A 72,089-nucleotide genomic window follows, 5' to 3' on the forward strand; every position below is an offset into this window, starting at 1 on the left:
TACCTCAGAACATTCCTGCATTGTCTACAATATGAGCTTCTTGGGGGAATCCTCATATCCAAAACATTACTATAAGAAGTTAGGGGATTTCCAGAAAAAGTGGTAAAGAAGTGGACTGTTTCTTGCTTTTTACAGTAAAATGAATACAGAAATTGCAGGAAGAATTTCTAAGCAAAAGAGAAACCAACTCTTGATTTGGGAAATTCAACCTATTGAGATTTCAAAAAGTAAGAAATTCATTGTCGTTGTGCTTCAGAAAGCAAGTTGAGAGTATGTCTGAACAACCTTTTTTTAGTCAGGAAGACTGGAAGGTCAGACTACTCAGTCACAGAAAGGATTCTTTCAACAGATTATTCACGTGATGCATGGATTTCCCTCAGTCATCTTAGTGAAATCAGGAAATATCTGCAGAGTAGCCTTTTGTCTAATAGAGTAAATCCCCATCATATACATTGGAGACCCACGAGGTTCTTAAGAACCTCTGCCAGCGTGGACTAACGGGGGTCACTATAGTTTGCAGATAAAATGTCCCCAAAAGACCATGTGTTCAGGGTTTGGTCCCCAGCCTGTAGCACTAGTTGGAGGTGGTGGACCTTTTGAGAGGTGGAACAAGAAGTGGAGCCTAATGAGAGATTTTAGGTCATTAAGGGCCTTTCTCCTGAATGGGATTAGAAGACACTGGTCTCTGGCTCTCTTTCTTTTTTCTTCCTGGCCACCATGAGATAAGCAGTTTGCTCTACCACACACTCCCTGTCAGGTTGTACTGCCTCAGTTTAGGTTCAAAAGCAACAGGGAAAACTGACCATGGACCAAACTCTCCAAAACTGTGAGCAAAAATATACCTTTTCTCTTTATAAGCTGATTATCTCAGGTATTTGTTATAGTAAAAGAAAACTGACCGATACAATTTAGAAATGTGATGCCTATTCCATTTTCTCTTTTAAAGAGAAGAAGAAACTCAAAACTAACTTCATGAAGAAGGAAAGATGATTCCAAGGACATGAGCCTTAAGTGCAGAAGGTAGAGCTGCAAAACACAGGATTATTCCTAGGCTTTATAACCTAGTGTTGTTTGCCCAACTGGATTTTGAAGTTTCTTGGGGCTGGTCAGCCCCTCTCTTTTGGGGGGTGGGTGTAATGAGACAAGGAAATAATAGGAATTGCTATAGTTGTGTGTTAAGCAGTAATAATAAGCCATAGTTGGTATTTGCCTGAACTTGTAAAACTAAAATAAAGGTGCCTGGTGACAAACTTGCTGTGTGGCAGGATGACACTCCTGAATACCAATATGCACCTTTATCTATGATTTGAGTGGTGGCTCCTAGTATAGTCATGTTCTGGTATTTATCAATGAAGACCAGAGCACGACTGGGCTGAAAATCACTATTTAAACCCTTGGACTTTTGGAGCAAACTGTCAGCAGCACCATGACCAGAGGACTCCACATCGCTGTCTCTTGACTGCCCCGGCTGCTGTCCACTCCATTACTGATTGCTGATCGACAACTGACCATCTCTTCCACAGCGATGATTGCCACCCAGCCTCCAGCTTATGGGACACCCGAGAACATCCAAAGACATCCAAGGAGCTGAGAGAGGCTACAGCTGAGAAGAATTCCCTCGGTCTTGCTGACTGACTTCTTGGCTAAGAGACATTGCATTGAGTAAGTTCACGGGGATTGGACTCTAGGTGAACAAGGGAGTGAATTTTCAATGTATTTGTGACTTACTATTATTAGAAATGTTGTGTGTGCATTGTATGAATAAAATCCTCTTGTTGGAACCAAACTTGATTCCTCTCTTACTCACTGCTCATGACAGTGGGGGAGGGTTACCAGGATTGAACTCAGAGACACTTAGCCGCTGAACCACACCCCCAGCCCTTTTTATTTTTTATTTTGAGACAGCGTCTCACTAAGTTGCTCAAGGCTCACCAAATTGCTGAGGCTAGCTTTGAACTTGTGATCCTCCTGCCTCAGCCTCCTGAGACTCTGGGATCACAGATGTGTACCACAACACCCAGTCCTAGGTTCCCTTCTTTTGAACACGAGTATCTGTATCTGATTTCCTATGCCTGTTCCACCCCTGTTTGTGGGGGGCATATAACTCACTTCTCAAGTTTCCCAGAATCCCTCATGAAGAAGAATGCTGCCTCAAGACGGGCTATACCCAGAGTCTTACCCATAGCTGATGAGATTTGGGACTTTTGAGCAGATGAGATTTTGGCAAGATTTTGGATTTCAAGTTGACACTGTAACTGGTTCAGATTTTTTAAGATAAGATGGGGTGGATGTATTACAGATGGGATGGCAGTAAATCTTTGGAGGACACTGATAGAATAATGGTCCACAAAGATGTCCACATCCTCATGTACAAAACACAAAAACATGTCACTTCTATGGCAAAACTGAGTTTACAGATATGAATATGATAAGAATCTTGTGATTAAGGAGTTACCTGGATTATCTGGGAAGACCCAATATAATCATAGGGTTAGTACCAACACTGGGAGACTAATTACTGTTACCTACCACATTTTTTAAAATACTCTAAGAGATTTGTGTTAAATATTAGTATGAGATCAATGATTTCTAAATATGAGTCATAGTTTTCACAGAATATACTTGCAGCTCTAAAGCATTAAAATGTAATGTTATACTCTGAGTGCATAAGATTAATTAACAGATTGCCTCTGGATGGAGAGCAGATACATATGTGAGCCTGGGGTTTCTTACTCCAAGTCAATTCTTGGTACCTTACCAATACCATACTCCCTCTGGAAGGAGGCTAATTACAAAGTTGGATATCTCCACCCAGGAGGTTGGAATTTAATGTCCATAAGCAAAAAAGGAATCAGAAGCCAGTTCAGCATGGAATCAGTGTCAAGGTATCCCAGGGAAACTGGGCAGTAATTTATCTTCATCTCCTAGCCAGAATACCAAAGCCATCAAGGTTGGGAGTTGAGGGGAACACAGACTAAAGTAATTTTGCTTGTTCTTACTATGCAGAATGTGGCATTTGTTTGGATTTTCTTTTCACTCTGAGCAGAAGGCAATAAACATCTGGAAGCCTATCCACTATAAATTGTTTGGGTTTCTTTTCCTCTACTTCACAAGGCCATGGTGATATTATACTCTTGGAATTCCTCCTTTCATCTGCTTCCTTTTCACTGACAGTCCATAAAGGATGGGCCACACTGGGAATGAAAGTCAAGCAGTTATTTCTCTAAATACCAAGGGAATTTAGGCCCTGTACCTGGGGGTGGAACCAGACAGAATTTTTTCCAAGTTGTAGTAGTTTCAGTGCCTGGGGCTGCACCCAAATTCCCATGTGGTCCTTTAAGACCCGAGCTAATAACTTAGGAAGTCTTGCGGGAGAGATTCAATCACCAGATGTGAAAACTGAATAAGGGACTTTTCCTCCTGGTTTTGTTATTCTTAATAATACAAATGATTACCAGTATAGGCATTATACTTGGGTCAAATTTTCTTGTTCACTTTATATACATAGTCTTGTTTAACCTTCCCCCAAACACTGCATGATAAATATTACAATGTCTACTTTATAAATAAGAAAATTGGAGTTTAAAAATCTTTAAAAATTTGTGATTCCCCCTGAGTAGACTTAGAGACAGCATTACAATACCGGTCTGCTAAGACCAGAATCCACATTCTTTTTTTTTTTTGTTTTGTTTTTTGGTACTGGGGATTGAACCCAGGGCCTTGTGCTTGCAAGGCAAGCACTCTACCAACTGAGCTATATCCCCAGCCCCAGAACCCATATTCTTAACCACTATTTACTACTGTTTCCCTCATTTATTTCTGTATGAGAAGGAAATGCTGTTTAAAATTAAAATTATTCAGTAGATAATATTTTATTATATTAATTGAAGAAAATTTTCCTCATAATTCCTGTAAACCCATAACCCTTCTCTACATCCAGGGCTCTAAAGGACTTTGGCCTATTTATTCCATAATTAATCATTAAAGATTATATGCTAGGTCTGCTTACCAGAAAAGACAGAGATACCACAGGATTCAAAGAGAGATATCAGACACTGCAATATTCCCTTACCAAGGTAATCTGTAGAAATCACTCTCTTCTAAGGACTGAACTCCAAATTCCCCAAATTTGTTAAGGGATTTGAAAGCAGAACCTGCAGAAGTGGCAAATGTCCTAGAGAAGTCTTTTAGGGCCTTCTATGGCAAATGTGGTATAGAAGTAGAGCAGACATAGCTAAGCAGGCAGGGCTGAGAAAGCCAGAGTGGAATTCTCTGACTGTTCCTCCATGTCAAAAGAGGTACCCCAATACTAGGAAGAGACCTCGTGAATGGTCATTGGACAACGTGGCTGTTATCTGCAAGAACGAACTGACCCAAGAGGAGGTCAGTGTTGTCTTACTAGAGATCTGCCTCCAGAGGTGTCAAGCAAGATCCAGCCCCCAACTCATCACCACCCCATTCCACTACTAGCTTTTACTCAGTACTTCTGCTGGCAAGTGGAGGTGGGAAAATCCAGATTATCTTCAATTTAGGTTTTGACAGTGCAATGTGAGATTACTCTGAATTAAATGATCCTTAGTTTCAGATATCTAGTATAATAGAGGCTCAAACCTTGAATTAAATTCAACTGTGGGGGAAAAGGTAATCTTTTCTTACACAACTGAGTTTGTAACCTAAGAAATAAATGCACATGAGCCATAAATGATAATAAACTAAACTATAAAATATAGTGGGAATATAATATCTGTACTTCTTATTTTACTTTTAACAGAAAATTTTAGATGCTCACAAAAATAAGAGTAAATAGAATAATAAACTCCTATTCCAACAATTATCTAAATGCTGTTAATTTTCTCTCTTCTGTTATTCCCCACTCCATACCCACCTCCACATACACACACTTTCTTTGTTGTGGAATATATTATAATGAATTTTGGCATCACATAATTTCATGCAAAAATTCTTCTGTGTCTTTAATAGAAAAGGAATTTTGTAGCATTACCAAAGATACCATTATCACACCTAATAAAATAAGTGATAATTCCATAATATAATTTAGTATTTAGTTCCTAATCAAATTTCCCTAGTTGTCTCACAAACATCTTTTTAAGGCCGGTTTGCTTGAATCATGATCCAGACAATGTCCATAGACTGTATTTAGATAAAAGGTCTCAAGTCCCTTCTAATGTGGAACAGTTTACCTCTAAAGCCTGTGATTGTTGAATTTTTAATGCACGTGTAATTGTGTCTGTGGACTCAGGCTGAGCATTAAATTCACAAATCTACAAACTGAGCTAAAACATGAGCAGAAGCTGTGTCCTAGCTCCAGGACAAAGAAGAATTTATCACAAAGGGATCTGGCTCCCTCTAGTGCTTTTTCAGATTCTAACTGTTTCTGATTCTCAAACCAATTTAGAAATAGAAAAATGATCCTGATATAAATAGTTCCCACTGAATACACTCTTAGTTGAGTATTACTTATATCACTCTACTCAACAATGAGTAGTTTTAATAAGGAGAGATAATACTGAATGCCAGGTGCAGAGTCGGAATGGCTATTTTTTAGAGGAGTGAGCTGGGGGATTTCTTTGGTACTGGGAATTGAACCCAGGGCTCACACAAGTCAGGCAAACTCTTTGCCATGACCCGGTAACCCCACAGCCTCAGAAGCTAAATGTTTATTTCCTCACCTGATTTCTCCTTCTGTCGTGGAGATTTCATATTCTATCACTCAAAGTAACATAATCATCATTTATACCAGTGCCTTTTTCTCGAACTGCTACTATTTCATTTTTTCCATTACTATATTTGGATTACAATTAGAGGGGTAAACACGGTTTCTCTAAAAGCAGTTAAGTATCCTATAATTGTTTTTGTCACAGCATAGAATGATGAAAAAAAAGAACAGAAGAAACAAGATGAAAGAAAAAACACACAGAGCTTTCAATAATCCTTAAGACCAGGTCATACCACCAGTTGGCAAGAAGAGGGGAGTATAGAAAATATCAGAAACAACTGACATAAACTTAATCAATATATTTTAAAATAGTAATTAATTATACAAAGTGTTGTAACTGGTATTTTCAGGTGAGCACGCTTGTAATCCCAGCGGCTTGGCTCAAGAGGCTGAGACAAGAGGATGGCAAGTTCAAAGCCAGCCTCAGCAACGGCAAGGTGCAAGGTGCTAAGCAACTCAGTGAGACCCTGTTTCTAAATAAAATACAAAACAGAGCTGGGGATGCGGCTCAGTGGTTGAGTGCCCCTGAGTTAAATCCCTGGTACCAAATTAAAAAAAAAAAAAAAAAAAAAAAAAAGAGAGAGAGAGAGAGAACAGTCAGGGCAAGACACATCTAATCAAGGAAGACTTGTTTACCTTGAATAAGTCTGAGTGTAGGAAAAGGAAGGTATTGTCAACTACAATGTTAAATTTTAAACACAATTTTGTATTTGTATGTTTTAAAATTTTCATTACTCTGACACAAGCCATTAAAAAAAAAAAAAAAAAAGATACATTCCTGAAAGAAGTAAAGCTGAATTGATGCCAAAAGAGACACAAGGTATAAACTGAGCCCATCTCTTGAACCCAGACAAATACTCCCCAAACCCTTTTATAGAAATTCTCGGGGTAGCAATAGCATTAGTCTTCAAGACTGGTCTCCTGCACATGTAATAAATCTTTCCAACTCTCTGTCAAATTTAGGAGAACACTGCTACCTTTGAATTTTTCACCAAAAGCTAAGATTGAACAACAAAATCCAATACAGTTTTGATTAAACACGAATTCAGTCTCCTGCCAGAGCAGACCTGTCTCAACTTTGGGCAGTATTGATTTAATACTCTTTGCGCCCTGACATTTTATTCTAGAAGTGATGTAAGCAGGACTCACAGACAACTGTTTCAGTGTCTACATCACTTTCTATCAGGGTGACCTTGGCTACATACAACTGAACAGCTCGGATCTTGGGAAAGGTACCAGTGTCAGATTGTTCTTAATTTTTGTAATTATACATTGAGGGAATGAGAATAAGAAATTAAATTCTCCTACCGCAAATATAATTATTCTGAGGCCAGAATGAGGACTTTTATCCATATCTGGCCCAAAAGAGAGACCACAGGAGCAGGGCTGGAGGAGTCGGCTTGAGATGGGCAAGGACAAGTTGTATCATGGCATCTCTGGATTATCCCCCTACCTTGTGCCACACCACCAACCCTCCCTAGCTAATGGCAGAGATGAAAAGGACAGAGATCCCTTCTTAAGAGAGTACATATATGTACTAGCCTGCTGGAGGACATTAATGGGGATAAGGATGGCCCTTTAGGAATGAGGAGTCAGATTCTTCCACAAGTTCTTACAGGACAACTGCTGACATCCTCCCTGACATGACAGGTCCATCTTAGGGAAATGACTATATGTAGGTTGATTGTTAGCACTTATGCCTATAAACGCTGAAGGAGAACATGGAATTAATAAATACTGAGTCATCCTACTTTCTAGCAAATAATATAGGGCTAGATTCCAACACACCGCTGGCCCCATTTTTTGGAAAAGGACTAATACATAACTTTGTTTTGTGTGTCTCTGTTTAAAAACACCTTATTTAATATGTATCGTTGCCCGTCCAGGGCCCCTCCCTCCAGTTCCTACAACTTGACCTTGTCCAGCACTGTTCCCTGGATGTTGAAACTGAAATACAGAGAGGAGCATTCTTTGCAGAAGTGTCTCTCTGAGAGTGAGAAGATTGGGGGAAAAAAAAAAAAAGCACCCAGAGCATCAGTGACAGCAGAAATGCCTCTAAACGCTTGAACAGGACACCTGGGTAAAAAGAAATACTCCGTGCCTTCTGATTTCCCAGTTGATCAGTCCTACTTCTTGAACATGGAATGAATTCAGATTCAAGCTAAGGATGCCTTTTTATCAACCTAGTCATTCCACCCACCTGTCATTTATCCAGGAACACCATACAGAAGTCTTCTTTCACTACACTGCCAACAGTGACCAAAATGTCCATGTCTGTGACTCTGCTGCCCCTCAGGGAGCAGGGGGTGAGGTGTGTAGGGGATGGGGGGCCGTTCTGCCAGGAGAGCAGCAGTCCCCTTCCTGAACCTCCTCCTTCCTCAGGTTCCAATGCGACCTCCCTTCTTCAGGACCTGCGCTTCCTAACGTGGGAGGCCTTCTCTCTAGTTGCTCTTGGCAGGAGGGGTAATAATGGAAATGGTCTCTTGTAGTTCTCCCTCTTTCTTCCCCTTTCTCTTTTCTCCTTTCCCACTCCCCTTTAGGCTTCTTGATTATCGGTCTTTGTCACATCTAATGATTGTTTGGTTTCTGTTCCCTTTGGTTTCTGTTCCCTTTACAATTGCCCAAAGAGCTCAGGACCCTCCTTTCTCTACCCTCTGAGTGGGGTGGGGAGATGGAAGTGACTGACATCAAGGGGAGAAGGTAGGAAGCACATCAATAAAAGGAAAACCACATATGTCTTTAGTCGATTCATTAACAATGAATTCACAGTCCGCAGCACTAAGTCATGCCTAGTTGAAGCTTATCTAAAACAAGTATTTTCTCTGGAAGGCACATCATCATCTTCTCAAGCTTAGGAACCCCATGCAGCACTTCAGCACTACATTTGAGGCCCATTTCATACAGTGAAATCACCAGCAAGGAGTGCAGAAATGTAGCCAAAAATAGACCTTGAAAAGTACCCTTGTTTACAGTAAGAGAGCTCAAGCAAGAAGACAGCATCACTTTGATCAACATCAACTGGGGATATGAGAATTAGGCAGCTCTTTTTTTGCCATTTTTTGCATGTCTGCAAATAGAGTTACAAATAAGTATTAGTAAGATGGTGAATTCACAGACATGTAATCCATGAATAATGATCACCAACGATGTGTAAGAGGAAAGAGCTCTGTCCCGAAAGATACATGTGCCTGAGAGCTGGCCCGTCTTGGTATGTAATGAATAACTGGGTATAACCAAGGTGGCAAGTCTGCTTTGTTCACCCACAGAAACTGCTACCAAATCAGCAATGACTGCCAGACTCAGTCACAGTGGTGACTAGGCACACTGAAATGACAGATCCCCAGAGACAACTTTGAGCAGGTTGGGTTCCCACAGTAACTAGGCAGGCTTGATAGGTTTCTTTCTTTCAGGCCTGATTCCTTCTACTCAGCAAATGTGTCCAGAATTTTAGAGTTACAGAGAGAGAATCTCAACAACAAAAAAAGGGGGGGGGGGGAGTATTTCATAATTAGGAAAAAAAAAAGTAAGGATTGGAGTCATTCATTTAAATAACAGAAAAGAATGTGACCTTATCTTGTGCCCCACTGTGGTGAAACAGAATCAGTCAGTTAAAAGAATTAAAGTAATTTTCTAACTGCATAGCATGGTTTACCACACACCGCACTCAGCTAACTGCAGAAGTACACATACTGTCCCCTGTCCCTGCTAAAACCATCAAGAGGAAAATGTGAAGACTTAAAGAATTTATTCTAAACTGGTCTAAAGCATCCTTGGGGTCATCCAGAGAGCCATAGCAGTGATTTCTTCAAAGTAACTAGCAAGGACTCAAGAATTCCCTTAATATAATAAAGCCAAAACTTAACTGTCTCCAGGGATCAAAGGGTGGACTCACCTATTGTCTTCAGCCTAAATAGAAAATTCCTTTCTTCCTCCAGCATCAGAACAGAATTCTGATATTCCCACCCAAAATGATGTTGTGAAACAATGAACCCTGCTTCAGTCATACATCTGTCTCTTTGGGGATCCCTCTTGGGAGGGCATTCTTTCATATGAAAGGTATTTTATAATCTAACATGGTCCTCCTTACCATGTGCTTCCTGTTACAGAAAAAGGCCTAAACAAAAGCACATGATCTCATTATATAGATTGGGAACTGTGTCACACTTTCTACTATGACCAACAGGAATGAGAGGAATGGCTACCATATGCCACCAAGAGCCAAGCCCTAGCCTGAAGAGTTCATTTTATTATTACAAAATTTTATGACCTCATAGTTATCCCCATTATATAGATGTGAAAACCAAAGGCCCAAAGTCACAGTCAGTAAGTAATGTTACTAACATTCAATCTCAGACCTATCAAACTACAAAACCCTTGCTCTCAGTTGCTACACAGTAAAACCACCACACAGGCAGTGTACTGACTCACAGGACTGCTAGTAAGGAAGCCAGGCTTACTAGATCAGGGAGCAATCAAAAGAAACTATTCTCATCCAAAAACAGACATTAAAATAAAAACAGAAGAGGCTGAATAGCTTTCTAAAAATACATGCTGAAAATGGAAAAGAATAGAAATATAAGATTAAAGGTTGCAATGAAATTTCAGGGTAGAACAATTAACACCAGAGAGTCAATTTAATCCTCCCAAACACCACTGATGGTATCAGACACATTTAGTTTCTAGTGGTGTCCAGGATGAACTAAGGGCATGGGTTAGGTGGAGCCAAGCCAGGAAGGCCAGTTAGAAGGATACTACAATAACCCAAGCATGAACTAATGAGTATCAGAGAAATTGGAAAAGAAGAAACAAATACAAGGGACAGACTGGAGGCAGAATTCAAAATATGGTAACATATAGATGAGGGAAGGAAAATGTGGAGGTTTCACTCCAAGAGTCAGCCTGAGAGAAAGAAGAAGGGAAAGCAGATCCGCCATTTGCCTGCCTCTGGTCGGTCCATCACCTGCCTTACACCTATCCATCACCCAACGCACAAGGTTCACCTCCCAATCCTCCAACAACAGTCAGCAAACTGATCGCCGACCGCCAGTGGAGCACCAGCCGCCTGCTGTTGCCTGGAAGTTCACTGTCACAGTACCTGCAGGTTTGATTACACCTGCTGCCGCCATTTTGAGACAACAGCCAGGCCCCATAGGACCCCTGGCCAGACTGACTGAGCCCTGTCTCCAGGATTCCTCAGCCCAACCGATCACTCCCTGCCTCTGGGGCCCTCACATCAACTGACTGCTCCCTGCCGCCAGGACCCCCAGACCAACTGACTGTGCCCTATCACCGGGACCCCAGACCAACTGCACCCGGCCTCCAGGATCCCACAACCACACCAAACACACCCGACCTCCAGGACCCCTGCCTGACCAACCGCATCCGGCCTCCAGGACCTCCAGCTGACCGCCTTCTACACCCTGAGCTGCAGCTCCCCATTTGCCAACACATTTGGAAGCCAGAGGGGCCATCTTGGATAATCCTGGAAGCCGTAGCTCTGATCTTTAGGTGGGGCAAATCTCATCCTGAGACGCCTGCTGGAGGCTTGAAGCTCATTGTCAGGTACCTCTCATGCATCAGGCTACTGAACACTGGGAGGTTTCATTACTATATGACTGTTATACTGTAGATTTTCTTTTTTTCTCCTTATAGAAAAAATTTAAGTTTTTATTTCTTTACTTTTCTTGTTCTCTTTTCCTTTTGTTTACCTGTTCCCTCAGAGTCTCTTTCTCCCTTTTTTGCATGCTAACATCCAATTTCTTTTGATTACACTCTCACCCTTTCTATTATCTAGAACTTCTGTATAATCTTTTCTTATCCCATTAACAGCCACATTCTACATCCCTCTGCATCCTCTTTGTCCTCCATTAGAAACTGCAGACCTTATTGCAAATCTGTTTGTTTTATTGAAGATAATATTTTAACTCATTCTGTTTATTATGACAATTTTCTTATTGTCCTCATAGGGGCTATTTGTTCTAGGATTGCATAGTGTCTGAATCGGCCACTGCTAATATTGATCTCCCCTTAAAGAAAGGGTCTTAGAAACCTATAGGGCCACTAAAAGCCTATAGGGGGAAATCTGCAATACCCCAGATCTGCACTGCTAGAGGGGAAGATACATGAACAACATGAAAAAACAAGGGAAGAAAATGATCCAAACAAATCTAGATTCTATATTAATAGAATCCAATGACAGTATGTTAGAAGAAATGTCAGGAAAGGACTTCAGATTATACATGATTAAGATGATTCGTGAAGCAAAGGATGAGATAAGAGAGCAAATGCAGGCAATGAATGATAATACCAGTAAGCTGAAAGAGCACCTGCAGGAAGCAAAAGATCATTTCAACAAAGAGATAGAGATTCTCAAAAAAAAAAAAAAAAAAAAAAAAAACGGAAATCCTTCAAATGAAGGAAACAATAAACCAAATAAAAAAACTCAACGGAAGGCATCACCAAAAGAATAGATCACTTGGAAGACAGAACCTCAGACAATGAAGACAAAATATTTAATCTTGAAAATAAAGTTGCCCAAACAGAGAAGATGGTAAGAAATCATGAACAGAATCTCCAAGAACTATGGGACATCATGAAAAGACCAAATTTAAGAATTATTGGGATTGAGGAAGGCACAGAGATACAAAGAAGGGAAAGCAACTTTAATAAACTTTAGACAGTCAATCCATAAACATCCATCTTCATCAGAAGCAAGTTGCTCCTCCTGACTTTCATTCGCATCCCTTGGAAATGCTGCAATCCTTACATTTGCTGCTCATGAAATCACCTATTATTTATTTCAGGCAACTTTCTCAAAAAAAAAAAAAAAAGGGAGAAAACACATTACATAATGTCCTATATTCCTCCTCCCATCTACCTCTAGAATTCCCTATTCTTTAAGTCAACACTTTAGAGCATCTTAATCAGTAAATACTTACGAGGCTAATTTCCACCAATACTTCACTTCCTTAAAAAATCAAAAGGATGTATACTCTACTCCTCTTGCTTTTGTCAGCATTATTTGAAATATGTTAACTTCAGGACAGTATTGACAGACTTACACCTGCTATATAATATTTTATTTTTTCATTATTATATCCATTCTTCTTAGTTACACATGACAGTAGAATCCATTGTAATTCTCACACAGTATTTTCTACTAATAAAATATTTTAAGGTACCAAGCATTAATGGATAGACTGCTAATCAACATTAAGTATTCCTAAGTGACATGTTTTGTTTTGTTTTTTAGAACTTGGAATTGAAGCCAGGAGTGTTTATGTTATGGGCCAGGCTGTATGGGCAATGACCAAACAGACTCCATTTTACCCTGAGACTCCATGTCATGTAGGAAATGCTTCTCCCATGGGAATACCCCACCTCTGTACCCAACAATAGTTGCTTAGCATATCATGTTTGGCAAAACAAAATGACAATTCATATACAATATAAGATTATTCTCCCTCTGGGTCTCAATTTTCTTGGGCAGTGTACCCTAACCACATAAAATGTTAACATTTGTTTAAATGTTAGTAACCATTCTCTGATTGTCATAGCAATAGTCACTTACGATTGATGTACTGACATGCTTTACTTATGGTATAAAAGGTATACTCAAACCCTTGGAGGAGGTTGAAGGGTGCACACTTGCAGCCTGCTCCTCTGTCCTGCCAGCTGGTGAATCCAGACCACCAGCTTGTGAATAAAGATGATTCCATCTCTTGCTTTAAGATTGACTTGGTGATGTATTACGATCTCACCATAACACTTAACAACTGAACCACATCCTCAGGCCTTTTTTGTACTTTATTTAGAGACAGGATCTCACTGAGTTGTGCCTCACTAATTTGTTGAGGCTGGCTTTGAACTTGAAATCCTCCTGCCTCAGTCTCCCAAGCAGCTGGGATTACAGGCATATGCCATGGCGCCCGGCCTGAGTGACCTCTTAACAGCTGACAATAACCAGACACCAGAGTTGACAGACCCAGAGACTCTTCCCAATTATCAAATATATTTGTGTCTCCTTGTGAAACCTAGTCAAGATTTAGGCAAAGTGGAGAGAAGCACCCCAGGCACTTCCAGGTACCTTTGCCAGCAGCAATTATTGACCAACCTACTTGACAAGACTGTAAGAGAGGGATGTCAAACTTGAATTTGTCTTCCCAGAGAGAATTTCCTACATTGGAGAAAATAGTACCAGTAGGAAAGGTGGACTCATCCTAAAAAGGGAAAAGAAATTACTATTAATAATATTATGATGATGAAAAGGAAGACTACATAGCACGAGATGGAAAATATTTGGACCCAATAAACACCCCTTTATTAAATGCTTACTAAGTGCAAAGCTCTGTGTTAAATCCTGTGGAGATTACAAAAGTAGTTCATAGAGTTCACAAGTATTTGTGGGATGCCTATTATATTCTAGGTGCTCTGTCATAAACGGGATGAACGAAAGAGAAAACTAAGTTTCCACCCTCAAGAAAAAGGGTAAGACTGTGGAACCAACCTAGATGCCCTTCAATTGATGAATGGATAAAGAAAGTGTGGTATATATATACAATGGAATATTACTCAGCCATAAAGAATAATAAAATTATGGCATTTGCAGGCAAATGGCTGAAATTGGAGAATATCATGCTAAGTAAGATAAGCCAATCTCAAAAATCCAAAAGACGAATGATCTCACTGACAAGCAGATGATGACACGTAATGGGGGGTGGGAGGGGGGCAAGAATGGAGGAAGGAGGGATTTTATAGAGGGAAAAGAGAGCTGGGAGGGGTGGGGGGGAAGGAAAAAATAATAAAATGAAGCAAACATCATTACTCTATGTAAATGTATGAATATGCAAATGGTCTGCTGTTACTCCATGTACAAACAGAAACAACATGTATCCCATTTGTTTACAATAAAAAATAAATAAATAATATAAAAAAAAATAAGTGAGGTACTGAAAATTAAAAAAAAAAAAAAAAAGGGTGATACAGGAACACACAACAGGGACCCACACCCAAAACCATCTGCAAGGACCGAGATGCCCAGGTATTTTGAAAGTGTCAGATCTATTCATTTCCTAAGGCTGTCATACAAATTACCACTAACTGGTGGCTTAAAACAACAATAATATAATCTCTCACAGTTCTGGAGGCTAGAAGTCTAAAATCAATGTGTTGGCAGGCCATGCTCTTTGTGAAACTCCAGGGAAACTTCCCTTGCCTCTACCTACTCCTAGTGGCTCCCAGCAACCCTTGCAGAGATCCTTGGCTATAGTTGCAATACTCCACTCTGCCTCTTGGTCTGTTCAGGCTGCTATAAAAAAACGCCAGGTTAGGTAGCTTACAAACAGAAATTTATTGCTCACGCTTCTGGAGCCTAGAAATCCAAGATCAAGGAAGGGACTAGCAGGTTTGCTACCTGGTGAGGGCTTGCATGTGGTGACCTCGGTAGGCCTGCATTGAACCAAAGATTATTTGCATGCAGTTCACTTTGCTAGATTTTCAACTTGCTTTAGACCCATTACCTCTTTCTTTTCTCTTGTTTCTCCCTTTTGGACAGGATTATCTGTCTTATTCCCCTTCCGACCATTATATTTTGGAAGCAAAAAACTTGTTTGGCTTCACACATGGGCAAGATTTTTGCATAGACTGAATTGTACCCAAGTCTCATCGATATCTGATTTAGATGATATTTAAATGAAACTTTGGATATTAGACTATTAGAGCTGATGCCAGAATCAGTTTATGTCTGGGGCCGTTGGAATAGAATGAATGTATTTGGCACTTGACAATGACATGAATTTTGGAGGGCCAGGGAGAGAACACTATGAACTAAATGTTTGTATGTCCCCACAATTCATTTGTGGTAACTCTAATCCCTGATGTGATAATTGGAGGTGGGGCCTTTGGGAGGTAATTAAGGCATGAGAGCAGAGCACGATGGAGAAGAGCCCCTCCAAGAGAGACTGTTTTCTCTCTTTAGGAACAGGGTCCTCATCCCAACCATGCCTTCACTCTGTTCTCAGATCCTGGCCACTCAGTCTCTAAAACTTGGGAAATAACTGTCTGCTATTTAAGTCACCCAGCAATTTTTGTTATTGCTGTCTGAACTGGATAAAATAGCTCTTTTTACTCTGGTGATTGTGTCCTTTGATGCACCAAAAGGTTTTTAAATTTGATGTAGTCCCATCTGTCAGTTTTTGCTTTTGTTACCTATACTTTGGATGTCAGAAATACAATATTTAAGGAAATGAAAATTATTTACACACTTGAAATTTAGATGACTGAGAAAAATGAAGGGAGGTTTTTCTTATTCTTTTTCTACTGACACAAACAGTTTGAACAATTATAATCATGTTGTTTACCTTGAGATAAACAACTAGGAAGGTCTATGCAGTGGCCCAGATATTTAAAATCAATTTAATCTAAAGTTAAATTTAAGGAAGTTAAAGACTTTGAAATAAATCAATGTGGTTTTTTCTTTTTTTATTTTATAATTGTATTGTTAAAGTAGTAGCATTTGAATAAGATCACGGATGTTAAGATTATAGACAGTTGACTTAATCATTCCACTTACAATTTAATTTTTCTACAATTTTTTACTTTACTGTGGCACAAAGTCAATATGCATTCAGTAAAACTGTACTTTGAATTTTGAATTTTGATTTTTCCAACTAGCAATGTGCAGTATTATACTTTCAAGTGATGCTGGGCAGCTGTGGTGAGTTATAGCTCCCAGTTGACCATGTGATCATCAAGACAAATCTTTAGTGTGCTGTGTTTCTACACAAGGATGTTCAGTGGGTTCCATACATTAAATGCATTTTTGTCTTAAAATATTTTCAACTTACCAAGCTTTTCTGGATGTAATCCCAATGTAAGACAAGATGCACGTATAATAGCAATTTTATAGATTTCATTCAAAATTCCTAACTTAATAGAACTAACATTTTATAAAAGCACATAAGCTAAATAAGTAGCAGCAAAACTGCCTCACTTATCCAGCAATCTTATAACAGCGGAATTCAGTCAAGTTATGGTTACCTGCATTAGAAATACTTTCCATCTAAGTATTTCCCAAGTGTTTTTTTGATATCATTCTAATTCTATATGAGTGAATGCAAACTTGGTAACTATTAAGAAATCACCAGTGGCATAACACTAATCATCCAAACTCCCATGAGTTAGAGTTAAGAAAACTTCTTTTTCTAATAATTTGGATTTCCAGAGAAAATGAGATTTCTTGGAAGTTTAGTTTTTTCCAAAGTTTTATTTAGATATTATTTTTGTAATCAGATAAACTACATTAAGACCCAGTTCCATTCCTTCTTAGCTGAATAAATTCAAACAAGAGTTTAATTTCCCCAAATCCTAGTTTCTTCCCCTACAACATGAGGATAGTAATGCTCACAAAGAAAGACAGTAACCAAAGGTGAAATGTGATAACGTATAGTGTGAGCTAGGTAGAGTGGTGCAAGGTACAGTCACTACGCAGTAAGGGAAGGCCACTATTAGCATGACTGTGACTGAGATTTTATTAACTAACCTTTTGCCCTATTAATTTCATGACCTCTTCTTTAAATAGGTAAGTGTCAGAAGAAGAACCTATAATGTCAATGTGTGTCCTATAAAAATTAGTCAGAACCCTATGGTATTTTGATTGTAGTTGTTCACATGCCCATTCAATATTTCTCTTCTCTCTCTTTCCCTTTCCTCCCAAAATAAATGTCTCTTTCCTGAGCCGAAAGTGAAGAGCCTGGGTCCATTTCTCAAGGAGCTCCTTCACGTGCCGCGCACTGCTTGGTCCAGGACCAGCTTGAGCATTTGCCAGATAAATGGTGCTGACATCACCATCCACCCTCTCCTGACTTAGAATATTGAATTTGTTCAATGTGGTTTCATAAAACTCACACCTCCATTTCAGGTAAAGGAAGACATCTGTATCCATCACAATCATTTCTGGGCTTCTCGCAGTCTCAGGTACTAAGGTGCTGAGCGTGTCCACCACGTTATCACCTCTCGGTAGACTCCTTTTGGGGCTTTGTCTGTCCTGTTTTCTCCCTTCACTCATAAAATTCTTGTTTTTGTCTAAAAGAGAACTTGCTTTTGATAGCAAAGACTCTTTGAGCTTCTTGATAGCCAGAAATGATCCTTCCACAGAGATTCTTCCTCTGGGTCCCAAAGGACTGAAGTTTAAAGTTGGGATCATCTTTTTCAGGTCCATTACCAGGCTTTCTAGTATCATCTGACCCCGAAAAACAGAAAGATCAAGGGTAGCCTTCACAGAGCTGAAGATCTAAAATTAGAAAGAGAAATTAAAACAGCACAGCCTAGCACAGCCTACTGAGGCAAACGACAAACAAATTCATTTTCTGCCACCTTCTTGTCACCATAGCAGTTGCTCTAACTCAGACACTAATGACCAAACCCAGACTTCCAGGCTTCTCACACCCAGGCAGCCCATCCATGGAGCCCAGGTTGTTCAGTTTGGGATTCATAGTCCCTTGTTACATTCCCTAAAACAGAGGCAGACAAATCATTTTTAGAGGCAAATTGCTATTCTGAAACACAGTCTCTTGCAGAACACATAAGTATAAACTGTTCTGGTTCCATTCTAGAAGTCCCTCTAGAGTCGTCCCCACCCTTCCTTTCTGCTTTGAAGTTCTTCAGATGGTGGCAGAGAATGCTGGGTTTCTTGCAGAATCCAGTTTATAAATCAACACTTTCGATTTTAACTTTTCCTCTTATTCCTACCTTTCCTGCCCTTCCAAAACTCCTTTTTAGTCTGCATCTTAATTTTTTTTTCTCCAAAATAAATCTCTAGGTAGGTACCTGATGTTATCTATAACAGCACAAAAGCTCACTGTCACTTTAAAAGCATTAAGGAGGACACAGAGAAATATAAAAACAAAACTTCAAGAAGCAAGTTTGGTCTTTAGTACTGACCCGACTCAGGTTAGGGAGGTTAAACCATGGAGCACGAGAGCACTTTGTGTCTCCTCACATAGGAAAGTCGTCACAGGAGAAACAGGACCAGAACTCCCAGCACACCCTCAGCTCACACCTTACCTTTTCACTAAAGTGAGAGACTGTGAGTTGAGCATATACTGTCTTCTGAATTGCTAGATGGTGTTTATTTCGTCTGACAACATTCTCTGCAACTAGGTGAAAACAGCATCAAAAGTGTTTGTGGCATAATATGAATCATTACTGTAACTCATAAAAACAGAGATGCTTGATTCTATTATTTAAAAAGTCTAAGTTTTTCCTACATTTTTCCTCTAAATTCAACATTCAAATAACTTTTTCTTTGCACCTGAACATATTAAAGTTCACTTCATGTGTTAATGTTTCTAATCATATTTTTTAAAACACACATAGGCCAGGCACAGCAACTCAGGAGGCTGAGGCAGGAGGATTGCAGGTTTGGGGCCAACCTCAGCAACTTAGCAAGACCCTGTTTCAAAATAAAAAATAAAAAGGACTGGGGAAGTAACTCATTGGTAAAGCACCCCTGGGTTAAATTCCCAATGCCAAAACACACACAAAAACATGCACACATACATATATGAATAGAAAACAAATACCCAAGAATTAATCCCCCATTCTGCTAATTCTGGTCTAAGGGACCTGCACCTCTGTGAATCCAGGGTTCCACATTTCCTCCTAATTCACTAGCTCCTTTGCTACTTCTCCATCTCTTCCATTCTCTAGATGTTGGAAAGTCCCAGACCTCAGTCCTCAAACTTCTTTGCTAACCTACGTCCACCTCCTAGTCAGTTCAACACTTCCCACAGCCTTAGACACCATCTCTAAATGCCTTGCTTCCAAAATTCTATCTCTGCTCCATCATCTTAAAAGGTGCTTCGCTGACCCAAACTCAACTCTTGATAACTATCCCCCTCCTAAACATACTCCATTCAACCTTCCCAGCTCAGAAATTGACATTAATCCATCAGCATACCCCAAATGCCCACCAGATCTCATCAGCTGCCCTACTGCACCTCTCCAAGGCAGCAGTAGCTAGTAGCTCCTATTCCCCACACAGTAGTCAGCTTGAACATCTCAGAAAAGGCAGTCCTGTTTTGTCAATCCTCTGCTCAGAATCCAATACTCTACCAGAATAAAATCCAGACACCCTGCCTTGACCCATAAGCTACTTAGCAAAAACTGATCCCAATTCCCGTCTAACCACCCCGCCCTTGGCCCCACTCTCTTAAAACTCCAGCCATACAGGCCTCCTTGCTGTTCCTCTAAACGTCCAGCATGCTTCCCCTGCAGAATCTTTACCTGTCCTTCACCTGGCCTAGAATGTTTTTCCCACTTATCTGCAGGATTCATTCCCTTACTTCATTCGGGTCTCTGCTCAAATGTCACCTAAACAGATGACATCAGGGCTGTAGGTATAGCTCAGCAGTAGAGCCCTTACCTAGCATGTGAAAGGCCTTTGGACTTGATTCCCAACACCACCAAATTACATTTATAGTTGTAGAAGTGTTTTCCTATCCACTCTATCTAAAACAGCACCATTCATCATGTTTTCTCTCTATTCTCCCTTATATGTTTTCATAGCATGTTAGTGTCCTCTGAAGACCCAACTGTATCCCCTGTGTCAGGGACGGGGCTGGGAAATAGGATAGCTCAGTCTTAGCTCAGATCCACACCGTATTTCTCAATTCAACTTGGCAAGTAATAAAGTGGATGCTGTGTCAAAATCGCCATATGATAGTTTCAAGACAGAGCAGTAGAGGGTATAATTATATTGTTGAAGGCACCTCAAAATCCCAAAGTAGTTATCTTGTTTATGGGATTATGTACCATTTAAGTGAGGATTTTTTCTTCATTTTTCTGCATTTTGCAAGTTTCCTATAATACTGATATCCCAAGATACATTCAAAGTATAAGAGAAAAGAAGTCTTCAAAAATTTGCCAGTTACTAACAACTTTATCATGAGTCATTTTCATACATTCTTGCTCATATACCATGTTGGTCACTTTCATGTTCAGAATAGAATAATTTTAAGGCTACTTCAAATTTTATCAATTCCATGAATCATTTCAAAAAAATATAATTGTAATTTCATTGAATAAGTTATTTCTAAGATTATAAAACTTTGATTTGGAAATACCTTTTTTTTCTTTGAGTATTACATATGCAACTCCTTTGGTTTTTGTTGGATATACCACATCTTCAATGTCTCCACCGTCATTAGTAACGTCTTGGAAGTATCTTTCCACTAATGTGGTTAGCAACTGATCACTTAAAAGGCCAACAGGAAGACCAGCAACGACAATGGTTCTTTCAAAAGCTTTGGATTTCTTGACTTTTGAAACTGAGGCCTGTAAGAGAAAAAGTAGGATACTACTTAAAAACATAAGCTCTACTTAATGAAGGTGGGATCACATGAAGTAAAAAAGTGGGGGTGGGGAGGGGAGGCAAAGGGAAACAACTAGTGAATAGAGTTGACCAAATTATGCCATGTGCATGCATGACTATATCACAGTGCATTCCAATGTACATATAACTAATGCACCAATTAAAATATAAATACATAGAAGGATATATTTATAATACATAGAGTAGAGGAAGGGGATGATGGTACTGGGGATTGAAATGGAGCAAAGTACGCTCTAAGCGTCTATGAATATGTCAAAATGAGCCCAATATTATGTATAACTATAATGCACTAAAAAAATTTTAAATTAATAAGTTTTTAGCCAGGCATGGTGGTGCACACCTGTAATCCCAACGACTTAGGAAGCTGAGGCAGGAGGATTGTGAGTTTAAAGCCAACCTCAGAAATTTAGTGAGGCCCTCAGCAATTAAGTGAGATCCTGTCTCAAAATAAAACTTTTAAAGGGTTGGGGATGTGCCTCTGTGGTTAAGTACCACTGAGTTCAATCCCTGGACCAAAAAGAGAAAAAAAAAAAAAACAGTTTTTAAAAAATAAAAAGAATTTTAAAAAACCAACAGAAAGACCAGCAACTACAATAGTTCTTTCAGAAGATTTGGATTTCCCGAGAGTCAAAACCAATGCCTATAAGAGAAACGGTTATATTATGAATATATTTTAAAATATACTTAATAAAAGGGTCATCACATAAAGTAAAAGACAATATCTTACTCAATAAAGGCAACAGAGTAACTAGTTCATACTTTTTAAAAAGGGAATAGATCTTTGCCTTACACCATCTACCAACATAAACTGTAATTGAATTTGAAAGTTAAATGTAAAAAATGATCCCTTTTTTTTTAAGTAAGTGAGAAATATTGGATAATAGTTGATTTTAGGAAAGCCTAAAAATAATAGAAAACTTTAGGAAATATGGGCTGGGGAGATAGCTCAGCTGGTAGAGTACTTGCCTCACAAGCACAAGGCCCTGAGTTCAATCCCCAGTACCACAAAAAAAAAAAAAAAAAAAAGGAAATATAAATTTCAAAAATTAAAATGTAAAAAAAGATAATCAAATAACCATAAAGTAGTAATTTGAAGAGTCACTGTATGTTTTATGGATTGTAGATTCCAAAGTACTTTAGTAAGCCAGTAACAAACGCGTCCCTTTTATTATCAGGGGGAAATTACCATTAAAAAAAAACAAAATCCTAGGAGTAACATGGGTGCTGTAGTGGAGTAAGTCCCATCTTGCAGCAGATATCGGAGATGAAATCCAGCCTTAGAAAGAGTATACGCTATCATAGCCACTGGGCTGGGCACAGGGTAACAACTGTGCTGGGTTCACTCTCTTTGAACTTCTAGAATTACCCAAATAAAGGGCTTCTAATTAAAGTCTTCATTTGCTCCTCAGTCCCATGTAGGGAAGTGGACCTGTGAGCATCTCCCAATGTTTACACAGTTAGTCCAGCCTGCACAACAAAGGGACTCCATGAGGGTGGACAGGATGGCTCACAGGCCTGAGGGCTGGCTAACTGACAGCACAGGAGCTCAGGACTCTCGGTCAACAGGACTCTGTACTTAGAATCAGACTCCACGGGGATGGGCAAACGACTTCTGGACTCCCCGGAGGTAAGACAAGTTTAAGCACACTTACAGCGTCCTGTACATTCCAAGAACTCCTGAAGATGAGAATAAAAGAATAAACTTAGAGTGAAGCAATCAGTGTGAGAGATTTCAACCAATTTCTGAAAGACTGAAAATACACAGGAGAATACGGAAGAATAAGACAGAAACAAGTAGCTAACCCAGAATAAGCAAATAGATGTTGCAGGGTAATGGTGACAATAGGCACAGAAGAACCTCGGAAATGGAAACAGGAACCAAAACAAGAGATTGTTGGAAGGCTATTGGTTAAAAAACTGCTCCAGCGTCTCCCCACGTTGCCAGCTCCCAATCTTTCTACACATAACACACTACACTGAAGGCAGCTGGGACAAAACATCAGGAAGGGAAATGAGGATTATTTTACTGAAAAAGAGGAAGGGGGGCCCGAGGGAGATGGGAAGCAGGGGATCAGAAGGAGGAGACTAAATGGAACACTCTAGAGAAAACTTGACAAGCCAGCCTGGGTACCCTGAACAAGTCTTCCTCCCATTTCTGGCATTTAAAGGCTCCCCAGCTTAAAGATCATAAGCAAACAGTGCGGCATGATTTCAAGTCAATTACAGCATACAAAAAGAAAAAGGAAAATCCATTTCACCCAGCTGCTAAAAACATTTTACTGAACATAGAAAAGGGAAAATACACGTGATATTGGACCAAAGGGGGAAAAATAATCATAGCACTCAATGAAACCCCACTATAAACAGCATTTACTATTCACAATACACTATTATTCGTTTTAAACTTTTCAACTGAACTTGCTATCTTCAAAATATCAAAGATTTAAATAATGGTTACAGAATAAAATGGAAATACTCAACTCTGTCAATGCAGGAATAAAGGCAGAGCTAACAGCAGTTGAGAAAAAAAAAAAGAATCTCTTACATTACAGAGAATCATGTAGTAGTACCCACATTTTAAGTCTTTTACAGAAGTTACAAAAATACCCCATAGAAGAATTAAAAGAAGAATAAAAATAATATTACAACTTTCAAATTTGAAAGGCAAAGAAAGAAGTCAGAAGTTACCTAAGAGAAAGCTTTATTTATCATAGTGGTATTTGACAGAAAACGATTAAGTCAGTGATGACTGTCCCATGTACTCTCTCAGCATCTGGTAATCAGCTGGTAGCTCCTAAAATAAAGTACAAAAATGAACCTGTCTGATGAAGTGGTGTTTTAAAATTCACATCTGAATGCACCTGAATTTTAGAATATATACTATTTTGTCAATTAATATTAGCAAATACTGTATTAATTAAACGTGTTCAATGCCTGGCAACATTCTGGTTATCAGAGATGATACACACAAAGAAATAAATTTGCCCCTTGCCCTGAAATTCAGTTCCCCCACAAAATATAATTCATTATGTATAGGGCACATGGATGGGCTTTAGGATTAAGACTATAAAAAGCAGTGGGGGTGGGGGGTCTTATATGGAAAAGAAGGAGACAGACACAAAAATAGATCTTTTCAAAGGAGCTTGGTATTCTCAAAAGAAGTAGATCTATTGCTTTAAGGAGGGAAGCAGGCCAACCCACTATTTTAGAAGGACACAGACCATTCACGATAAAATCCTACAATTACAATAAATGCCATCCAGAATTAAGAAGTAAGGTTAATTAATTCTGGCTAAAGGAGTATGGAAAAGGCTCCACAAAAGAGTGATTTTTAAGGCTGAGGTCAAATTTGAATTGATGAGACAAAGACACTAAGAAAAGTTGGGGGGGCTTGAAACTGGCTCTTGTTGATATATATGTAGAACAAAGGGAATGTCTCTTGAAAACAAAATGAGTAAAACTCTATTGGCTATTTGTTTTGGGAGATACTTTTAAGGATGAAAATCATTTACCTAGATTGAACAGTGAAACAGCAAAAACATACCAGATGGTAAGTGTGCCTACAGGCATCCTATTCCCAAGTGGTACAATACAATTTTCCCAAGACAATTCTCCCTTACAAGAGAGAAAAAAAAAATGACCAAAGAGATTTTTTTCAGATTTTCATAGAACCCTATTTCTTAAGATTTGTAATGATACAACATCCAGCCTAACAATCCCCATCAGCCTCAATGTGTAAGTGGCTTGGGAATTTGCTCTTCATTAATGTCCAAAACATTTTTTCAATCACTTTAAATTCAAAAGATCACACTCTACCTCTATGCCCTCATCAATACTAATATTATATTTCTTTACTCAAATGTCTGTACATAATTTAATCAAAGGAAATTCCTGAGCTGGTATTTTTAGGAGAGAAAACAAGTGTCTTATTTTCTAACAAATAAGACTTTTTATAAATTATCTCATGATTATTTCAATGACGTGCCAGTATTCTTCCTTAACCTTCTTTTATATGTTTGAGAAAGTGTTGCTAACATATATAATTCTGCTGAGGTCCGTTATGAACAATGAGAATAACTAATCTCTTCTATCCAAGATTAGGAAGGAAAAGAAATATCCTGGAGAAAGAAGTTGAAGGATTTTGAAATAAGAACAGCATTGAAGTCAAGAGATATTAAGGTGATGGCACTTTTTCCTCTATCAACGTTATCTTTTAAGAGGCTTTTGGCCATGAGAATGCAAAAAGGTATAAAGAAAAACTTTATTTAAGTAAGGAACTAAAGAGAAATAATTGGAAGATTCATTCGCTGCATTTATTTAAATTTCTTTTCTCAAAATTAGTTGTTTATTTTCAATGACTATGCCTTTACTTTCAACAGGTAAACAAAAGCGCATATGCATCTCACAATTGTTTTTACATTTCCAGGATTCAGGGATTTCAGACCAGAAAGCAAAGGCTCTGCCACTGCTTTCAAACACTTGATAGAGGGAAAAACACACACGCACGCACGCGCGCAGCCGAGTCTTGAATCTGCAGTTCTTCCTAGCCAGCACAGATGGTGCAAACACTGGGCCTTTGTGTCTCTGGAGAAACAACTAAGACCACAAAACGAATTCGCACCACGAGAGACCCCAAGATGCCTCGCTGTGTCCTTGGCTGAATCCGTTCCTAACCAGCTCTTTTAAAAGGAAGCTGTGGCCTTCATTTCTGAGTAATCGGTTCACTTTTGTCTCCCCGCTCCGCCCACCCCCGCAATCGTGGGAGGACGACAGCTAAGAGCCTTGCAGCCTGCGAAGCGACTCCTCCATAAAACAGCGGTGTCCCCCAGGGCTGGGCGACGGAGGTGGCCCTTCCTCCGGCGGCCGGCGGTGAATTTCAGGAAGGCGCGGCACCGCGGCAGGAGCAGGAGCAGGGATCAGGCCCGGGCTCGCGGGATGAGTGGCTCTCGGCTGCCCCGGGAACCCTCCGCGCGTCGCCTCGCCCAGCCCGGCACCCTGGACCGGCCGGCGGGGTTCCACGCCCGCCTGGGGGACTTAGGCGACGCGTGTGCACTGCCCTGCACCACAAAACCCAAAGAAAAATGACTTGCCATGGCGGAGGAGAGACGCGCCCTCAGCGGCCCGGAGAAAGCCCCAAGCTCAGGGGAGCGCGGGTGGCGCGAAGGGCCGAGCAGGCTGGTTTTGGTTTCGTTTTTTTGTTCCCGCTCACTTGGAGACAATACAAGAAAAGGGCGGCCCTTCCATCCCACATGGCTTTTCTATAGCTGGTAACCTCTAGGTGGAAGCCGGACCTTGGAAGGGCCGCTGGCTCCAGACCAGCCATCCTCCGTAGTTTCGCAACTTTTGAAAGCACGCTTTCAAAGAGTGACCCGGAGATTCCCCGACAGAAATCTAGCGGTTCTCCGGGTGATTCGCCTGTCCTGAGCTCAGTGGATTCTGGATGCTCCTTCCTAAATCCTCAGTACTTCCCCTACAGTCTTCCTGTGTGGTCTCTTCTCCCAGATTGGGACCTCTGAAGCATAGTCCCTGCCAATAGGGAGCTGACCACCTATATGCAAATGTAACGTGTCAACATAATTGCTGTCTGCAAAAGTATTAAGCATTGCTATAGAATTGCACTCAGGCAGTGCTGAACTTCTGAGTCTGGCTCCTGGGGCAAAGGGAATGACATAAATAACAAGCTTCAAAGTCAAATCAAAGAACCGATGGATGGCAGATGTGAAGAGGTTCAGTCTCACCCCTAGTAAAGACATACACATTGAAATCACAATGCAATACCATTTTTCCCAACGTTGGCCCATCTGAAAAGAACATCAATGTTGTTACAAGTGGTAGGAATATTTCAAAGGATTTCGATCCTTATTGGGGGGTCTGAAAACACAGCACTCCAAAGTATGGCTTTTTAGCATGCTGAGTACTTTAAAGGAAGGATGTTGGTTCAGAGAGCCTCAAAAGAAAAAGTCTCTTTGACCTACCTGGGCCCTCCTGTATCCCGCCCCTTTTCTGCCCCCTAGCTAATCACAGAAACTAGAATTTCTCTTCTTCCAGGTGGATGATGAAAACTAGAACCCCTCTCCCCACAAAGAAGCCACTGAACCCAGAGAGGGACATTCTACCCCTTCTACCTGCTCCCCTGAAGACCCTCATTCCAGAGGGATCCTGCCCTACACCCAGGAGGAAGGAATGCTACACAGGAAAGCCAGGAAGGATCTGAATGGGCTTTGCTGGGCCCCTGGTATCTGGCCAGTGTGCTATCATTAGAGAATACCTTTGGTCCAGTCACACTGCATTCTTCATCAAACATAAGCATAAAAATAGTTTTCTCTGAGTCTCTGGGTCTTCAATTCTAAATGTTCCTGTCACATAACACTTTGAATAAACTTTTCTCTTAACCTTTGTTGTGTGTGTGTGTGTGTGTGTTCTTATAGAAGTGTGACCCTTATGGTAGCTCAGTAAACAGAAACCTTCTCACTCCTACACTATAAACATATAAAATGCACATATCCTTAGGCTTAGCAATTCATTCTTAGTAGTGAACCAGAAGTGATATACCAAGTGATACTAAGATGTATAAAAAGTTTAATTGTATGGTGCTTTTTATACAGGTAATAATTATTTCTTTTAAAAACTGTGATCCACTCAATGAATGGAGCTCTTTATTATACAGATGATGGCACTCCACAAGACACAAGGCTATGACGATTTTAAAACAGAATGAGATAAATCTACATGAAATTTACAGTTTCTCTCCATACTTATGTATTCAGGTACCCATTTGAATGTCTAATTAAGCATCTAAAATTTAAAGAGCTAAAGTGGAAAGCTATCGTGTGATGTAAGAGTTACTGTGTCAATTTGACTGAGCTGAAGAATGTCCAGTAAAATGTTATTTCTGGATATGTTGGTGAATGTGTTTCCAAGAGAAATTGGCATTGGAATTGGAAAACTTGAGGATCCACCCTCACCAATTTGGGTAGGCATCATACAACCTTGTGAGGGTTCAAACAGAACATAAAGGTAGAACACTGGTAAATACATTCTTCCTTTTGGAGCAGGAACATCCCTCCTCTGCTCTCAAACATTGGTATTTCTGATTCTTGGGTCTTCAGACTCAGACTGGAATTACAGCACCAGCTTTTCCCAGGCCTCCAGCTTGCAAGTAGATCATGCAACTTCTCTTCATGAGGCAATCCCTCATAACAAATCTCTACAAATCTATGTTATTTCCTATGGGTTCTGTTCCTCTGAAGAACCCTAACACATATGGTCAAATAATTTTCAACAAGAGTACCAAGACCAATTCACTGGGGGAAGGACTATCTGAGGAAGCTGTTGAGTATTCAAAATCTTAAAAATTGTGGTGCCAGAATCAGGTGTTGTTGGCACACACCAGTGATCCCAGAGACTCAGGAGGCTGAGGCAGTAGGATCAAAAGTTAGCAAGACCCTGATTCAAAATTTTAAAAATATATTAAAAGAACCAGGAATATAGCTCAGTGATAAAGCATTCTTGGGATCAATCCCTAGTTTGGGTTAGGGGGGACTTTGACCAGGAAGTGCACTGAGAAAGGTTTTCAGACTCCAGAAGAACCTATTTCAAACACTCTTTCTAGAATTGGCCAAGAAGAATGATTAACAAAGAAGAATGTACAGGAAATATGAGGACAATCAGCAAGAGAAGAATTTCCAGGGAATGAAAGTAGGGCCTAAATCAAAATTCCACACTCTAAGGGTGTGGTACATGCATCTACTCAAGGAGATTTCAGAATTGCTTTGGTTTGGTGTCTCTCGCTCTTTCCCTTTCCAAGTGGGAGAATTTATTGCACTTATCTTTCTCAGTTCCACCATGTGTCTTGGGTTTGTTGCTATCTCTGGATACAGTTCAGACCTGATAGAGAAACTACCACATGTCGCTGAGAGTTCACACACTTTGACTCTGATGCCATAATTGAATGGAATTTTTAGTTCTATTCCTTGGGGATGAGGTGAGTATATTTTGTGTGTGAAGAAAAGTGAACCAAATGATGTGATCGACAGGGCAGGATAGCCTATGCTGGTCATTATTCTGACCCAGCCAAATCTGGTTCTCTTAACCTTAAAAAAATTTCTAGTCTCCTTATATCTGAATGGGGCCATGTAACTATTTCTTGACTGAAATATGAGAAGAAATGACCAGGGTCCGTTTTGGATCACAGCATTTAATTACTGGTCCAAGTCTCCCCAGACTTTGCTTTTTCCCAGTTCTGTGATTCTCTTTATCCTCCAAGTGATGAGGATAAAGAGAATCACCTTCCAGGTTGTGCTGGGCATTGTGCATGATGAGTAAGACTGTCTTTCCCACCCTTCATACTAGGGATGGAACTCAGGCACGCTCTGCCACTGAGCAACATCCCCAGTACACCCACCTTTGTTTTTCGGAGACACGGTCTCACTAAGTTGCTGAGGCCAGCCTCAAACTTGCATTCCTCCTGCCTCAACCTCCTGAGTAGCTGGGATTACAACTGCAGACCACTGTGCTTGGCTAAACCTCTATTCTTCATAAATTATCAGGTCTCAGGTACCCATAATATCAACAGAAAACAGACTAAGACAGTCTCAATATTTTCAAGACCTTCAAATAATGTATTTCCAGAGAAAAATAGACATAAGAGTTTTTAAATGGTAAATATAAAGATTTATTATAAATTCTACCATTTTTAGATACCATCTTCATTCCTAACAAAAATATGAGAATAATGAGCACTTCTGACTGTAACTTTAAAAACGAAAAGAAAAATATCAAAAGGAAAAACTAAACTTTTCCCTTTTAATTTTAGGTGGTAGCATCCATTGGATAAGTTTAGAAACTTCTAAAAGCATTAATTTCTGCTGTAAGTAGGAATTTAATTTGGCTTCCAATTCTTCATGAAACATACTGTGTCAAAATAAATGTTCTTCATCAAAAAGAACTTTACCTTCTGTGAATAGGAACTTTTAAATTTATCCTTAAAAAGTTTCCACAAATTAAAAACAGTGAAATGCTAATAAACTGGGTCACTTTCCAACTAACCCTTAAACCAAAGAGGACAGGAACCATGTGCTGCCTTCAGGAATTCTCAGCATCTAGCTCCAGAAGTAATGAGCCCCTAGCTTTGCGTTTAGATTTCACTGTGTTCCAAGGTTTTCAATCTTTTAGACTCATTCTTTCCACTGTTAGTGTTAAAGAAAGAAAATGCTAGTCTTTACAAGCTCTCTTTGAAGAGGGGATAGATTGGAAGGAGTCAGGGGACAGTTGGAATGCTGAGTAAAGGAAAGTTCAAGACAAGTCCACACTTAGTTCTGAGAACCTTGGATCTGTGGAGTGAATTGCTATGCAAAGTGGGGCATGATCACTCCTGAAGTCCCTTGAATCTTTAGTAAAGTCTACAGAAATCACACACTGCCCAGTATAACTGCACTCCTTCACACTTGAAGCTCCTTGAATCTTTGGTAGAGTCTTCTACAGAAATCCCAAACTATTAAATGTAACTGCTTTTCCTTTGGACAATAATAAGTATCAAGTCTACATGTTGGTGGGCATGGGACCAAAATGGAATTGGCCCACATGATCACGACATGCTGAGCCAACTTGGGCAGGGGAACATCTGGATCGCTTAAGGTCAATTTCAACAGACATGGAACTCACCCACATAACTTATGAACAAAACTGTTTTTAACACAGTGCACTTACACATTTATAAGTGTGCAGCCAAGTTCGAAATAAAGATGAATTGAAAAAGTTGGAAGTATATTTTGTATCTAGAAATAAATGGATACTAAAGAATTAAAATTTTCATTTTTTAAGGGAAGAGATATTCACTTTTGCCAAATGTTTACAGTGATTTGGACTGAAAGTTATAATTTTCATATGACTACATCAGTTTATTCTTCAAAATATGCAGTGTAAGGTTGACTTAAAGAACACTTGACCACATCTACTTCTCCACCTCCATTGTGCCTCCGTTGAAAGTGAATGCTAATGAAATCCTCCACAATTTCTTCTTCCATCTGAACGTTCTCCATTCCCGTCAGAAGCACTGTCCTCTTAGATAAGCCTGAAAATATCTAAGAAAGGAAAAAAGATAAATACAAAAATTTCCAAAAGTTTTTAATTCAAAACCTTTCATCCAAAAGTTGTGCTTAGTATTTTGGACTTTATCTCAGTAGAAAAAGGAAGCTGTAAGATATTTCAAAGAGAATGTCAGAGTCAGATCTGAGTTTCAGATAAAGAACTCTGGTGGCATTTTGAAGAGTGGAGGAGAGAAGGGCAGTTCAAGAGACAGACCTGTAAAGAGGTAGTCAGAGATGGATTGACATGATTTGGTGACCCGATGAGTGGTGAAGGTGAGGCAAAATCAAGAGTTATGTATGAGTTCTAGCCACCAGGACTACAAAGGTAGTGGTTCCCTCTTAGAAGGAACAGGAAGAGGGTTTGTGGTAAAAATAATGAGTCCGCTGAAAACAGCAGAAAGAATGATTTCTAATAGTTTATGATCAATAGATGCAGGAGAGAAAAGTAGCTGCATTCCACATATAAAAATAAAGGTGTTTTGTTATTATGTGAGTAATTTTCATTTAAAAAATAGATAAATAAGGCACTGCTTTATATTAAAATATTCTTTTAAAAGTCAGATTCATTCTGAGGCAAGAAAAAAATGAAGAAACTATTTTGATATCCCTCAAATAAAGGATTTGATATCCTTCAAATAGTAACAGACAAAAAATTTCCTCTCCCCTGGGGCAGGTTGGTACAGTATGTTCTCAAAATGAAATACAAGATGACTTTTTGAGCTGGGTGTGGTCATGCAGACCGGTAAGCCCAGCTGCTCAGAGGGCCAGTGTCGGCAACTTAGCAAGACCCTCATCTCAAAAAACAAACCAACAAACAAAGAAAGATGACTTTACCTGATACTTTTTCAAGTGTCTTTCTATGTATGGAGAAACAGCAACTCTATGGCAGCTTTGATTTATGTAAAGAGGATATTCTTTCTTTTTCAATATCTTGTCAACAACTAAAAGTAAACAAAAAAGTTTTTTTACTATCATAAACATTTTTAATCAAACTTAAAACTTCTTCCCCACAGAGTAATATCACTGTGAACATTGAATGGAGTGATTAATTTCTAAGTAATGTTACGATCCACAATGAGACTTCACAGTACATAATTTTTAAATGTTTCCTTCTGCCTTGAGCTATCCACTGCAGTCAATCAATGCACAGAGGGCTGATTGTTCTCAAATGGACACTGAGTTACATAAAAAACTAGTCATGCTGGGCACAGTGGCACATGCCTGTGATCCCACAGGAGGTGGAGGCCAGAGGATGGCAAATTTGAGGACAGTCTCAGCAACTTAGCAAGACCGTGTCTCAAAATAAAAAAGGCCTGCGATTGTAGTTAAGTAGGAAGAAATCCCTGGGTTCAATCCCTAGTACCACAAGAACATAAACAGTACAACAGTCATCTAACAAGATTGGAGGATTTCTGTTTGTCAAGAGGTATAAATGAGCTGGGCGTGGTGGTACATGCCTGTAATCCCAGTGACTCAGGAGCCTGAGGTAGGAGAAACAAAAGGTCAAGGCCAGTCTCAGCAATTTAGCAAGGCCTTAAGCAACTCAGTGAGACCCTGTCTCAAAATAAAAAAGTTAAAAAGGGCTGGGGATGTGACTCAGTGGTTAACGGCCCCTGGATTCCTGGGTTCAACTCCTGGTACCAAAAAAAAAAGTATAAATGAAAACTATGAATAGTACACAGTAATACACAGTAAGTTATAAGTTTATTTTACATTATACATATATATAGTAAATAACTTGGTCATTCCAGTACATGAAACTCTACAAACTGAAATAATGATGTTAACCAAAGTGGTGAGGGAAGACACTGAGTGTCATCTAGAAAAAGTGAAGACAAATAACAAAAATTCATCAGTTTTCTCCAACATAAAGAATAGAAAGGATGGTCTGGTCTTTTTAGTAGCATATTTTTCCTAAAGTAGAGAAAGGTAGTACGTCAAAACTAGATAAGGTTTAACGGAAACAATTCTTGAGAACCCACAACCACCTTTTAAAAAATCCCTCTCATAAGTCCACCTTGAGTTGGCAGTATGGTACAACGGTTAGGAGTAGAGGTCCTTCTTGGTGAGGATATGAAGTTGGAACCCTGGAGCACTGCTTGAAGGAATGTAAAATGGTATGAGAGGTATGGAAAACATCATGGCAATTCCTCACAACGTTACCAGACTTACCATATGATCCAGCAATTCCTTTTGCAATAACATATCCAAGAAAATTGAAAGTAGGGACTTGAATAGATATTTGCACACCAATATTCATAGAAGCATTATTCTCAACAGCCAAAAGGTGAAATCGACCCAAGTGCCCACCAACAGATGAATGGACACACACACACACACAGGCATAACAGAATACTGTTCAGCTTAATTAGTGAAATTCTGACTATAATATAATACAGATAAACCTGGAAACACTATACTAAACTAAGTATAGTGAACTAAGTCAGACACAAAAAGACTAACAATGTATTATGATTTCACTTATTCAGAATAGGCATTTTCATAGAGAAAGAAAGGAGAACTCTGGTCACCAGGAGTTAAAGAGTATGTAAGAAAAAGATCTTGTTTAATGGGGACAGAATTTCAGCATGGGATGATGAAAACATTCTGGAGATGGATAGTGGTGATGGTTGTACAACATTGTGAATGTACTTGATGCCACTAAATTAGATACTTAAAATGGTTAAAATGATTAATTTTATATTATGTATACTTGATCATCATTTTTAAAAAACGTTTTAAAATTGCAGGCCCTACATCAAATAGATATGCTTCAGTTCTGACTCTGCTATTTATTAGCTATGTGGCCTAAGGTTTCCTGCTTCTTGAAGCCTCAGTTTTCTTTTCAGCAAAATGGGTACAACTACAGTATTCACATCATAAATTGTTATGATGATTCTATGAAGACACAGCTGTGAAGTACCCAGAATATGCATAATAATGCATACATAAGTCTCTTGTGGATTGTTCTTAATATAAGAGATGGACCAGCTAACATCAAGCAGATAAAATGAATACAAGAATTTAAAAACTTAAATATGGATCCTTAACTACTGAAATTTCTACCAAGTTATGATTCATTTCTAAGACTTCTTCCATTTGGATCTCTAGTTAACTACAAAACACCCCACTGTCAGGCACAGTGGCACTTTCCGTAATTCTGTCTATTCAGGAAGCTGAGGCAGGAGGATCACAAGTTCAAGGCCAGCCTGGGCAACTTAGTGAAACCATGTCTTCAAATTAAAAATAAAAAGGACAGGGCTGGGGATATAGTTCAGTTGGTAGAGTGCTTGCCTCACAAGCACTAAGGCCCTGGGTTCAATCCCCAGCACTGCAAACAAAAATAAAATAAAAAGGACAGGATGTACTTCAGTGATTGACAGAGCAACCCTGGGTTCAATCCCCAGAGAAACACACACAAAAAAAGTCCTAAATTTCATCCAAAGGCCCAGAGAAATGTCTAGAAATACACATAACTAACCATAACTAATTTTGAGGAAATGCTTTACTTTTTACTAAATTTATGCTCTCAATGCAGTATTTCAATTTTTTAAGATATACCTATTACATTGGTATGAAAAAAATTTAATCAATTTTTTTTAATTATATAGTTGGATTTCTATAAACCCAGGAGAAGCCCAAGCATTTCACCAACAAGAGCAAGAGTATTTTGAGTATTTTACATTCAGAATCACTTGAACATATTTTAAAAAGCAACTTAGAATCTTTTCTTTTCAGTCTTAAGTATGTAAACCTTCCTAATGTGATCTGGTAAAAGTTCATTTCTTTCTTTTTCTTTTGTGGTTGTATGAGATTCAGGGGATTGAACCCAGGGCCCCACACATGCTAGGTAAACTCTACTGCAAGCACTGAGCTACACTGCAGACCTTTTTTTTTTTTTATTTTAAGACAGGATCTTCCTAAATTGCCCAGGCTGGTGCAAACTTGCAATCCTCCTGCCTCAGCTTCCTGAGTTGCTGGGATTACAGGCATGCACCAAAACACCTGTCTAATAAAAATTCATTCTATCAGAAAAAAAGAATAAATGTCTAGCTCATCTTTTCTGGAATAGATTTCCTCTACCTGGTAAGACCTTTGTCAGTAATAATGTATAAGATGAAAAAGAGAGTTGTTATTTTTTTGATTTTTGGTTTTGGTTTTGTTAATTTGGGGATGCTAGGGATTGACCCCAGAGGTGCTCTACACTGAGCTATATCCCCAGCCCTTTTTTTCTCATTTTGAGACAGGGTTCACTAAGTTGCTTAAGACATCGCTAAGTTGCTGAGGTTGGCCTCAAACTTTGTGATTCTCCTACCTCAGCCTCCTAAGTTGCTAAAGAGAGAGTTTTACATATTTTATATTATACTTATAATTTATATTAAATATATTATTTACATATATATTCATATTAAATGTTATGTTTAAATTGCTGTCATACCCACTGTGCGTTCTCAGGAAAGTTCATTATCTTTTCTGGACCTGTTTCCTCATCAGTAAAATAAATATATCACCTACTTCCAGAGACATGGTAAGGATCAGAAGAGATAATACATACAGTGTCAGGATACAGTGTACATACAGTGCCATGCCTGATGCATGATCTTATGATTTAAGATTCATGGTAGTATTATTTGGAGTAACATTAACATTCTCAGCAGTACTCAAGAAATCATTTTAACCTTTAATAAGGTTAAGAAAAATCCTCAATTATCATGATAATGATAATTGAAATTAGAAATAAAAGAAGTAGAATAGGAATACTTTCAGAAATGGCAAAAAATTATTAAGTGACAGAGTATTGAAGATTTTCAGTGTGCAAGGGACTACCTCCAGCTTCCACAAATGTGACCACGGCACTTCGGGATTGCTTGTCATAATTCACGCTTTCCACCTCTCCACCTCCATGTCTGGATTTGCAAAAGCTCAGCTCTAGCTTGTCTCTCATCTGATCTTCAGGCAATTCATCAGGAATTTCAGTAACACTGATCTTCATTTTAGAAACTTCTACATGAACCTGGGAAATAGTTTCATGGTTGGAAATACGGATGAGAAAAGTGCCCATGTTCAACAGAATTCCGAAAAGCTTTAATTACTGTGCTACCTGGAATGTGACTCCTGTGTTCAGTGGAACTGGATTGGCCATCACCTCCACACTGAAATTCTCTATCTTCACACGATGTTTCCCCATTGTTATCACATTTTGTGCAACTGAAAAATAATTTGGGAAGTATTAGTTTCTAATTTTCAAAAGGTTTTGTTCTTATTTAAGAATAAATGATCACAAATGTTTCAAATGTCTTTAATATTAAGCGATCTAATTTTAACATTTTTCTTGGGATTTCCAAATGAAAATGGTCTTGTCACCAAAGCAGGATATATTAATATTGCAATACAGCAGCAAAAACAACAGTGCAGAAATCCTCAAGTTCCAGATTCATCTTAAGGGATCAATCTTTTATCTCTTAAGAGACACGCCCAATGATAATCCTCTAGGCATTCATATATTATTCATATATTTTTTCCATTCAGTTACACACACTTCTTTCCATTGTTGACAGTGTTACCAGAGAATTCCTCTAGCTCAGCCAGAAATTCTCCCATGTTGAGTAAGCTAGGAAAACTCCTGCAGGCCAATGTCATTTTTCCAATTAATATTAACTGTATTTAATTTTATCATTTGTCAATCCCATGTTATTAGCACCATGGAAATACATTTTTGTCTCTATCTTCACAAGGATAACATAATAAAAACCATATACACTTGCATATCACAGTGAGAACTTTTTGTTTTGTTTGGGGACTTTGAGGGCCATATTTAATGAGGAATTCTATTTTACTAAAATGCTCTTGAAATCATTCTTTTGAAAAGTAGAGTCCCAGTATACCAATTGCAAAGCTGTCAGTCTAATTTATTCACACAAATGGGAGAGGTTCAGTAATATACTTATGCCCAAAACATTAAAAATCTAAAGACCAACTATATGCCAGTTTAAAATGTATGTGAGTAGGTGTTTCATTTTTAATTGTGACATGAGTTTATAGCAGTTCAGTTGTTGCTATTTGGAGCTGCTTCTTCTAATTTATCATGAAGATAAGAGATGTTCACTCTCTGTCTCATAAACCTCACTGTGTTTATGACAACCAGATAGCACATCACAGCTGGAGGGAGACAGAAACAGGGCTAGAAGGCAGGGCGTTGTCATGTGGGAATTCAGACTCACTGTACCACAATATGACTTTATAACTTGGATGATTTTTTTTTTTTTTTTTGCTAATGGCAACAGATGACAATTACAGAAAACATCAATGAAGTAATACTCAGATGATCCTCTTTCCCTTCACTCCCCCAAACCCCCAACATCTGGTGATCTGACGCAACAGAGAGGGACCACTTATGTCTCAACTTCTATGACTCTCACAGCCAGAAGCCAACTTCTGTATCATTGTGTTTAGATCTAGCACTGCCCCAGGAGATCAGGGCCTCAAAGCCATGTCAAGGGTGGAAACAGTGACGTGGCTACAGCTGAAGAAAATCCTAATCCCAGCATTTCCAGGTAATGGCAATGCTGAAATGAAACCTGGCTCAGAATCCTCCTTTAGTCTGCCAGTTCCATCTAACACTGCCCACTGCCAGTGTGGCTCCTGGCCTCCACTTGTCCTCAGCTGCAGTGGTGGCTCCAGCGTAAACAGAAGCACCCTGGCATGGGTGGGGGGATGTGCATCATCTGAGCATTCACCTACCTTCTGGAAAATCTTTCCTGTCAACATTTATTTTTAGGATACTATGATAGGACCAGGAGTCAGGAGATAGGGGTTACAATCCTGAGTCTCTGAATATAAGCATTGAATGGCCCTGAAGACCACCTGGTCCCATCCTATAGTTTCACAAATACCAGAATAAAGGCCAGTTGGGCAACCTGTTCAGAGGAACGTTGGTCCAGTAGAAATTACACAGGCATTCAGGGTTTGGTTCTCAGCTATGCAAATTATTATCTGTCTAGACCTTGAGCAAGTCCCTTCTCTAAGCTTTTGTTTCCTTATCTGAAAAATTCCTAATGTACAGCAGTACTAACAGCCAACATTTATTAAGTGTCCATTATGTATCAGACACTGTGCTAGGTAACCTATCAACACTTCTCACATAATACTCAAAGCAACTCCATGATGTAGGAGCTACCACAAAGCCTGTCGTAAAAACCTGAGGTTTAGAAAGAACTCACACCAAATCTTACCTCTAGGAAGAGACAAAGCTGGCACTCAGCCGGAGCCTCCTCCAGAAGTTCCCTCAGCCCTGAACAGGGGCCCACACCATGGCAGACTTAGTAAACCTCAGGTCCTATCCCAAATCACCCACTCCCTGGCTCTTTCCATTCACTGGTTAAGTGCCCTTAGGAAAATCACTTACACATTCTCGGAATCTGTGTTCTTGCCTATAAAATATAAATAATAGCAATCCTATTCTGCCCTGTTTAGAGTTGTGTGAGTATAAAATGAGATGATATCTATGAGAACACTTTGAGAATTTTAGAGCTCTATTACCTTAAAACATTATTACTATTCTCATCATTCAAAGGAAGCACATGGAAGAGAAAGAAGCTGTTATGGGGCATCACAACACCTTTATTTCAATCCCAGAGTCATCATTTCTGAATGAGTAGCAAATACTGATCCTTTAATATTATTGTACATACGAAATTATAAGCATGTAATGTCTACATCCTATTATGATTTGGATCTGAAATGCCCCTCAAAAGCTCATGTGTTGAAGGATCGGTCCTCATGCAGCAATGTTCAGAGGTAGGTCCTTGAGAGGCCAGGCTCAACCCTTGTGAACGAATTAATCCATTTAAGGATCCATAGCTGAATGGGTTATCAGAAGGTGGAGGAATGTTTAGGAGGTGGGGCCTAGTTGGAGGAAGCAGGTGTGTGTCTTCAAAGAGTATATTTAACCCCCATCCCCTCTGTCTTTACTTCTTGGCCATCATGAGGTGAGCATCTCTGGTCTTGCCATGATGTCCCACCTCACCACACGCCCAGAAACAAGTGACCAACGGACTGAAACCTCCAAACCTATAAGCCAAAATAAATCTTTCCTCCTTTAAGTGGATTTCTCTCAGGTATTTGTCACAGTGATGAAAGCCAATGAACACACTTAATGTCTTATAGTCAGTTTTCTCATAAAATGGGGATATTATATCTGCTTCAGAGTATCACTACAAGGAAGAGAATAAATATTATGTGTAAATATTGTAAAGCAATAACCAAATATCTACCAAAGATCTTTCAAAGTCCCAGTGCTCTCCAGAGGTAACACGGTCATAATTTTCTTCCTTTTTTTTTTTTTTTTAAGATGAATCATACCCTCAAAGGGGAATGAAGGGAAGGGAAGGGGAATGGGAATCAGAAAGACAGTAGAATGCATCAGACATAACTTCCTATGTTCATATTTGAATACAGGACCAGTGAAACTCCACATCATGTACAACCACAAGAATGGGATCCTAATCAGAATAGGTCAGATTCCATGTATGTATAATATGTCTAAATATACTCTACTGCCATGTATATCTAAAAAGAAAAAATAAAAAATTTTTAAAAATAATAAAATATATCCAAAAAGGCAGAATAGTTAGATTTCAGGGGGAAAAAAATGGTTTTGCTTTAATTATTAAAGATTTTTCTTTTTCTTTTTTCTTAAAAAAAAAAAAAGATTAGTCATACCTTCTTCTTCTTCAAAGGTGATCAGTGCTTGTCCTTTTTGTATCTCATAAGGCACGTGTGATTTCACTTGAAATGAACAAGAAATATTTGAAAACTGGCTAACATTCTCAGGAGTCTCTAGTGATGTGAATTTCATCTTTGTTTCAGAAATATCCTCTTCGATCTAATTCAAATAGAATGTTTGATTAAAATCAAGGTAAGAAATAACTTAAGTCCCTCCAATGACAATATGATTTGGTCAGCCAATAATTCATTCTCCAGTGATTTTAGAACCTCACAGAATATTGACTGTGGATTTATTTAACATCTTTACTAATTGCTTTTCCCCTGCAAGTACTCAGTAATGTAATCAAATACTGATCCTTTAATAGCATTTCACAAATGAAATTATAAATACATAATCCACTCACTTTTTCTAGTCAATATTTAAACTGGTCAGCATTGTATAGTGTTCCATTCTAAAGCCCACATCATTCAAGTAGATAAGGACTTTCTAAAATAAGTGTGCCAATAATGCACTATCTCACAAGGGAATCATTAGATAACATGTTTAATTTCACTGCAAAGAAGCATGAAATATAGGACCAGGCATAATACGGTTATTTTTATGACAAACCAAAGACTACTGAATTATATGATAGAAAATTTATCACATTTAAATTCCACCTTCCCCAAACACCTATCTATCAACTTTGTAAGCATTACCACAACATTGGTTTATAAAAAAGCTAAGGGATACTATCAACAAGACTCAGCTCAGTGGTTAAGTGCTTGCCTAGCATACACAAAGCCCTGCCTTCAATTCCCAGCACTACAAGGTGGGGATGGAGGGGAAGAATTGTAATCTGCAGGATAAAGTTAGGTGGTTTTATTTAACTATTTAAAATCATTGGGATTTGCCTAGCACACACAAGGCACTGGGTTTGAACCCTAGCACAGCAATAATTAATGAATTAAACAAGGGCTGATGTAGCTCAATGACAGAGTTCTTGTCTATCATGCTCAAGGATCTGGGTTGGATCCTCACATCATAAAAATAAAAAACAAAATCACTGGGATCAACAGACATACACAACATTCATAAATGCACAAAATGAGTTACATGTTCACATTTCTATTTCCCATGGTTATTTTACATTCCTGTTTCTCATGGTTACTTTGCATAAAAGGTATATTACTAAAGATTAAAAGCATTCACTGAATCATTTGATCTAATCTTACACTTATTTTATATCTTGACACCTAACTTTAGTACAATTTCTGATTACTGGCTAGGCACCATGGCACATGCCTATAATCCCACCAATTCGGAAGGCCGAGGCAGGAGTACCACAAATTCAAGGCCAACCTCAGCAACTTAGCAAGGCCTAAAGCAACTTAAAGAGATACTGTCCCAAAATAAAATATAAAAAGGACTGGGGGTGTAGCTCAGTGGTAAAGCGCCCCTTTGATTTAATCTCCCGTACCATTAAAAAAAAAAAATCTGATTACCATAGGCTAACCAAAAAAATCTGTATGCAGGGTAGAGTGGCTCATGCCTATAATCCTATCTACTCCAAAGGCTGAGGCAGGAGGATCACAATTCAAGGACAGCCTGGGAAACTTAGTGAGACCCCGTCTCAGAAATAAAATAAAAAGAGCTGTGGGGAAAGGGGTGACCTGGGGATATGGCTCACAGGTAGAGCCATAGCCTAGCATGGGCAAGGTCCTGGCTTCTGTCCCCATCAACATACACACACACACCTGCAATGTCTGTGGCGGGAGTGTTTTCTCAGGATACTCTCAGAAGGCAAGAGCTTTCCAGAGTGACAGTGAGAAAGCCCAGTACTAGTCCTGACCACCCTGTGGCAGAGAATAACTCACTTAATCCCTCTTGATCTCAATTTAGGTGCCTGCAAAGTGGTCCACTGGGCTGGCTGGTTTCTAAAGGTCTTTGATCTGGTCCCGGTCTGAGAAGTAACCAGAATCCTAACCATCTTTTGCAGGAAGTCATCCATCTCATGAACAGGAGGGACTTCACATCCCCTTCAAGTTCCCCCACCTCAAATCCCTGCCCCACTCAACTCCCTATCTCCTGTTTCAACAATAAAATGACAATGTTTTTCATTTTTTAACTATCTGGGCTGTTAAGAAGAAAAGAGAAGTGAAAGTTATATCTAATTCAAATACAGGGAAATTTAGGAGAGAATCTAAATGGTAAAGATTAATAGAAGTCCAACTTTTCAAACTAAAATTCATCGAAATAATTAGCCATAAGGAGGATAATAAATGGGGTCAGTGAGAAGACCATCACTTTATTTGCCTTTGTAAATTTTGTTCATTTTTTTGGTTTTGTAAGTTCTATTAAAGTGTATATAAGTAATAGAAAAGTGCATGTATCTTCCAGTCAACCTGGCACACACCTGTAATCCCAGTGACCTGGGAGGATGAGGCAGGAGGATTCCAAGTTTGAGCCTAGTTGGACAACTTAGTGAGAACTTGTCTCAAAATAAAAAGAGCTGGGGTAGTTCAGTGGTAGAGCATCTCTGGGTTCAGTCCCCACTACCCAAAAAGAAAAGTGCACATACCATAAGTAAATATCAGGATAAAATCACAAAAGGTAACACACTGTGTGACTGGTACCCAGAATATGACAACACCCCAGAAACGCTCTTGGGTTTCCACAGGGGTCTTACCTGCTTTTGAAGGTAACCACTAGCCTAATTCTGAGCATCCTGCTTTTGTACGTTATTTAAATGGAAACAAATGGTATACCCTTGTTGTGGTTTGGATATGAGGTGTCCCCCAAAAGCTCCTATGCAAGAATGTTTGGAGGTGAAATGATTAGATTGTAAGAGCTGTAACTAAACAGCCCATCCTAGTTTGAATGGACTGATGGGTTATACCTGTAGGAAGGTGGGGCATGGCTTGAGGAGGTGGGTCACTAGGGTTGTGCCCTGGAAGGGTGCATCTTCCTGAGGCCCCTTCCCCTCTCTCATCTTCCTGGCTGCCATGAGGTAAGCAGCTTTTCTCCACCATGTCCTTTGCCATGTATTCTGCCTCACCTCGGGCCCAAAGCTATGGAGTTGGCCCACCATGATCTAAATCTCTGAAACTATGAGACCAAATAAACTTTCCCTCCTCTAAATTGTTCTTGTAGGGTATTTTGTGACAGGGATGAAAAGTTGATTACCAACCCTCCTCTGTCTTTTCTGATCAACAGCATGTTTATGAAATTCATCTGTCTCGTTTTATATAGTTGTGGTCTGGTCATTTTCATTGCTGTGTAGTATTCAATTGTGTGAATATACCCTAATAATTCATTCTACTATAGAAGAACATTTAGGTTGTTTTTGGTGTTATGAATGTTTTTAAAATAAATTTTGCATAATTGCATCACTTTTTCTGTAAAGTACATGTCCAAAAAAATGTGAAACATAAAATAGAGTACCTGGAAGTCTTTCACGGCCTCTTGTAACTCAGCTTCAAGCTTTTGAATCTCCTCCTTTAAATGGATATTTTCCTTTGTGATTTCATCAATTAATCCCTAGAAAATATCAAATAGTACTCTCAAAGTTTAATAGACCCTGAGCTCGTTTTTCTAAATTAATGAAAAATGCTAAATTTCCCCACCCTGAGCAAGATGAAGAAAGGCAATAGACAATCTCAGAATTAATTATGCCCACATGAATAATATCTTCATTGAATATTTACTTTATCACCAGTGATTCTGATAACACTTCCAATTTTTTCATTTCCCTAATATGAATAAGGATACTGCTGTTCACTCAGGACCAAATTCAGAGACATTTTTATAATTGAGGCAGGGATTGAGACTAGTTCCCTTCCTTGATCTTTGTGACTACTATATGATTTTTAAATTACACCATAACTGTCAACATGTTATTCTGGGGCAATATTTTTTAAAAATTAGCTGTGATTCCCATAGTCCACAGCTGTCTTAAAAGGTCAAACACATGGCCTTGGGTAACAGGCTTGTTAAACTACCCGGGCCTCTGCTCCTCTTGAGTTAGATCAGGTAATCGCTAACTAATCTTTTAAATCCCAGGTACAAATCCAAGGAATGAGGAAGTGCATGAGAAGGCAGCTAATGTTTAAATTATGTAAGAGAAAGATTAAAAATGAGATTCTTCTTAGAAGGCTTAAATAACACAACAAAAATTTTTAAAACACAATTTCCAAAAATGTTGGATCCTAATAGCTTCCCAAATGCAAGCTAATGTTGGACAAAGATATATAAAACATGCTCTACTGAAAAACTAAAAATTAAATATTTATTAATACCTAGTCATTTTCCTTTTTACCTGCTTTTTTTGTTCATCTTTCATCAGTTCTTCATCTGTCCAATGTTCCTTAAAAAGTTGTTTGTTGTTGTCTTTATCAGCTTCCATGATTCCTTAATTATTAAAAATCTTAAAAAAAAAAAAATTTCAGGACTGAGGATGTAGTTCAAAGGTAGAATGCCTACCCAGCATGTGCCGAATCCTGGGTTCAACCTCCAGCACCATAAAAATAATAATACTAATAATGAGAAGAAGAAGAAAAAGAAGAAGACGACAGGACAATGAAGGGGGAGAAGGCGAAGAAGAAGAAAAAGAGGAGGAAGAAGAAAGAAAGAAAGAAAAAAAAGAAAGAAACAAAAAGGAAGGAAGGAAGGAAGGAGGGAGGGAGGAGAAAAAATTTAATTTAAAGTACTTTTTAAATAGTACATATACACGCAAGTTGAAGAAGAAACAACTTTTACTCTTATGAAAGAAACATTCCTTCTTTGCTATATCTTTTTTCATATCATCAAAGTCTCTATTATGTAGCTTATATCCAAACGAAATCTATATTTCAAATAATTTTCACAGCTATAAATATACAAAAAATTATTAAAATCATCGCTTTTCAGCTCAAGGATATATGGAAAATAATGGGTATTAACATTCTTTAACAGTTCACATCCCAATTATAATACTATGCTCCATTTTAAAAGACTAGTATTTTGATCTTCTGATCGTTTTAAAGGTTTTGATTTAAACATGTTATTCTTCCTATTGTACTTCCCCAAAATAAACTGAGTATAAAGGCCCCCCACACACTTTTTTTCTCTACACAGGTGATCTCACCTGGAGTTTTTATAAACCCTCACTGGGTCAATAAACTTGGATGGGATGAAAATTTGTGTATTTTAAAAACTTCTAACTGAAAATTAGTATTCTTTTCAAGTATAAATATAGGCAACTATGGTAGTATTTATACTACCTTTGACAAAGTCATAGTAGAAAGTATTATAATTGTTGCAAATATGCTGAAATATTGTTTTTAACATAGTTTCTACAGTAGTTATTAAACTCACTGATACGCCTTGTGAAATACTATAATGTATCCATACATCTTAGTATGTCAAAAGTTTGCTTAAATATTCTGATAAATATGTTTCAATATAACTGGTCTTCTTTGTCAATTAAGAATGTGAAGAAAGAACCTAGAGAATGAGAGAAAATCTTTGCTAGCTAAGCTTCTGACAGGAGTAATATCCAGAGTACTATCAAAAAACTTAACATCAAAAAAAACCAAGTACCCCAATTAATTAATGAGCTCAACAGATATTTCTCAAAAGAAGAAATACAATTGACCAATGAATACATGAAAAACTGTTCAACATCATTAGCAATTACGGAAATGCAAATCAAAACTACACCGAAATTTCATCTCACTCCAGTTAAAATGGCAGCCATGAAGAATACAAAAAATAACTGGGTGCTGTAGCAAACACCTATAATCCCAGCAACTCAGGAGGCTAAAGAAGGAAGATTGCAAGTTCAAAGCCAGTCTCAGCAATGTAGCAAGGCCTTGTTTCAAAATAAAAATAAAAAAATAAAAAGGGCTGGGGATGTAGCTCAGTGGTTAAGCACCCCTGGGTTCAATCCCAAATACCAAAAAAAAAAAAAAAAAAAAAAAGAATAGAAACAATTGGGGCTGGGGAGATAGCTCAGTTGGTAGAGTGCTTGCACTGCAAGCACAAGTCCCTGAGTTCGATCCCCAGCACCACAAAAAAAAAAAAAAAAGAAACAATAGGGACTGGGATTGTGGCTCAGTGGTAGAGCACTTGCCTAGCACTTGAAGGCACTGAGTTCAATCCTCAGCACCACAAAAAAAATAAATAAATAAAATAAAGGACGATCAACATCAAAAAAAAACAGAAAGAAAGAAAGAAAAAGAAACAATAATACATGCTGGAGAGGATGTGGAGGAAAAGGAACAATTTACACTGTTGGTGGGATTGTTAATTTATACAACTATGAAAATCAGTATGGAGGTTCCTCAAAAGAATAGAATGGAACTACCATATGACCGACCTATATCACTTCTCAGTATTTATCCTAAAGAATTAAAGTCAGTCTACTATAATGATACATGCATACCCATGTTTATGCAGCACAATTCACAATGGTCAAACTATGAAACCAGTGTAGGTGTCCATCAACAGATGAATGGAATAAAGAAAATATGGTATATATACACAATGGGGTTTTACTCGTCATAAAGAAGAATGAAATTATGTTATTTGCAGGAAAATGGGTGGAACTTGAGAATATTATGTTAAGTCAAATAGGTCAAACTAAGAAGGTCAAGAGTTGTATGTTTTCTCTCATAGGTGGAAGCTAGAGAGGAAAAAGGAAAAGAGAGGGACAGGGGTGAGGGGATCTTATGAAAATCAAAGGAAGATCATTACAGGAGAAGAAAGGGACCAGGGGAGGGAAAGGGGAAATAACTAGGGAATGACACTGGCCAAATTATACTGTAACTTGTTGCACATGTATAAATAAGTAACAATGAATTCCACTCTTATGTACAATTATAATACACCAATAAAAATGAAAAAGAAAAAAATTGATTTCCTTTGTTAATCTATGTATTTTATACACTTAAAAAACTTCATTTTTTATTTGGAAGACAGGTGTGGTGGTACAAGCCTGGAATTCATTATACTAGGGAGGCCAAGGCAAGAAAACCACCAGTTCAAGGCCAACCTCAGCAACTTGGTGAGATTCTGTCTCAAATAGAAAACAAAGAAGAGATATGGATATAGTTCAGTGATAAAGCTCCCCTGGGTTCAATCCCCAGTACCAGCAAAAAAAAAAAAAGAAAAAAGGAGGCCCATAGGTTTTGCCACTCTAGCAAAGGAGTAATGACATTAAAAAAAGGGCGAAGACCAGTCAGTCTACACAGTTACTGAGGTGAAAAATTACTAGATTGTATGCTACAAGGGATATTATGACTGTCTTTCTGGTTTTAGATGCACCTTAATAATCAGTCTGCTATATAATTTTCCAAGACTGCAAATGGTTAAATTCTCAGTATTTTTGAAAAAAGAATTATTTCTTTTTAAAAATAAAAGACAGAATGGCATGGTGGTACATGTCTATAATCTAAGCAACTAGAGAGGCTAAGGCAAGACAATTCCAAGATCAAGGCCATCCTGGACAACTTAGCAAGACTCTGTCTCAAAATAAAAAATAAGAAGGTAGAGGGATACAGGTCACTGATAGAGCACCCCCAGGTTCAGTTCCTTAGTTATATATATATTATGTGGTTATGTAGAAGCACACTATACACACACACACACACACACACACACACACACACATATATTTTTTTTAGCAAAAAATTAGTCTTGCCTTAGTTTACCCAGCCTGAATACAGGAATGTAAGAAAAACAGAGGGTCACATAGCACTCAGAACTTGGTTTCTAATACTATCTCCAATAAAATGTTTTCTTTTTTTTTTTTTTTTTTGTGGTGCTGGGGATCAAACTCACAACCTTGTGCTTGCAAGGCAAGTACTCTACCAACTGAACTATCTCCTTAGCCCTCCAATAAAATGAACCAAGGTTCCTTAAATCAATGATTAATTTTAGGTCTGGGACAGGAAATCTATAAGATAAGCCTGAAATATCTTTTGTCACTCTGTGAGCTCAGTTCACCCTATTACATGTTACATGACTTTGATTTATCTTATTATTTACTTTAATTATCTCATTGTGGTGACATCTTCTAGGCATCCAGACTTTGATTTCTAATGCTATTCTCCACTCAAGAGGAGCCAAGCAAGGCTCTTTGTAGAAATGACTGCTCCCAGGACAGGGACAGAAAAACTACAAGATGTGCCTGGGACATCTTGTGATGCCAAGAAGCAAGGAAATGCTTAAAGAATGATGAGGACATATTGAAAGGACACAGGATTCAGCTTTAGTTGGTTTTCACCAACTAAACCTGGGAATAAATTAGGGATTAAAATAAATAATTGTAGGGCTGGGGAGATAGCTCAGTTGGTAGAGTGCTTGCCTTGCAAGCACAAGGCCCTGGGTTCAATCCCCAGCACCGCAAAAAATAAATAAAAAAATAAATAATTGTAGTAACGACTAAAGCCATTGAGTAAAAAACAGAACTGAGTCAAAACCTAAGTAAATAAATTTAAAAATTGAAATTTTGGTAAAGAAAGAAATATTTAGTTAGTTTCAAAATACTTCCCAACAAAATACTTATTAATTTCAAAGGGGAAAAAGAGTAGCTCATAGTGGAGAAGCCTGGCAAATATCACCATATTGAGATAATTTAAATAATGGGATAAATCAATATCATGTAACATGAAATAGATGCCCGAAAATCACAGTGTGACTTTGATGATATTCCTGCCAACAAGGCATCATCTAAATCTAAGCATAAGAAAATATCAAACAAATTCAAATTTAGGCACATTCTACAACCAACTGGCCTGTTCTCTTAAAAAGTGTCAAGTTCATGAAAGCCAAGTTAAAACAGAGAAACTTCTAGACTAAAGGAAACTAAAGACTATCATAACTAAATGCAATCCATGATTCTGATATTGGGACAACTGGTGAAAACTGAATTTAATATAATGATTAGATGGTAGCAAATATCACTATTAATTTCATGATTTTGAATTGTGGTTATGTAGAAGCACACTTTTTTTTAGGAAATATATACCACAGTGATAGGTACAAATATCATAGTCATAGGTCATCAAGTTAGAAATTGGCAAATAGTTCAGGAAAAACAAGTTGTTCTACTGTACTTCAAACTTTTCTGTTAAGTTTGAGATGGTCTGAGATGAGAAGTACACACATTTTTTAAAAGTACAGACACACATAAATATATATATATATATATATATATATATATATATATATATATACCTGTTATATCAACAATTAGAGAATCTTCCTAATGGTGTTCATCCAAAGTCTAACACAATCTGACCCCAACTTATTTACCAGCCTTATTTAAACAATGCCTCACCAAAGCTTCCTTGAAAGGGGATTCCTCCTCTCTCTCCTATACCCCAGTGTGTCACCTCCTTCCTCCCCTCCCAACCTTAATTAAGTTCAACCCCAAAAAATCCTACTGTTCAAAGTCCATTCCAAATCTCCCCAAAGTTCTTGAAGACTGGTTCCCCCAAAGGACATTACATCTCCCCTGCTCCATATTTTGATTAAGAGCAGTGCTTCAATTTATTTTTATATCTGTGTCATTTTCCGTGACTGAGGAAAGGAACCATATCCACTCCCTCTTGCATCCATTCAAAGCACAACCTTACGTAATGAAAACATTCAATTTATGGAAGTGTATGGTATCTTGACTTGCATATTTGTTCTGCACAAACATCTTATGCATGTGAAGTCCTCTTACTATATTTCCAGAAGTCAGAAACTGCACTGGTATTTATTGTTTTTTAAAATAACTATTGTTAGCCAGGCTGGTGGCACAGTCTGTTATCCCAGCAACTTTGGAGGCTGAGACAGGAAGATCACAAGTTCAAAGCCAACCTCAGCAATTTAGACCCCATCTCAAAATTTTAAAAACAAAATAAAATTAAAAGGATTGGGAATATTGTTCAGTGGTTATGTGCTCCTGGGTTCAATTCCCAGTAAGCGTCCCCCCCCCCCCCCGCCCCCGCAAAAAATCATTGTTGCAATGCCAATATTCTCAAGAGTTTGTATTAAAGGTGCTCAGTGTATATGGTTCCCAGAACTCCTCGGGCATATTTACCATCTGAATAATTCCCCCTCTTTGAAATGAGTGGGATGTGTGGTAATTCTTTTCTTTTATGCAGTCATGTGGGGAGCAGAGTAATGACCCTTTGAATATCCACATCTTAATCCCAAGAATCTGTAAAATTGTTAGATGGCACTGCAAAGGAGAGTTAAGTCTGCAGATTAAATTCAGGTTGCCAATCAACTGTCTTTAAAATATGGAAGACTTCCAAGATTATCTCTGGGAGCCAATGTAATCCAGAGGGTCCTTAAAAGTGAAAAAGGAAGACAGAATAATCAGTGAGAAGTGAGGACAGAAGAACAGTTAGAGATGCAAATGTTGTTGGCTTTGAAGATGGAAAAAGGGCACCTGAGTCAAGTGGGGTGGGCAGATTTTAGAAGTCAGAAAGGGAATTCATCCATTCAGCTCCAAGAGCCTCCAGAAAGGAAAGCAGCTCTGCCAACACTTTGGCTTTAGCCCAGTGAGACCTGCACAGGACTTCTAACCCACAGAATCTGAAGATTAAAAGGAGGTTGGGGGGGAAGTCAGCCACTAAATCCATGTAATTCATTATGGTGGTGAAATAAAACAAATACAAACCACCATCATCTTGTTTCCCTTAAAGAACTCATATTATTATGTTGGTTGCCTGGTGGCATTGAATAGAATCTGCACATTCAGGTCTGGAAGCAAAAAGAAGAAACAGAATGTATGCATGTTGTATAGACTGGAAACAGTGTCAAAGGACAAAACTACAACAATTCAAAACTCTTACTTGGTTTTATTTTACTATTGGAGGATCCCACAACACTTTATTCCATAAAATAGAATTAAAAACGTTCCCATGACCTGAATAGAAGTTGATTTTACAGAGGAAGCGTTTTAAAAAAGCAGAAACGGAATAAAAAGTAGATTGGTCACTTCAATGTTACTTTCTATGTAAGGCTGGGACAGACAGGAAATCAGAACAACAGAAAAATAACTGCTTGGTTACCATCAGGCTATTTCAGGTTACCTTTTTTGTATGAATTAAATCAGAGGGAAGTCTTTATCATGCTAATTGAAACTGGCCTGCTTAGGAAACTTGGCTGTTTTCTCAGAAGGTCAGTTACAACTTAGTTTCCTTCAGTGACATGGAACTTGAGCATGGGTTACTCCATATTGATATTTTAGCCTGGTTTCTTGGGGCCCAATGCAGGAGGTTAGTCCAAATAATGGCCCCCTATAGTTTTGATTTAACAATAGCATTCTCCTTCGGATGCCTCCCACAAGAAAACCTTGCCAGTTCTGAAAAGTGAGGCATGAGTTCAGATGAACTCTGCATCAGCCAAGAATAATCTCTTTAAGAAATTCGTTTTCCTAAGAACTCTTTCTGGAGACACTCCAAGAAAACAGTGGGGAGTCATAAATCGTTTTAAGTTTCAATTTCCGGAATGAAGCAAAGCAGAGACAACGAGTCTGAGGGCCCGACACACAGTGCAGAGAAAGTTAAATGCCCCTCGAGGCAGGTGAGCCGCTGGGGTTTACTTAGCCCCAGTGACCCAGACTGCGGATAGCGCTGGGGCGCGGCGACCCCAACCCCGGCTTTCCAGTCGCTGCGGTGGAACCCGCGTCCCTCCCAACCCCGTCTCTCCAGTCTGGGACTGCTGGTAGCAGGGATTAGCAGCCAGGAACTGGGCGCCCCACTCACCCGCGTCCACCAGACAAGAGCAGCGCCCGCGGGATCCAGAGCGCTTGACCTTCCGGGAAACCGCCCTACGCCGCTGGGCGCAACCTCCTGGGTCTGGAGCTGGCGTAGGTGCCGCCGAGTAGGTGCCACTCGCTCAAACTGCTTGATTACTTAAAAAAAAAAAAAAAGAAAAAGAAAGAAAGAAAGAAAGAAAAGAAAGAAAAGAGGGGAAGAAATTTCAGATGACTTTTTCTTTAAAACTTAAACCACAACTAGGAACACTAAACTTGGAGTCTCCAGTAATTAGCCACTAACAGAAACAAAAAGTTATATATAACTGATTTCACTTTCGGTTTTTGAGACAAGGTTGTTTTGTTTTTGTTGTGCCAGCGTTCTCCTAACAAGTATTCCTAAAGTTTCTAAAACACTAAAAATTTTAGGACATAATTTTTAAAACACATTTTTAATTGTATTTTACAGGACAGATGGTTGGAAAAATGGATAGCAACCAAAGTCAAAGCAGGAATCTCTCCAGATCATAACTGTTATTTATTAGACATTATAATCTTAGTTTATGAGTTTTTACAGTCAATGGTGTTTTGTCTCTGCAACATCCCATGGGTCATGAAGTTGGGAAAACTATGGTGTTGAGTTGGTTTCTATGACCCAAGTCCCTTGAAAGTTTTCTTATAATCTTTTGTTTGGTTGTGAAGCTTGTAAACAAATACTTCACTAGGTGTGAACGCTTCCTCTGAAAATAAAAACATCTGGCTAATTTCTCCTAATCCTGCACAAAGAACCACCCCACAGCTGCACTTGCTCATACATAGAGGTAGGGAAAGGAGATGAATCGAAATTATCCCAAGGCATCAATTCTAGTTTATGGTGCCATACAGTTGTACGCAGTAAAATGTGGTGGTCTAAAATAATAGACTGGCAAAAGCAAAATTCCTTCCCATCAAGAATCTTAAACCAGGTATGATGCATGTAATCTCAGCAACTCAGGAGGCTGAGGCAGGAAGATTGCCTGTTCAAAGCCAGCCTCAGCAACTTCATGAGACCCTGTTTCAAAATAAAAAATAAAAAAGGGTGGGGATGTAGCTCAGTGGTTAAGCACCCCTGAGTTCAATCCTTGGCACCAAAAAAAAAAAAAAAACTAAAAAGAACCTTAATGGAAAGCAGTCATTTCTTTTTTTTTTTTTTTTAAACAGACTGTATTTTGATTCACTGTACACAAATGGGGTACATCTTTTCGTTTCTATGGTTGTGCACAATATAGATTCATACCATTCATGTAATCATACATGTACATAGGGTAATGATGTCTGTCTCATTCCGCCATCTTTCATACCCCTCCTTCTGCCTCTATTTCCCTCTACATAATCTAAAGTTCTTCCATTCTTCCCTCTAAAGTGGCATTTCGGCATTTCTAAGAAGAAAAAAAAGTATTAAGTGACAAGGATTTGTGTTCATCCCTTGTAGAAAATATAAAAACTCCATGTGTTGCAATTTGGTAGGTGGGGATATCATTTCTGTTTTACCCTGGACTTTAAGAGGGAGCATTAATTTGTTAAATAATATTTAGAGGAGGCCATGGTTTGAGACTAAGCTTCTACATGAGGCCCAACAAACCAGACAAAACAGTTATTCATGCTAAAATTCCACATCACCAAGAAGAAACTGTGTTGCTCATCTGACCTTCGAAGAAATCAGGAGAAAGATAAAATAGCCAAATTCCAAACCAGACCAGTTTTAACGAACATGATAAGGAGGTCCTCTCTGCTTTAATCTTTACAAGCAAAATAATTTTGAAATGACCATGTTCTAGTCCTTTTTTCTACTTTCTTCAGCTTTTTTTTTTTTTTTTTTTTTTTTTTGTCCTTGCCTGTAAATCCAACATCCCCTACTCAGCTCATCAGAACCTGAGGAATGTATAATCCCCTCTATCTGAGGAGATTTAAGAAGTCTCCTCCACAAAAGGAGGAAAAGATCAAAGGCAGAGGAGGTGGACTGAAACAGAACCATTGGGAGAAAAGTCCAGAAGTATGGGCAAAAGACTCAGTGTGTCCCCTTGAAATTCATATGTTGAAATCCGAACCCCCAAGGTGATGGTATTGGAGATGGAGCCCTGGGGAGGTGGTTAGGTCAATGGGGTAGAGACCACAAGAATAGGATTAGTGCCCTTATAAAACAGGCCCAAAAGAGTTTGTTGGTCTCTTCCACTGTTGTGAAGACCCAGTGGAAAAGTGCCATTTATGAACTGAGAAGAGAATTTGCTGCCCCACCACCACCTCTGAACACGCTGATGCCTTGATCATGACTTCCAGTCTCCAAAACTCTGAGAAATAAATTTCTGTGTTTTTGTTTGTCTGTATTTGTGTTACTAGGAATGAAACCAGGGGTGCTTTGCCACTGAGCTACATCCCCAGGTTTTATGGGGTTTTTTGGAGACCATCTCACTAAATTGTCAAGACTCAAACTTACAATCCTCCTGCCTCAGCCTCCTGATTTGCTAGGATTACATGTGTGCACCATCACACCCAGCTATAACTTTCTGATGTTTATGAAAGCCACCAGTTAATGATATTTTGTTATAGTAGACTGAAAGGGTCAAACTAGCATGATATAACTTGCAAGGCACCAAGAATTTAATGGGTATGCAAATCTGCAAATCAGGAGAAAACAACCTGATCTCAGTTATTTTCTGCCCTCCTTTCAGAAAAGGTCTAATATACGAAGCTTACACTCTTTGACAAGAGTTGCTGTTCATCCTTGGGGAAATTGAAACACTTATGATCAGCATTATGCAAGATCTTTGGAGATTCAAAGTGATCATGTTACACCATTCTAGTTTTCAAGAAGTTTGCTTTTGGAACATACAAATGATATAGGAAAATGCTTACCCTTTTGTTTTTTTGTTTGTTTTGTTTTGTTTTCAGGTACCGGGGATTGAACTCAGGGACACTTAACCACTGAGCTACACTGCAGCTCTATATTCTACTGATTTAGAGACAGGGTCTCACGGAGTAGCTTAGCACCTCTCTTTTGTTGAGGCTGACTTTGAACTCATGATCCTCCTGCCTCAGCCTCCCAAGCCGCTGGGATTACAGGTGCTTTCTTTTTTAATGCTTCTTTTAGATGGGAGGTGGTAGGAGAGATTGAACTCAGGGGCACTTTGCCATTGAGCTACATCCTCTGCCCTTTTTATTTTTTATTTTGAGACGGGGTCTTATGTTGCCGCCTGCAGCAACAATCCCGCAGTAATTTATCGGAGGTGGACTGGAACTGAACTACTTCTATTATCTTTATCTGGGCTACTTCCTTGCTTGTTTGCTTGTTCGCTAGTTTATAGAGGAAGAGAAGCTTTGCTTACTTTTAGTTTTAGAGGAAGAGAGACTTTGCTTAATTTTAGAGATGCTACTCTTTCAAAGAGGCTACACTTATCAAAGGTCTACTGCTTATTCTTAGAGGTGCGTCCTGCATCCTGCGTCCTAAAAGGTGCATGCTAGAGGTGTGTGTTATCAGAGGTGCTTTCTATCAGAGGTGCTTCTTAGTGGTGCGTCCTGTGACCTGTGATCTGGAGGTGTCTGCTTAGTCCCGCGTTCTGTGAACTTCAACCTTCATTCTGCGATCTAGAGGTGCGAGCTCAGTCCTCCGTCCTGCGATCTGCAATCTTCTCCCAGGCGAAGAGAATGTCTTATATACCTAAGGCAGCCAATCAGCTTAGGATTAAGTAGCACGGTTGGAGCATGCGCCACGGTACCAATCAAGAAAGAATGAGGAACATCTGTTGACCACTAGCGCAGAGGAGACGTTAACTAATCAGGCAAAAGTAGATCACTGCTGTGTTAACACTAATTATGCGCCACCTCTTGGCTCAATGCCAGCCGCCATCCTAGAGCTCTCTGCAGTCATACGAAGTTACTTAGGGTCTTGCTGAATTTCTGAGGTGGACCTCAAATTTGTGATCCTTCTACCTCAGTCTCCGAATTGCTTGCATTACAGGCATGGGCCACCATACCTGGCAAAATACTTACTTTTTACCAGGCAGGCACTACTATATAGTTAAAAGCTTGGATTTGATGTCTGTTGTGGCTGTAAGTACCAATTCTAAGTTACTGAAATTCCCCAGTCTCAGTTTTCTCATCTGTAAATGGAGCTGTCATAAAGGAGATACGTTGTACAGCAAGGACTAAGCACAGTGCACCTCCATAGCAAGCCCTCGTAAATGGTAGCTTATACTATGGGGAGAGGGGGTTTTGTTGTCCTTTTAATTTTCTAAACACATTTTTTTCCTTTTCTTTCTTTTTGTTGATTTGTTTTAAACTTCCTTACCTATGGAAGTACTATTAAAGCAAAAACAATTCCCCTTTCTAAAATTTCCCTATGTCACTTGCAGTTTTCTAGCACAGTGACTGTACCTACTGCTTACTGCATATTTACATCTAACTTTTTATTGAATATCAGCACAGGAGTCAAATGCTGTAAGCCCAGTGTTATAGTCCCCTGTATAGGTTTTCATATTTCATATTTCTGATTCACACGTGTAAATCAGTTTTTATAAGTGAATAAAATATTGTAACATAGATCAGCCACATAATGAATAAATCTAAACAAAATAATCATAAAATTAAAGAATGAAGGATTTTATCTTGCCTGGATTATTGATTTAGCATATAAACCTAACTATCAGTCAGAAAAGTCCATTGTATTGAAGTATATAGAGAATGAAATATTGCCTTTAAAAATGATATAAAAAGGGCTGGAGAGATAGCTCAGTTGGTAGAGTGCCTGCCTTGCATGCACAAGGCCCTGGGTTAGTTTCCCAGCACTGCAAAAGAAAAAAAAAAAATGCTGTAAAAAGGAATAATGCAGTGTTTTGCTCATGAACAGGAAGTTCAAAAATAAATATCAATGCTTAATCCAATCCCTTTTATCAAGCAGGAATATTCAATATTATATTAATATTATTTGAAGGAAATCTGAGAGTACTGCTGAGATTTTCTACTTTATGTATCTGATCGCAAATTGAAGTCTGCTATGACCGAACTCTCATAGGATGATTGAGAATAGCATAAACTCAACTATTTGGTTTGAACTTAAAATCATTGTTTAAAGAATCTTAAAGAGTCATCAAGATTTAAAGAGAGGGACCACCCCAGCCTCTTGTACCTCCTCGTCCCTCCCACTTCCGCGGGCACCCAACCGTGCGTCTCCTGACGTCAGGTGCGTGCCCCTGTCCAGCAGGAGACCCCGCGCAGCGCTGCCAACGCCCGGCGGAGAGGCTGAGGGCAAGAGGATTATGACAGATTACGACCGCTGAGTTATCCACAAACAGATGTATTTCTAGTCTGTTTTTCAGTGGTCTCTCCGTCCTCATTTGAAAATGTGAAAGAAAAGTGGGTGCCTGAGATAACTCACCACTGTCCAAAGACTCCTTTCTTGCTTGTGGGGACCCAAATTGATCTCAGAGATGACCCATCTACTATTGAGAAACCTGCCAAGAACAAACAGAAGCCTATCACTCCAGAGACTGCTGAAAAGCTGGCCCGTGACCTGAAGGCTGTCAAGTATGTGTAGTGTTCTGCACTCACACAGGCCTAAAGAATGTGTTTGATGAAGCAATATTGGCTGCCCTGGAACCTCCAGAACTGAAGAAAAGGCGCAGGTGTGTGCTGCTATGAACACCTCTCCAGACTCCTTTCTGCACAGCTGGTGTCGGCATCCTACTAAGAGCAATGTTTAAATCAAACTAAAGATTAAAAATTAAAATTCGTTTCTGCAATAATGACAAATGCCCTGCACCTACCCACATGCACTCGTGTGAGACAAGGCCCATAGGTATGCCCCTCGCCATACTAGTTAATTTTGAGTAATTGTGTATTGTCAGAAAGTGATCAGTACTAGTTTTTGTTTTGTTGTTTCAAAAAACACTTTTGTTGTTGTCGTTGTTTAAAAGCAAGGCATGCTTGAGATGACTTTGTAACAGACTAATTCGTTGAAGCTGTTCCCTGGTTCCAACCTGGAGAGTAATCTGGGACACTTTTGTCCCCCCCCCCTTTTTTTTGGGGGGGGAGGAGTGTGTGTGGGGTTTGTTTTTTAGTAGTTTTTTTTTTTTGTTTTGTTTTTTTTTAATTCATAACTGATGGATAGCCCTTAGAGGAGGAGGAGAAATTGATTCCACATTCCACTTCCTAGATCTCATTTAGAAAATGTGTTCCCCACCTGGTGCTCTTAGAAAGGAGTATAGTAAATGCCTCATTTAATTATATACTCCTTTTTGAAAGTTGCCTTTTCTCTCCACCCTTGAGTAGATCCAGTATTTGATGAAAATGGGTGGCAGCTGTCTTGCCCTTCCTCTTTTTCTAGGATGCACACTATATGTGACTGTGACTTCCAAGGAAATTTGTTTGCCATTTGCTGATGTTTTTTGTTTTTTTCGGGGGGCAGGGGCGGGGTTCATTTCTAACTTCTTTCACTGATAAATGAAGAAAAGTATTGCACCTTTTGAAATACACCAAATGAATTTGGTTTGTAATTAAAAAAACCAATTTTTTCCCTGTCAGTCATTGTCTTATATACTTAGCATAGATTTGCACCTCAGCGTGTGGTGTTCCTAGAGCCCAGCTGAAGACCTGGCATGCCGAAGGACTATGAGGGGTGGTGCCAGAAGACAGATGCCTGCAGGATGATTGGCATCCTTTCAGGTTGGAGGATGTAGGCCTGCTTCACTAAGAAGCTGGGGGTGGATAGGGTGGGAGAATATTTACCAACAAGGGGACTGACCAGTTGGAAATGCCCTTATTTCTGTTTTACATATGATAGGCCCCCCAGCCCACCATATTCTCTAATGAAAATCATGGCAAGAGTCTTGGAGACTCTTCATAAGTGTTAATAGGGATTTTTTTCCCCCAGCTTATTTGGTTGCAGTTTCCAGTTTTTAAAAATGTTTAGGTAATCTTTCCACCTTACCCAAATCCTAAATCTTGTAGATTCATTAGTGTTGAACCAATGCTTTTTCCTGTCCCAATTCTTTGTATATGCATTCTTTTCAGATGTATTAAACAAACGAAAACCCTTCAAAAAAAAAAAAAAAGATTTAAAGAGAATGTAGCCCTGAAATATTTAAAAAATAGATATATTAAGTTCTTAATGTTATCACCAAATACTCCAAATAAGAATTAAGCAAAGCATCCAAAGGAATCAATGCAGCTCTCAGGAAATTGAGTTTTTAAGAAAGCCTGCAAAACTTCAGTCAAAACAGTTAAAGAAATATTAGAAGGAATTTTTCTCAAATGCCTTCATTTTTATTTGTGGGTTTTGATTTTTGTGGTACTAGACATTGAACCCAGGAGAATTCGACCTCTGAGCTACATTCTCAGTCCTTTTCATTTTATTTTGAGACAGGGTCTCACTAGGTTCTTGAGGCTGGCCTCAAATTTGTGACCCTCCTGCCTCAGCTTCCTGAGTAACTGGCTGCACCACTGCTTGGCCTATCATTTGTGTTTTGATTTGAGAATGTGTAGATTGTTTTTGCCTGAGGGACTTTATGAGGCATTCTAGAAATTGCCACAAAGCAAGATTGGGGTTGGAGTTTGTGTAAAGTATTTCTGTTGTTTCCCTGTCTTGAACAGTACTTGAAAGAGGTATCAAATGGTTATAACAAAGTCATTCATGTATTCAGAACGTCAAAAACACAAGCAAACAGCTCAACTTTTTGTCTTAAGTTAGATTAGTTGGTCTTGAGCCAAGTTATGTATAAGAACATAACTTCACTAATATTTATCTTATATGGTCTCTGTTGATTTCCCTTTAAATGTGCACATAGTTACAAGAAAGGGAAAAAAATGTGTTTCTGGGCAAGAGGACATCCTGGAGAACAATGCTTCTCAAACTTGAAAGTCCACACAATTCAGCTAGATATCTTGTTAAAACATACATTCAGATTTTGTAGATATAGGGTGGAGTTTCTGCGTTCCCAAGGTTCCCAGATGATGCTGATGATGCTGGGTTTGGACTACGCTTCAAGTAACAAGGCTGAACTAAGCAGTGCATTAAAGCAAAGAATGACCACAAATGGTCACTCCAGTGGGAGGGTTCTATTTGATACCTGGCTCTCCCCATCCTGTCTCAGTTGGGAAACTCAAGGTCTTCCTGTTGCCAATTAATTAATGGGTCCATTGATGGAAAGTGAAGTATCTCTAGGAGTCCATGGTGTCCTTTTCTGAGGAAAGAACAATATCTATTCTACCCTCCTCCCCCGCCATGTCACCTCCTTCAGAGAGCACTGCCTTGCCTATAACTGGGCTACCATTGTAGCTACTCTGAAATGGAAAGGAAGGAATAAACTGTGAGGGTGAATGGTTGAAAATGACCCAAAAGCGTAGAAAAGGAAGTAAGGAGAATCTGGGGGGTGTGGGGGGACAAGACTAGTGTATCTGGTAACTTAAAAGGAATATTCTTTTCTCTTGCATTAATGATTCATTTTCATTTTTTCTAAGCAGCTTGTCCTGGTGTGCAATGTAACAAGATAGAATGATCTCACACACAAGACTCATTTTAATAAGAAAATATCTGCATGGGGTAGTTGGATGAGGTCTGATATCTAAAGCCAGTGTTAATTTATCCCTCTAGGGTTTAAACTCTTCCAGGGAAATTATAAATAAAAACAAGCTTTGTCCCCAGTGAAAATAAAATAAAAATGTGTGTGCCCTTCAGATCTTATCATTTTGTGACTTTATGAATTGGAATGGAAACAATATTGCCTTTTGGGAGGTTGACCTGGGCAGTTTTTCAACCTTTTAAAGAACAGAACTTTAATTTTGGTGCCAATACTCAAAGAAAGTTTTCTTGGGAAATGAACACAGCTGATAGGTATTGAAATTACAACATCTCAAAGTCACCAGGAGAACCAAAGTGAATCTTCGCTTTCACCCTTACTGTGAACATGGTCATATATAATGGGTTTGACATATACTAAGTGCTCATGAACATGTTACTGCTGATTATATTTCCTTTTAGCTTTCTGAGGATCAGTTTCTCAGTTTCCTCAAGCATAAATGTGTTAATCAGCTTTCCATCTCTTGTGACAAAATACCTGAGATGATCAACTTAAAAGAGGAAAGGTTTTTTTGACTCATAGTTCAAAGGTTTTAGTTCATGGTTGTTTTGTCCACTTGCTTTGGTCTGTGATAGCACAGTATCTTAGGTCAGGAGCATGTGATGAAGGAGGCCTTTTCACCTCATGGTAGCTGGGAAGCAAAGAGAAAAAGAGGAAGGGGCCAGGTTCTCAATATTCCTTTCAAGGGCACAACCCCAATGACCAATCATGTAACTTCCTTCCAGTCCCCACCTCTTAAAGTGTCTACTACCTCCTAATAGTACCACCAGCTGGGTGAAGAGCCTTTAACACATGGAATGGGGCCCTTCCCAACCATAGGAATAAAAATGAAGATGATAATGTTTATCTAACAATTATAGGATATTTTATGAGGATTAAATGAGTTGATGTACATAAAACTACTTTTTAACAGCAAATGCAAAATTTTAAAATATTATTAGTATTAATAATTTCTTCTGATTTTAAGCTATGATTATGAATAGGGTGATTGTTGGACAGGTGAAAATAACTAGATAGCAATTAAGTTTAGGACCTGAGTTGGTTCACCAAGGCAATTGTACAAAATGACACTGGGTGTGCACTGCAGAATGCCACCTGGAGTCCCCTGGAATTGTGCAATGCATGCTAGGGAAGGATTCTGGGCTCCCAAAATTTGGTTGGTTGCTGGTCTAGAATTGAATATTATGAGGAAAAGCAAGTAAGTCAAACAGTAAGACTAAGATATTTCTATCAGTCTAAGTCTTTGAATTATTTATGTCAACTATACACCAGAGGGACAGGTAATGGAGCAATTTTTTGGCAATCTTGTATCTATCTTACCACCCTGACGAACAGCAATGTGATTTTCCCTGCTCGTCACAGAGCTCCTTCTGGGGCCACTAACCTTGTCTGCACTCTTTCTGAGAACAATGTAACCAGATGGTTCAGATTTCTAAAGAATCAATTTCAATTATTCCATCCAGTTTCATCCCTCATGCCATAGTCAGTGTCCCCCTAGCCCCCACCCTATTGCACAGAAACTCATAGTTGATGGTTTCATTCTCAAGGATTACTCATGGTGGCCAATTTATATCTGGAATCTACCCTGCTAATGATTCCCTCTTTCCTTTCATCCTGCACACTCCTGCCAGATTTTCCATCTAAAAAAAACAAAAAAACAAAAAAAAACAAAACCAAGGCTACTTTAAACATGTCATTCCACATGTTAAGCACTTACTACCAACATCCAATACGTAGTGCAAATTCCATAGCATAAAATAGACTCTCCCTTCCCACATGCCCAATGCCAAACTGTTACTGTGACAGGCTGGCTGTAGCCTGTCTTTCTAATTTTATCATCCATCGCTCCCCTTCTCTACATCCAGCTGAATTCACCAGCTATCCAATGGGGCCTCTTTTCCCTCTCACCGTTTCCTTTCCAGTGATGTTCTTCCTTACTAACCTATCCATGTTTCAGTTGCACAGCCATACAAGTGAACTCTCAACAAACATACATACTCACTTTAAGTGCCATGGTGATAGTCAAAATATGAACAACTGGACGTTGAACCATCAGACTGGCTCTAGCCGGAGTTCTGTAGCAGTGTCCCAGGGAATCCAGGTTTTAATTCTTCAGTTGTTGGATCCTAGGAAGATTGAGAGGAAAAGAGTTGGGAATTTCTGATGGAGGGACATGTAGAGCCAGGGCAGTGGAGGCACTGGGGTGGGGGTGGGAGAGAAGAGTACTACTACTTACAAAAACATTTCATTATTTGACAACTGGTATGAACATTCAGAACATACTTGCTGAACAACAGTATCAACCTTGTCTGATGAATCTCCAGGCTCAACTTAAGCTCCTTTTCCAGCAATCTTGGGGGCCACTAGTGATCCTTCCCTCCAATAAATTATTTTAGCATATTATACCCATGACATTTGATAGGCATATTTCCATCCTCGTATTGGGGAACTAATACACCATTCATCCTCCCAAGATGACAATCGTTTCCAAAATAAGAATTGTACTGTATTTTTGTTTCTCCCAAAAATGTCTGTGATAGTTAATTTTATGTACCAATTTGACTGAGCTAAGGGATGCCCAGTTAGTTGATAAAAATTATTTCTGAGTCTATCTAAGAAGTATGTCAGAAAGAGATGAGCATTTGAATCAGTAGACTGAGTAAAGAAGATCTGCTGTCACCAGTCTGGGTGCAGTCTGGGTGGCCATCATCCAATCTGTTGAGGGCCTAAATAGAACAAAAAGGCAGAAGAAGATTGAATTTTCTCTCCAGAGCTGAGACATTCATCTTCTCGTGCCCTCAGATATCAGAGTTCCTGGTTCTCAGAACTTTGGGCCTGAACTGGAACTACCCACTGATTTTCCTGAACTTCTAGTTCACAGATGGAAAATCATGGAATGTCTTACCACCATAGTCATGTAAGCCAATCTCTCATAATTATGTGTACCTTATTGGCTCTGTTTCTTTGGAGAACGTTAATATGGTGCCTTTCTCAAGTGATCTCTTACCCTATATTTCTCAATAACAACTGATCTACCAAATAATTAAAAACTACCTATATTATACTGCAGTCATCCCAACTCACTTATAGAGCAAAGAAATTACAGACATCCTGGAGAACATGAGGAGAGATAGGAATCCTCTTCCCAGAAACACACAAAACTCTGCATAAGATTTCAGATGTCTTATTTTTCTTCTTAGCCATTCATAGACTTCCAGGATTCCATGGAACTTAGGTTAAGAACCCTGGTTTAAATGGAATCTTGTGGAGCTAAAACAATAACCTGAAGAGTTGACTTCAATGTCACCCCAGTAGTCCACTGAGGGAGATGTTTCAGGAGTGCACATCCATTTTTTACCCCTTAGATCATCATATTTAAGTGGACTGTCTCCTGGCCTCTACCTGGGAGGCAGAACAGAGGAACCCACATGCTGGCTGTGATCATCCAGTCTCTTTCTGGAATGATGTCCTGCTGACTGAAGGTTTCAGCTAAACACACTCATTACCAGTTGTACCTGGATGTACAAATAACAAATGCCAGTAAGGATCTGGAGGCAGACCATCTTCCACGGGTTGAGCTAACTCATAAGTGCCACATGCCAAAGTATGAAGAGTGTGATTCATGTCTGGGAGGGAAAAGGGACATGTGAAAATGCAAAAAAACTTTGTCTTAGACAGGAACTTTTCCATTAGGGAAATCAACCTTGGCATATAAACTAAAGTGTAGACATGAGATACAAAAACAGTGAGATCACCACCACCAAAACTCTTCAGAATCAACTCCCACTGAGTTACACTGAGTCAAAGAGATGGAACTTTCATCAACTCCCAAAGGGAATTAATAAAACTTTTTGTAATAAACCTCTTTCTGGAAAAAAGTAGACAACTTATTTACAAGGGGAATTTCCCTGCTATGGTACAGACACGAAAGTCTAGAAAAATTTTACTTTATCATATTTCATTCTGATTGGCTTCACTTAGGGGGAAAAAGTAGAAAATCTTTTATATACTATAAATCTTTGGATTGCTTTCATTGTCTGAAACTTCTTGGATCACACTACTATGATAAAAACATAATTGAAAAGAACCCCAGAAGAGAATTACTAGGAAAAAAAAAAAAAGAGTTTAATCCATGCTAATTAAGATTACAGCCAACCTCTGCCTTGTTGGTAATAAACCAAAGTAATACCGCTGGAGACACAAAAAAGTCATTATTTTCCAAGAAATTACATCAGTTCTCTGGACAGATGTGAGAGGGTGTACAATCGAGAGGGCTGTGACTCAGAGACAATTCAATTTTTTATCTGCTTTGACGACTGTGATAACATACAAGGAAGCGTCAGAAAGGAGGAAATTCGTTCTCTCCACGTCATTCCGTACAGTACTGCGCCCTTCATCACCTTGGCTAGATCCTTAATACTGAAAATACTGTGATGGTAATGTGAGACTCCATGGGGCTATGCAGAGAAAGAACCCCAGAGGCACCTCCCCTGGTCCTCTTCTGCAGCTAATTTGCAACATTCCCTCAAAAACTATGCTGTTGAAAACAGGGAGCCAGGGTGAGATGGGTGAGGCGGCGGTGAGGAGGAGGGCGGAGCCTCCTGTCCATCTTCTGCCTTTTCTTGCTTCATGGTCATACCTGTATGGGAGTGAAAAACACAAATTCTCTCCAAGGACCTGGGGTAGGATGTAAGGGGCGCCAAACTCACTGCTTTAGCACTTTTAATCCAATCTCTCACCAAGAGCCATCTGGCCAGTGTGGATGGAGTAGTTAACCACAGTGACTGAGACAATGCATGCCACACAGGAGTGACCTGTAAATACTTCTGAATAAGGTAATATGAATCTATTTATGGCCTTTATCTCACTCTTCTCCTGTCTAACCACAATGCTGGCCCTAAGACATGCTGCTCCACGGGAGATCGGAAGATATATCTCTGAATAAAAAGCATCCCAGGGCTGGGGAGATAGCTCAGTCAGTAGAGTGCTTGCCTTGCAAGCACAAGGCCCTGAGTTCAATCCCCAGCAACGAAAAAAAAAAAAAAAAAAAAAAAAAAAAAAAGCATCCCAAAGAAGTATAGGCCATCAAATAAAATCAGGAAATGTTGGGAAACTTTCAAGCGGTACAGTGATAACCTTTCCAGGTCCCCAAAACAGGCTGAATTCTTAATAGGACTATGGGCTATAGGATTATTATCCAAATAAGTTTAGTTAGATGGGCAAAGAAACAAATCGTGATGTATGCATTTAATGTAATATTATTCGGCTCGTTATTATTTCAAAGGAAGAAATCCTGACAGAGTCTTCAATGTGAGTGAAATGAAGACATTGTATTGAATGAAAGTCATTCACAAAAGGACAAATGTATTGATTCCACTTATTTGAGGTAGCAAGAGTAGTCAAATTTATAGAGAAAGCACAATTGTGCTTGCCAGGATCTGAGGGAAGGGGTGAATGAGGAATTGTTTAATAAGCATAGTCTCAGTTTGCAAAATGAAAGATTTGGAGATGGATGGTAGTGATGATTGCACAACAATGCAAATTTGTTTAATAGTATTGAATTTTACACTTAAAAATGGTTGAAAGTAATTTCGTTATATGTATTTTACCATAATTAAAACTAAAAGAAGGGCTGGGGAGATGGCTCAGTCGGTAGAGTGCTTGCCTTTCAAGCACAATACCCTGGGTTCAATTCTCAGCACCGCAAAAAAAACAAAAAAGAAACCGAAAGAAGGGCTGGGGGATATCGTTCAGCTGGTAGAGTGCTTGTATCACATGCACAAGGCCCTGGGTTCAATCCCAAGCACAACAATAAAAATTTTTTTTAAATCTAAAAGAAGATAGGTGGCACCTGACTGTCATCCCAGCAACCTGGGAGGATGAGGCAGGAGGATTAAAGGACAGCCTGGACAATTTAGCACGACACCATCTCCAAAGTAAAAAATAAAAAATGGGGGAAGCTGGGGTCTGACATTGCGGTGCACACCTGTAATCCCAGCAACTTGGGATATTGAGGCAGGAGGATTGCAAGTTCAAGGCTAGGTGGGCATTAATGAGAACTTCTCTCAAAATAAAAGGGGGTGGGGATGTAGCTCAGTAGTATAGCACCCCTGGGTTCAATCCCCAGTACCCAAAAAGAGAGGAATGCAGACTAGTCAGGGGAAGACCAACTATATAAGTAAGGAATAAGAGAACAGAAGGAAGGGTAGATTCTGGGAATAGTTAAGGGTTAGAATTAATAGGACTTGGTGATTAATTGAAACTTGTTAGTTTTGTAAGGACATAGGATTGAAATCTTATCATAGTTATATTCCCTAGCACAGAGTATGTGAGTTCATGAGTAATGAGTTGATGAGTAGATTTAAAAAAAAAAAAGTGTAAGTTTATTCCCAATTTCTGATGTGGACATCTGGTGCTATTGATACTGTTGCCTCTTTAGGTTTGGAAAGAAGTAAATCTATGCTCTTTAGGAAATAGCAAATGTGTGGCCTCTGCTGGATATCTGGGTGGGTACATCCAAAACTTGACAAAAAGGATGCATACAAGTGACAGTCAATATTCTGCAGAAGGATGGAATTAATTGGAGAGAATGTAGAGGGGAAGAAAAGTGAGTCATGAACAAAACTCAGAGAATATAAGTGTTGTGTAAATAGACAAAAAGCCCTAACAGAAAATTGTGAAAGCATAAAAGGCAAGAAGAGAATCAAACACTACTGCAATTATTAATAACGATAATTATAGTAGCTACAAGAAAAATAGCAATAGCTACGATATTACCAATGATTAATGAGGAATAACTATATTCATACTGTTACATGCCAGAGACTGTGCTAAGGGTTTTACAATGCTTGTCTCATTTGCTTCTCAAAACCACCACTAAATTACATTTTCTTACCTTTAGCTCACAGAAAGGAAAAGTAAATTTCAGAGAAGATAAGCGCCTTTGTGGCAGAGCTTTGAAATCCAAGTAACTACTACATTATGGGGCCATTTAGTCTTAAGGAATAATAAATCATAGGGCCATTCTTTCAATAAGAAAATATTATAAGGCATCTCTGGCATCTCTGCATACTCTGAAAATGAGAAACCTGGAGGAAAATTAATAGTTTTCCCTTTAAGCCTTTGGATAATTGGTTCATTTTCCTTCTTATAGAAGGGGGGGGTTTAATGAAAATATAGGGAATTTATCCAACTTCTGTTATCTTTTTTCAAGAACAAGAAAGATAAAGTTGTAAGTAGGAAGAATATGGTTTATTGTGGTTAATCAAAGTAAAATTAAAACATGGAACATGTTGAGTAGGTTTCAGATTGCAGTGATAGACGCTGTGAAAGAAAGAGATGCTTGGCTACCATAGGAAGTAAGGAACTAAGCAATAAATAGAAGTCAAAGGCAAAGGAAGGCTTTTGAGGGTTGTGTGAGAAGTTGTGTCATAGGGCAGGTTTGGGACAAGATAACCAATGATGGGATCTCTCTGGATCATAGGGGAAGGAATTAGCCTAGGACAACAGGAGGGCTGTGTCTTCTACCAAAAGGAGAAAAAGCATAAAAAAGCAAATTTCTTTTTTTTTTTCAAAGCTTTTTGTAGTTGTGTATGGACAGAATGCCTTTATTTTATTTGTTTATATGTGGTGCTGAGGATCAAACCCAGTAACTCACATATGCTAGGCAAGCATTCTGCCACTGAGCTACAGCCCCAGCCCAGCAAATTCCTTTTGTAAAAGTCAAAGACAAGCTGATACTCATTTACAGCAGGAGTGCCCAAACCCCCATAGTGTCAGGAGCTGGCAGGGAGGAGTGCATAGGAGTCGGGAGGTCTACGCAAGGTCATGAGATCTGTGAACAAACTCAGTGATACATCCATTACTTAAAATTATCCACTTTCCAAATTTTTTAAAAAATTGTGCTGAAAGCTCTGCGAGGTGGCACACGCCTGTAATCCCAGCGACTCCGAAGGCTGAGGCAGGAGGATCACACATAAGTTCAAAGCCAGCCTCAGCAAAAGTGAGGCACTAGGGAACTCAGTCTCTAAATAAAATACAAAATAGGACTGGGGATGTGGCTAAGTGGTTGAATGCCCCTGATTTCAATCCTTGGTACCCCACCCCCTAAAAAAAGTGACATTGAGACTATGAATCTTCAGATTAAAGAAATTCAATGTATTTCAGTAAAAACATATCGATTTATTTTGGAGAGAAAAACAATAAATAGCAATGGCAAGATTTATCAAAATTCAATATAGTGGCAGTCGCAGTGGCACATTCCTGTAATCCTAGCAACTTGGAAGGCTAAGGCAAGAAGATTGCAAGTTCAAGGCCAGTGTCAGCAACTTAGCCAGACCCTGCTTCAAAATAAAATAAGAAGGGTTAGAGATGTAGCTCAGTAGTAGAGTCTCCCTGGATTTAATCTCTAGTAACACACACACACACACACACACACACACACACACACACACACACACACAATTAGTACAGTGGGGTATAGTGGTTACCTGTGAATGTTCCAAAATTTTTGTGGTGGTGTTGGTGGTGTTGGTTGTTTTTGAGACAGTCTTCCTATGTTGCTCAGGCTGGCCTGGAACTCCTGGACTCAAGCAATCATCCTGCTTCAGCCTCCCAAATAGATGGGACTTCAAATATGTACCATGGTGCTTTACACATTTCAAAATTTTAAATCACTGTGCTGATGAGACAAAACACACTCAATAACAAGATTCAGCTGCTTCTTGGACCACTTGTCTACAATTCTAATTCAGGAAATATGCTGGTTATGGTAAGTGATGGTATTTAGCAGAGCTGGTTCCTTCCTTTTGGAAATGTTGATTCTGTAGTAATGGGATTCAATGATGCAGTTGACAATAAGACTTTGTTCACTGGGAATACTGGGTTATTAAGGTTGCTGATGCATTCAGATGTGTAATTTCTGATTTTAGATTTAATTACTAGGGAAAACAGAAGTGTGAACAGTAACTCTTAATTTTTTTAAAAGAGAGGGACCTGGCCAGAAAAGTGATGAAATTCACTTCTGTGTAGTCTGGTTTTGTTTACTGGTTTTTGTTTGCTTTTATTATATGAGAGGCCAAGTTATCTGCAGAAACGTGAAACAGAAAGCTTGAGGAGAATTTTAGAGTAGCTGTGATGGAAGCATGAATGAAAGCTGCTCAACAGAGTTTAGTGAAAGTTTTGTCAGAGAAGCACAAAGACTAAATGAAGATTAGAAGTCCAGAAACTTCTAGTGGCACCAGACATCATGATTATTTTCTTTGTTCAGCAATCCTCAGGAAAGAAACAGGGGTCTGAATTTATATTGGATTTTGGAGTTTGGGGTATAGATGTGATGAGAACAAGAAACCAACAGTCTATATGTAATCCTCAGTTATTAATATTGAAGGCAGATAAATGTTACTAGCAGGGAAAAAAAAATCACACAATGCTCCCCTCTTCCCGGTGCCCACACCTTGTGTAGTTCTTGCTCACATTGTGGACAGGGTGGTCTGAGTGATCAGTAGTGGACAGCAGAAGTGAATATGTTTACAGTCAATGAGAACCTGAGGCCAGTCAACAACTATGCAGGTGAACTTGGCAGTGGGTTTCCAGCCCAAGTTGAGCTTTGAGATGACTACAGCCTCAGCCAACAGCTTTACTCTAACTTTGTCAGAGACCCTGAGCCAGAATGACCCAGTTAAGGCACTTCTAGATTCACTTAAAAACTATATGAGAACTGGGCGCAGTGGCACAGGCCTAAGTAATCCCAGCGACTCAGGAAGCTGAGGCAAGAAAATCACAAGTTCAAGGCCAGCCTGGGCAACTTGGTGAGATCAACCCGTCTCAAAATAAGAAATAAAAAGAACTGTGGGGATGTAGTTCCACAGTAAAGTATCCCTGGGTTCAATCCTCATTACCAAAAAACAAAAGTAAACTAAGACCTGTATGATATGTTTGTTGTTATAAGTTGCTAAGTTTGAGATATTTTTTTTTCTTGGTACTGAGGATTGAATCCAGGGGCGCTTAACCACTGAGTCACATCCCCATTTTTTTTTTTTTTTCTTTTTTTTACATTTTATTTAGAGGCAGAATCTCACTGTGTTGCTTAGGACCTCAATAAATTACTGAGGCTGACTTTGAACTTGTGATCCTCTTGCCTCAGCCCCCGGAGCCACTGGGATTACAGGCATACACCACCGTGCCCAACTTGAGATAATTTTTAATGCAGTAACAAATAGCGCATAATACATACAGAGTAGGCAAAAGTACCTCCCTTGCCTAAAATTCACCTGGATTTTCACAGAGCTAAAAATGTTACTTGAAAGTAAAAAAAAAAAAAAAAAAAAAAAATAGGAGGGGTCATTTCTTGTTTCAAAAATTGTTGGACTTGGTCAGTAGAGGGATCAGAGAGGAGAGACACACAAAATGTACTAACAATGTGCATTAGTTATGTCAATGCCAGCATGTTGAAAGGAATGGCCCTGCGTATTACAAGCACAGATTAAGAAAATAATTTTTCCTTCCTTATGGTCTCATATGAGGCTGCAGTGGAACAATACACTTAAAAGTCTTTCAAACCTTTTGTCTAGCTGAGGTTCTACCAGAAACCACAAAAAAAGCTTTCGGGGTTCTTAACAAGAGATCTTATATAGGCACCTTCTGATTTTATCTTTATTCTTTCTGACCTGTGTTTTTGTTTTGTTTTGTTGTGTTTTGTTTTCTCTTCTAGAATCGAGGGTTGAGAAACTGTCTTGTTTTTCAACCATCAGTCCTGAGATTCCCATATTTCTTCTGCATTCTTCTTGCAAAGAGAATGGTTCCTTATTTAGTCCTTCATTCTTTAACACCCTCTTGTTAAAGAAAGTCATTTGGCACCTTCATGTTCTCATAACCCAATTATAATTTTATTAGGTACATTTGTTTTTTTTCTTTTCCAAATCATAGAAGGTGATGGCGTCTCTTTTTCCACCAGGAGATTAAACCAGTTGTCCTTTCCAACCTCAATAGCAATTATCCTTGCTGTTCTTCTCGTCTCCACTAATGATCTCTTTCCTTCTAATCTATGTCCACTGCCTAATCTCAAAGTTAAGATTCAGTTTTTTATTGCAGCAACATCCCAATTTCTGTTTCAGTTATCTATTGTTACATAATAAAACCACCTGAAACCACCTTATTATTTTTTAGTGACTATATTAGATAGCTTTTGTGTCACTGGTTCCAAAATACCCAACAAGAACAACTTAGAGGAAAAAAAGTTTATTTGAGGCTCCTGGTTTCAGAAGTCTCAGTCCATAGATGGCTAACTCCTTTACTCTGAGCCTAAAGTGAGGCACAACATCGTAGGGGAAGGACCCAGCAGAGGAAAGTTGCTCAGTTCATGGAAGGGTTAGGAAGATGAGAGAGAGGGATGGAGGTGGTACATGGAAGATGCTCCCTTCTAGAGCACATCCCCAGTGACCCACATCCTCCAGCCATGCCCCACCTACCTACAGTTGCCACCCAGTCATTCTAACTAGGATGGACTGATTAGGTTACAGCTCTCACAATCTGGTCACTTTACTTCTGAACATTCCTACATCAACACAGGAACTTTTGGAGGACACTTCATAATCAAACCATAACAGTGACTTGAAATAACTATTTATTTATTTATTTATTTATTTATTTATTTATTTTTGCAGTACTGGGGATCAAACTCAGGGCCTCGTGCTTGCGAAGCAAGCACTCTACCAGCTGAGCTATCTCCCCAGCCCCAACAATTTATTTTTTCTTCTGATTCTTCTGGCTGGCAGTCTGGATGGTTCTGACAGTCTTACATGAGCTCTGGACTGCTTGTCA

At 39.0% G+C, this 72,089-nt stretch overlaps 2 protein-coding genes and 1 pseudogene across 3 annotated transcripts; 1 reads left to right on the top strand and 2 right to left on the bottom strand.

Moving 5' to 3' along the window:
* Positions 1-14,709: 14,709 nt before the first annotated feature.
* RBM43 (RNA binding motif protein 43) lies at positions 14,710-26,951 on the bottom strand. The gene is made up of 4 exons (XM_079132961.1): positions 26,219-26,951; positions 20,860-21,070; positions 18,800-18,891; positions 14,710-18,026 (listed from the first exon to the last, which is right to left on the bottom strand). Exons 1-4 carry the CDS (start codon positions 26,219-26,221, stop codon positions 17,268-17,270), a joined length of 1,065 nt encoding a protein of 354 aa, XP_078989087.1. The 5' UTR covers positions 26,222-26,951; the 3' UTR covers positions 14,710-17,267.
* A 2,816-nt stretch (positions 26,952-29,767) lies between these two features.
* Positions 29,768-44,343, bottom strand: NMI (N-myc and STAT interactor). Its single transcript, XM_079134475.1, has 7 exons — positions 44,242-44,343; positions 43,368-43,463; positions 39,938-40,100; positions 36,318-36,424; positions 36,044-36,230; positions 32,051-32,157; positions 29,768-31,210 (listed from the first exon to the last, which is right to left on the bottom strand). Exons 1-7 carry the CDS (start codon positions 44,326-44,328, stop codon positions 31,028-31,030), a joined length of 930 nt encoding a protein of 309 aa, XP_078990601.1. The 5' UTR covers positions 44,329-44,343; the 3' UTR covers positions 29,768-31,027.
* A 7,070-nt stretch (positions 44,344-51,413) lies between these two features.
* On the top strand, positions 51,414-58,616 carry LOC306655748 (cell division control protein 42 homolog; annotated as a pseudogene). Its single transcript has 3 exons — positions 51,414-51,488; positions 51,637-51,778; positions 56,940-58,616. The product of its transcript is annotated as a cell division control protein 42 homolog (transcript).
* The last annotated feature ends 13,473 nt before the right edge of the window (positions 58,617-72,089 follow it).

This window comes from Sciurus vulgaris (assembly GCF_902686455.1).
Source record: "Sciurus vulgaris genome assembly, chromosome: 3".
NCBI classification, from domain to species: domain Eukaryota; kingdom Metazoa; phylum Chordata; class Mammalia; order Rodentia; family Sciuridae; genus Sciurus; species Sciurus vulgaris.

Bases quoted from the DNA above. Each gene is read 5' to 3' on its own strand.
- RBM43 (XM_079132961.1), bottom strand. The intron at 18,892-20,859 runs GTATTTCCAAAT...GTTTTCACCTAG, and splicing joins AATACTCAAAGAAAAAAAAG to TTGCAGAGAATGTTGTCAGA. The intron at 18,027-18,799 runs GTAAGGTGTGAG...TTCTAATTTTAG, and splicing joins TCTCTCACTTTAGTGAAAAG to ATCTTCAGCTCTGTGAAGGC.
- NMI (XM_079134475.1), bottom strand. From the start codon at position 44,328: ATGGAAGCTGATAAAGACAACAACAAACAACTTTTTAAGGAACATTGG. The intron at 43,464-44,241 runs GTAAAAAGGAAA...GATATTTTCTAG, and splicing joins AAGATGAACAAAAAAAGCAG to GGATTAATTGATGAAATCAC. The intron at 40,101-43,367 runs GTACTCTATTTT...TATTTGAATTAG, and splicing joins AGGCCGTGAAAGACTTCCAG to ATCGAAGAGGATATTTCTGA.